This window comes from Rhea americana, unplaced genomic scaffold (genome assembly GCF_003343005.1).
Source record: "Rhea americana isolate MKP2758 unplaced genomic scaffold, rheAme1 scaffold_370, whole genome shotgun sequence".
NCBI lineage: Eukaryota > Metazoa > Chordata > Aves > Rheiformes > Rheidae > Rhea > Rhea americana.
In genome coordinates, this window is record NW_028186502.1 from 512238 (window position 1) to 567076 (window position 54839).

The 54839-nt window shown below is 37.3% G+C and overlaps 1 protein-coding gene across 7 annotated transcripts; it reads left to right on the forward strand.

The window, feature by feature from the left end:
* Positions 1-1888: 1888 nt before the first annotated feature.
* On the forward strand, positions 1889-52693 carry TNRC6A (trinucleotide repeat containing adaptor 6A). Of its 7 annotated transcripts, none has more exons than XM_085312937.1 (24): positions 1889-1955; positions 11191-11281; positions 15322-15343; positions 23717-24052; positions 28945-28992; positions 33904-36492; positions 37102-37266; positions 37648-37823; positions 38120-38200; positions 38644-38695; positions 39568-39710; positions 40396-40533; positions 40780-40908; positions 41023-41100; positions 41373-41583; positions 42179-42211; positions 44407-44538; positions 46889-47047; positions 47406-47546; positions 48066-48173; positions 48388-48609; positions 49333-49403; positions 49555-49694; positions 49891-52693. In XM_085312937.1, exons 2-24 carry the CDS (start codon positions 11222-11224, stop codon positions 50264-50266), a joined length of 5610 nt encoding a protein of 1869 aa, XP_085169063.1. In that variant the 5' UTR covers positions 1889-1955; positions 11191-11221; the 3' UTR covers positions 50267-52693. The 7 variants fall into 7 exon arrangements, with proteins under 7 accessions (XP_085169063.1, XP_085169064.1, XP_085169065.1 ...); XM_085312938.1 differs by having other exon boundaries at positions 48391-48609; XM_085312939.1 differs by lacking the exon at positions 42179-42211.
* The last annotated feature ends 2146 nt before the right edge of the window (positions 52694-54839 follow it).

The following is a 54839-nucleotide window of genomic DNA, read 5'->3' on the forward strand; positions in this document are numbered from 1 at the left end:
AAAATATTGTTGGGATGTTTGGGTTTTGGTGAGAAATTGGCTTTGAACCAAATATAAAATAAGTATTACTACATAATGATTAGTTTCTTGCCTCCCTTCTGTGAAAAAGTTTGCAGCTTCTATTCTACAGAGTTCACAAATGAAAGATTCAGTTTTAAATACTTAGAACTCTTTACCTGCAYAGAATTCTTAATTCAACAGTTGAATAATAAAGAGTTAATCTACATCACTTCTGTATTTAAGAGGTTTTCTTTTGCACTGTTTGTTTTTCAGTACAGTGGCGTTCTTGCAAATACTTAACTATCTCAGTTGTTCATGTTCTATGTTTCCTATCTTTGTCTTACTTTTTTTGGTGTTCTTTTTCATTTAGACCTAAATAGGGCTTCCACCAGGGGATGCTGGCTATTTGACACACATTTAGACCCTGAATCTAGCTGCTAGAATGTTATTTYTTGTACTTTGCTTTTTTATTATTGATTTACTGTGCCTGATCAGTCTCCAGGTTTCAGATTGATTTACAGTTACACTGTGAAAACTGACTGGCTTTCCCCTGCTATCAGTATGTGTCTTTTTTTTTTCCTGATCATATATTTAAGAGTGAATAATTTTTCTTTTTTTATTGTGGGATTCTATACAATTTATTTAGAATCTTTTAAGATACACTTAGCATGTCATTTTAAATACAATGACAAGGCTGTTGTTAAATGGAGTTTACTTGAAGAGAGCAATGTCAAATTGCAACTCCTTTAAGTAATGTCTCTGCAAAAGGTATCAAAACACAATATAAAAAAAATCTAAAACATTAGTGTTTTATGGAAAGCCTTAATACAYATTTGATGACAGAAGGGATTTTGGAATCATATCATTTAGATGGACTGAGCATTARGTTTAAAAAAAGATATTCTGATGCAAGTTTTACAGTCATAAAAATGTGAGGTCTGCTAGCTTACCAGGAAATCTCTTTGCAGTGTAGAAATTGAAAAGAGATGACAGTGAATTTATAGAACTACTTAAATTAAGTAATTTGTGGGGGTTGAGAACAGAACAAGGTTCACTGAGTAAATTCTGATACATAATGAATCTCTGCCATACTGTACTTTCTGATGCAGAGGTATATATTTCATTCACTTAAGAGTCTAAATTTTGTTGCTGTTGTTAATATTAATACAGCACTTGTGTTTTTTCAGAAAATCCCTATTTTAACTAGTTTGTGTTTAGTGTGGGAGTTTTAGCCTGTGAGCATATGGTCTGATAAAATTGTAGCATACTKACTCTGGGTAAGCATTATTATTGTTTTAGTATATTCTGTAGAACTAAACAGATAACTCTCATTCTTTCTCTAATATCACTATTTACAACCATTTTTGCAATTTTGCATTTGTATGTAAATACATTTGTAGTGGCTTAGGCAAAKCTGCCTAAAAGAGCAAATATATTCCTGGGAAAGATTAATACACTAATGCTACAGTTTTTCTCTAAAATGTTTACGTAGCTTATATATCGACTGCAAACTCCATGGACATTGGCATTGCTTTACAAATGGTGTGAGATGACTTTTGGAGTTTATGCTTTTGAAAAAACAGGTAGCAAATGTTCTCTTTTTTGTTGTTTTTCTTATTAGTGATATAGACATATATTACCAATTTCAAAAATAAGATATTGCATGATTTGCAGCAGTAATTGAAAGAAATGYGTTACACATTTTACTGTTGCTTAATGTTACAAACTAAATATCACCTTTTCAGTCTGCATTGCTGAACAAGTCGCCCACAACAAAATGTGCAATTGCATTATTAGCTGGAGGAATGTAAAAGAAAGTTGAACTTTTTAATATATCGAAAACAGTAAAAAAAAAAAAAAAAAAAAAAAACTTCTGATTTCATTTAAGAAATAACATTTTAATTCTGTTTGGTAAACAGGGCTTTCCTGCCTCATTTATGTGGAACTGAGAGAAGGTAAATATCTGAAATATGTTTACAAACTCTCTCCCTCTCCCTCCCCCCCCCACACTAAGAGTTTGACTTACTACTTCACAGGCATGTAAATTACAGAGGAAACTGTCAAAGCAGCTTTCATTCATCTGTGTTTCTGCTGCAGAGAGTCCATCTGCGTTGGTTGCAGGCTCTTATGTTTTGGGAGAGCAGACTTTATCTGAAATCATGTATTTCTCTAGATTTCATCAAAGTATTCTAAGTTACTGCTGTGAGATTTTATTTACTCTTYTATGTTAGTGTAACCAATCATATTTCCGTGAGGCTTTCCCTATTTGCTTTAGAAAAAAAATGAGGTAGCTCAGTGAAAGAGGCATAGGAGAAACAGGATGAAAAATATAGCAATTTCTGCTGAAATTTGATCACTAGAGATTTTGGGGGGCAGGGGGAGCAGTAAACTTCTTATGACTTATGCTGTCAAATGGGAAGTGTATACTGTAGGGAGGGAGCTTTCTGTTTACCCATTTCAAGATCTTTAGAGACTCATAGACAAAATGATATATGTCTTTCTCCTTTACCTAATAACTGACATACTTTTTCAGATCATGAGTAATTGTCTGGTTGTCCCTAGAAGGTAACTTGCATTTACCTTTCCTTTTTCTAGTCTTATAACAAACCCATCGTGGTATACTACTTGACTCTGCATTAATAAAATTGCAGCACTCTGGGAGATGAGTGGCCTTACAGTTAAGGTGCTGAACTTAGACTGGCAATATTCAAGTTTGTGCATCTGTTACAGCTATCCTCCATGATCAGTTTGATTGTGGAGAAGTAGTTTAATCTATTTTTTTCAGTTTCTGATTTTTTTTTTTAATGGAGATAAGGATTGTTTATTGCTGCTACTAAAGCCTTGTGTATTTAGATGATAAACTTGGGAAAGAGATTTGTCTTCTGTATCTTTGTGTAGCAGTGAGCATGGACTGTAATCCTGGTTGAAAACTCAGAGGGAAACTGTAACACAAATGTTGTTCCAAAACTATGGCATACTTATACTGCTTGTAGCTTGCAGCGTAGTTCTGTCGAGCCAGGAGGAAAAAAATGTTAAAGATGATTGCATTCCAAATAATTGGTGATGGTAGGGGTGATGGTTAAACTTTTATCTTTCTAAGCTGATAATTTAAAGACTAGAGTATTAAAAAGCAAAAAAAAAAGTTGCTGGCATTTTTTTGGTAATTAATTATGCATTTAAGTATGGCTTCAGTTTTCAGCTTGGCAGCACCTCTTCTGTACACTAATAGCTGAAAAGAATTAAAACGTATACAACATCTGTAAATAAGTGTTTCCATTTTCTTATCAGGGCCTGAGGCTTTCTTTGCTCCTGTATAATGTGCTGAGTGGTTTTAGTTTTCAGAGAATGTTTCCATTAAAGGCACTGCTGTTTTTTGTTTGGTTAGTTGTTTTTTCTTTTTTTTTTTTAACTTTTAAAGTAGTGGTTTCTATTCCATAAGCTTGAAGAATATTCTTTTTGTAGTAGTGGACTTTTTGTGGGAAGCGTTGAATGGAAGGATCTATTTTTAATTGAAACAAGTGGTTTATAGTAGGTTTGTTAATAATGGTGGTCTAATAGAAAAGCTTACAACTACTTTTCAGAAATTGAGAATTTTTATTGGCAGTTTTTTTGAAATTATGTTATTCCGAATCTTAAGATTGGGAATCTTGTAGGTCACAACACAGAAAAATTATCAAAAATGAAAGTCTCAGCAATCTATTTGCAAGGCTATAAATCATATCAGACATAGGTTAGATATGGCATGTGTACATGTACATATGTTTACGGTCTTTGCAGAATTCTAAAAGTTCTTTCAATTCAAGATGCTTAAATGTACTTATCTAACAGTGTTCAGTCTGTAGCAGTACAAGTTAATTTATAACCAGAAGAAAAGCAGCTCAGTGGAATTGATTCCCCTCTAACCTCTGAAGTTTGTTTTGTTTGTATGTCACTGGATTTTCTGAAGCCGTTGTGTTAAATCACTTAAGTTCCTACTTTTATATTTGCTCCGTGTAGAACATCGGTAGAAAGTAACACTGGGAGAAAGGGGTAACACAAAAGTTGATGTTCAGGGATCAGTGGCAGGCATGCTGTTGGTGTCTTCAGTTCCTGTGATCAATGAATGGGTAGAGCGCTGAATGTCCTTTCAGGAAATGAACTGGTAAATATCTTTTTACCTTCAGYTATTAACACAAAGTTACTAAGAGATTGACTAGTTATCTGATTTCCTTTACCCACCAGAAAAGTGCTCCCTACCTCCCTCATTTCTGTTAGCTAGGACTACTGCAGTAGTTCATCATTTAATGCTTTTAGTGTGGAAGGCCATGTAATGACAACAAAATCCCAAATACAATCTCTGCAGTGTTTGAAGTGCTTCAAAGTAAGCCTAATGCAATACTTYTGGGAGAATCCCTTCACAACCTCAAGGCTTCTAAAAGTATTTATTCCTGATGTTAGCAGTGTCTTTAAAAATGTACTAGCACCATCTTGTGGGGCAGTGTGACTTAAATTTGGTTTGGGACGTGTTTTCTGAAGATGCCTGCTTGGCAAGTAAACTCCATGCCTGAGCATTTGTAATAATGCTAAAATTTTTAGTGTTATTTGTAGAGATATATCTTAACTGTTAGTATTAGCTTGAAGAATCTTGAAACAAAATTAATACATTTTTGTCTTTATTACATAGGTAATTTGGCTTAGATGAAAGCTAGATAATTGACATTAATGGTAAAATGGTGACTCGTTTTCTTTCAGTGCTTGTTATGCGAAATATTGCATGCTTTTCACTAAAGTAAATGTTATGTTCAAATCATAATACAGTGTTATGTCTAGGATCATGATTTGTGTCAAAATTTTTCTTTTAACAATAATTTCCTCAGTGGGATGACTAGAATTGTAATTCTGCAGTGGCATAACATTTCTCTTTTGCGTATTGTAACAGCAAAAATAGCATGCTTTACAAATGCCAGTTATTGGATCCTTGATATATCTCCCAAGAAAAATACAGATATAGTTGAATCTTCTTTTCTATAACATGAGAATAGATGATAAAAATGGCTAATTATTTTTCTATGTTTTCCATGTTTAAAAAGCTCCAGGTTACCTTTGTAAAGATCTCACGTTAATCAAAATTTTTTCATGAATTAAAGTAACAATTACAATGTGGTTTGATGTAAATATTACCTGAAATATTTATATTCTGAACTTACAGCCTTTTTTTCCAGTCTGCAAGCAAAATCTTGTCTAAACAAAAATAAAATTAGAGTTGTCGAAACTTAACACAAAGAAAGAGTAGTGAATGCTGACTGTAGACGTAAATGTGACTGCTTTCTATTTAATGGCATGTAATTGTGACGGTTTGAAGTGAAAGACTTATTCTCAAAAATAACCTAAAGTCCCAAGGCGCTTTCTCTTTTGCGAAAGTGATATCCCTCTTAAATTAAAAAGTACATTTTTTTTGGCAATGGCTTAACTAAGTGAAGCGTTTTGGTTTATCTTCTGTCTTGCACAAACAAGAGTTGTGTTGCAAGAAGTGTTGTCAGAAGACCACCAAGAAAGGTTTTAAAAAAAATTATATGTAAATGATGGAAAATATTTATCTGACGCTCCTTGTATTCAGTATTGTACAGATAATAGCAGCTTCTACTTTTATGTCCTCAGACTCGTCAAATATATAGTCTCTSCTGAGATCAAGATCCATTTTCATTTGATCTCATTTGAAAATAGAGTTTYTTTCTAGTTAAACTGAAGGCCTTTGTTCCAGTCTCAAATGTGAATTTGGTATGGCATGGATACTTTATTTTCAGTTGATCTAAATTGAAAAATAAGGTTTGCATTTCTTCTAAGGCCATTTAACCACGAACAAGCTAATCTAACTRTTTAGTAGGAAAAGGAAATTCCCTGTGCGTGTGTTTTAGTGAAAGTTGGATAGATGATAGGGGAAATAATAGAAGTCTGCTTGTGTGTTCGTATATGAATCAGAATTTTGAGTCGCTGCTTCTTCTGTGAGTAGCTGGTGGACCAAGCATGCCGCTACGAACACTCCTGCCATATTAAGCCAGTGGGATAAATGGTTACCCAGATATAGGGAAGAACCCAGCAGAAGAAACCTGTTTATTTTCTAGCATTATCTTGTTACTGTTAGACTTGATTCCTATGGTATTTTTTGTTATGTGCTGTAAAGTAACATGAAACTGCTGATAGTTTGTGCACAAAGAATAAAATAAAATGGTGAATACTTAACAGGAATAGGGAAATATTAAAGCCTAAGATGATACATGGGAAATACTTAGTAATTCTCTTGTTTCTCAAGGAGTAGCATTAAAGATATACCTTATTTGTTACCTCTTCTGATAGAATTTGGTATTTGATATATAAATATCATCATTTTCTGTCTGTTGATAGGGCCACATATTGGTATGTTAGAATAAAAGAAACTTGCTTTTTCAGCTATCAGAGATTAAAAGTTAGCAGTTCAACTTTAGGATATGATGATTTAATGAGGTAGATTACTATTTTAGGTTTACATTTGTAAGAGGGATAGTGACAGTAGGACTATCTTCGTTAAGTCAGATTTTTAATGAAGAAAATGGGCAGCAAGGGCATTGTTGTTAAGTGCACCATGAGTTATTTTTGCTTTTCAGTCAGTGCGGTTAGAGATTGTAAAAGTAATCCAATACTGCTGTCAAAATGTTGTGAACTATAGGTGGGTAGTTTTCTTCAGGGGTTGCCTAGGGTCCTGATATTAATCACAGTTTTCTGTGTATGTCCTGAGCTGACTTTGTCATCCAGAATCTGTTGTTCTTAAGTATATGAAGATAAATGATTACAGTGTGATAATTGAAGAATTCTGTTCTTGTGTGGAAACTGAAAAATGATCTTGTTGTAGAACATTTCAAAGATACCGGTGTATTAGTTGGTAGCATTTTCACTCAGCATCTGTATTGTAAAAATTACATTTTATTTTGTTGATTTAGTTGTACCTGTGTTGATATGTTTTTTTGTGTGTATGTGAAAATACTATTTTACATTCTGAATGATTTTTCAGTTAATATGGTTTTCTTTGTGCCTGACACACACACATTCATTCTAGAAAACAATGAATTGACTACTTCCTTAACTTTTTGAATTCAGCTTGGTACAGGATCACAGAACTGTTATAGTTGGATAGAACTTTAGAGATCATCTAGCCCAACCTCCCTGTTCAAGCAGAGTCACCTAGAACAGGCTACCCGGGATGCTGTCCAGACAGCTTTTCGATAGCTCTGATGATGCAGACTCCACAACCTCTCTGGGCAACCTGTTCTGTTGCTTAGCCAGCCTAACAGTAAAAAAGTTTTTCCTTAGATTCAGGTAGAACTTCCTGTATTCTAGTTTGTGCCCGTTGTCTCTCATCCTGTCACTGGGCATCACTGAATATATTCTCTCCTCATCCCTTTACATGCTTCCTTCAAATAGTTATATGCATTGATAACATCATCCCTCAGGCCTCTCATCTCCAGGCTAAGCAGAGGGATCAAACACAGTCAGGATATTAGTCCTGTAAATCTACTTTTCTTCCAGTAGACAATTCTGTGCAATGTACCATCCTACAACAGTGATATGCCTACYGCATCAGAAGCGTTTAACCTGTGCCCGTAGAGTTCATTCAGCTTTCTAGAACAATTAATTCAGGTGACAGCTGAGAAAGTTGTGCTAATTCCCTAGTGCTCTGCAGCCTGTTAAGATCAGGTTTCAGACTAGTCAAATGCTTCTGCCGGCAGTAGCCTGTGTCCAGATGTTACCTCTTGCTAGGTCTTGCRCCTAGACATGCATGCCCAATGCTTGACAGACCTGGGGATGCCAGCCCCAGAAAGAACAGTGACCAGGTTGTTGCTCCAGAACAATTAGTCTGGCTCAACAGCCAGCTCCATCTCCAGATTGAAGTAACCTTGAGGAAAGAGAATGACATGGAACAGCTACAGGAATTCTAATTATGCAGCCTGCTTGTGATGGTAGCTTTCTCCTGGGGTGATCTTGGGCCAAGGTAGGCAGAAAACTGCTCAGAAAAAACGTCTGCTGAATTAATGCTTCTGGAAAGTGTCAAGCCTCCTGCATATGTGCAAAGTAAGTACACATTATATGTGCTGTGGTTGTAATGGGAGAGGGTCTATGGACATGACTTTCCCTTGCCACTGGAGGAAGATGTGGTGCTTGGCATTTCCAGCTTGTTTATGTGACTCAGTCTCAAGGGATGCGTTTAGAAATAGTGTGTTTCTGAATAGAGAATCAGTGACTCAGTCTTCTTCATACGCAAATCAACTGTAAATAAATTTTTTTACTCTGTCAGAAATAACCTACGTGACATATGGAAGCTGTTTTTCCTAGATTGATTTAGGACTTCTGTGCTTCTTGTATTGTTTATCAATTCAAATTATCTGTTACAAATCGGACCTTTCCAAATGAGCTCAAACTGGGAGTCAGCGTTACAGTCKTCAGCCTCGTTAGAAATGTTCAGCATGCAAGACTACAATTGACAAAACTGGCTTATGTATCGCCTTCATAGTACACAGGTGTCAGTGCAGATTGTCACCTTCAATTTGCAAAGTATCCGTGGGATTGCTTTAAACTAAACTGCCCAACTGTAACTGTTTTCTATAGCTGCATATCTTACCCTGTTGCCTATGAAAAAATTTTTGATASTTAATTGAAAATGCAAGATTGCTTTCTGCAGCAGGGCAATCCTCAATGAATCTAGCAGCCAAATGATAAGAGTACAGTAAAATGCAGAATAGCCAGATTGCACYTGATGGTTTGTGATTTGTCTTACAGTACAACTGAAATCGGAGAGATATCAGAAATAAAATATCTTTAGATTTTTGCATATCATTAATCAGAAATTATTTTTAAAAAGTAAAGAACACTGTGCTTGGTCATTAGGTAACAGATGGAATTAAAAGACAGAATTTGACTGGTCTATAGAAACATTTTAGAGCAGTGGTCTATCCATAATGCATTACTGTGTTGTAAGTGGGGTGAGAAAAATACTGGCGAGAAAAAGTACTGGTCAGACAGCTTTTATTAACACATGTGACAAACTGATACTTGTAACAGTCATCCTAAAGGTGTTAGAGGAGAAAGAGAATCCTTGAYATACGTTAAATCAGTCTTATTCCAACAGAAGGAAGCACTGGGAAAAGAATCAAGTAGAGGATGAAATCAGATTTGCAGCAAGAGTGAAGATCTCAGCAAACAGGGATGCAAACTGATTTCTGCTTGTATTAGTTACTGCACGGAAACACGTAGTCATGCTCCAAAGAATCTCTGTTTACAGAGAGAGAGAAATAATGGGGGAGGAGAGAAAAGGTATTTATAATTAAATGAAGAAATACTCATTAATTTTGTGAATATAAATTTTTCCCCTCTAGCMAAATAGATTTTTACCATCTAGATAAGATATAGCTGTTGTTTGACTGAAAGTATTAGTAGAAACAAATTTTGTTTGGGGTGATGTTAACATTCTCAGAAGTTTATGTCCTGTTTTAATTATTAAAGCTTTGTAGTGAGATTCTCCAGCAAGACATTGAAAACTGGAACACAGTTGGGCAGCARTAATGTGGTACGGACCGCTTCCAACAGAATGGGAATATTAGGCAGAATGCTAACTGTAATAACTTTCTGGCTATCGTAAAGACCTGATGAGCTGCTGTTTACTATTACTTCTTYTGGCACACCACCTGAAATAAGAGACAGCTATTGTAAGAGTGCTGCTTGTCTAATTAAAAAGTGAGGCAGTTATGTGAATTTGTCAGAGTGGAACTGAGATGGAGTCAAGCATGGATCTCTCTCTCAAAAAAAAAAAAAAAGGAAAAGGGAAAAAAAAAAGAAACACACATGCCAAACAACTGCACCCATTTTGAAATGGGGTTGGGGCTTGAACTATGTTAAAGTTGCATGTAGAATCAGCTGGTTATTTATATGGAAGAATAAGTAATGAAAATTTTGGTACTCATTAGGCATCCAGTGTTTTGCTTCTGTAGTCCAGATCTGCATATGCTACATGTATTTGATTGATTTCACCTCTGTTTTAGATATAAAAAAGCTATCCTCTGTGAAACTGCAGTTTTGTACTCGTAGATAATTTGAGGCTAAAAAAGGGAACTCAGATGTTACAGGCAGAAGTCAACCACATACTTGATTACTTGTTATTGACACTGTTAGTTCTTTTCTTCCCAAAGTTTTGTGTAAGTGAGCTTGTCGTTCACTTAATGTGAGTGTATGCAGTCATGTGTCATCCATCAAATGAGGATAACTTTTCTAAAGTAGAATTAATTCCAGAGTAAGCATGTGCTAAGATCTGTTCTCCGGTCCGAGGGTGAATGGTATGGCTAAGACAAAAACAGTGCTTCCTCTGCCAACAAATCTTTTCTTAAAAGAAGGAGAGCGTAGCGTGGTCTGGAAAATTGTGTTGCTGCTATACTATCTATGCATTTAAATAATTTTAACTAGTTTTGTTTTCATGTTTGACAGTTACAGTTTTGTTCACTGACTTACAAAGCTCTAAAATTGCTTTGCTGTTGAAAGCTCTGGTGTGACAATGTTGCTSAGTTTATGTTCCTGCTTGTTCATGCATCCTTTACATCAGCAGTAGCATCCATACAGATATGCAATAAGTTGAATTAGCTGCTTTGGCAAGGAAGTGTGTGTATTTTTGTAGCTTTTTGGCAGAGGTAGTGTTTATGATCAGTGCACTGATGCAAATGCTTGCATGGCTGTTCCAGCACTGGTGGTGAYACAGAAGTCTGCATGGGAGGGGAGGAACCCATGGTTTGTGTGGCTTATGCTAAGGGTAGTAAAACTCCGTAGGTGAGCACACGTGAAAGTGGATAAGTATGATATGTGAGAGCTCAGATTCATACTAATTCAAAACAGCAGGTAGAGATTCAATAATGCCTGAATTTGCACTGGTTTTTGAGTTGATTAGTGTATAAACTTTCATTATTTATTTTTGGAAGAAAGAAAATCCTGTATTGTAGCTTGGCTCTGCATGTGTTTTTAAGTTTTGTCACTTGTGATTTGCAGTGAAAGTACATACTCGCTTTAGAAATTTTATCCAATTATAAGTAAAATTCCCCAGTTTCTTTCAAATCCCTGTGAAATAATTGTCTTAAGTGTGAATCTTAAGTGTGTACAGATTGTATTTTGGGAGAGTTAATTACAAACTTTGTGGTTCAGGGATTTAGTGCAAGAAGAGGAAGAACAGTTGATGGAAGAAAGGAAAAAGAGAAAAGAAGACAAGAAGAAGAAGGAAGCTGCTCAGAAAAAGGTATGTTGAGCATTACAGTATAAAAACCTGCACTCATAGATTACTTTTCAATTACATATTCCTTGTTTTAGCTGTTGTTATTCAAGTGTTCTTTCTTAATTTTGTTTTCCTTATGCTGTTTATATGCTGATAAATGCTTAATGGTAACTAACACATAATTTCTTCAGAAATGTATATTCTTCTGAGATATCAGTATTTTTTTTCTGATTGCCAGTTCAGTCAGTTTCAATCTTAGAAGCTTCCTCAATATTATTGCACTTGTAAGATTTGCAGAATACATTTTTTAAAGGTAGTGGTTTCCAGGTGTAGCCTTATTTTAATGTATCTTCTTATCTTTTTGTATGGAAACAGTCTTGTCATAGCAYGCTTTGCATTGAGGAAGGTGGATTAAAATGAAAATACTGGCAGTGAAGGTGTTAGATGTAAGCATCAGGGAAATACTTTGAATGCTTCAGAATTCCTGTTTCACATCAAAATATTCATTGTAGCCATTGATTCTAAATATTGATCCTAAGCTTGAGAGGAGCTTGTGAATCTGTTTTGAAAAACATGTCCATTTCACGCTTATATTTGATAATCAATGGTAGCAGAGTGAATTTGCTTCTCAGGGTTTTTTCCTTTGATTCCATTGAGTAATGTTAGGTATTTATTATATAGCTGGAAAATTGGTAGTCAGTTCTCTCCCTTTATGTAAATAAAGGCATTTATTGTGCGCATATACAAAATTAGGTATATCTAATCTTAMAACAAATCTAAAGGAAATAGTGTATAAGGAATACTCCTGCAAAAGATGGTGTATTTGTTTGTATTTCAGAATGAGAAGTTCCATAATATTGTCAGTAGCTGACAACAGAACTGCATAATAATTTTTTTGGACCTCAAGTATAACTTTATGCTGTATTTTCCTCTCAGAATTTTGCTTTAATAAAAGTATTAACATGAAAGGAGCTGGTTTACTTGTGAAATCAAATTTCATCTTTTAGATAAGTGATTCTTCATAGCTTTCACTGCTACAAGACTTATCAATACAGGATGCTAGAGATCGCTTGCTCACAAAACTTAGTATTTCATGAATTGAAAGGCATTTTTGACTGAAATTGCTAGATGAAATAGAAGCATAAATATTTTCTGCAAGTAAAGAGGCCAAAGGTTTGCCTGAAATTGAAAGTTTTGCTTACTCTCTCCCCTGGTATGGAGTACTTATTAGACTGTTCTTAAGAAGCCTTATACCCACATTGACATAGTGTATTCTCAGAGCAACAAAATGTTAAGTGCTTGGACTCAATTTATGGGACCTTTAAGCAGCTTCTATGGAAAGAGTAGTAGGATGCCATTAGGGTGCTCATGTGCCTTCCTGGAGAGGCTTAAATTTGGTCTAGATTAAAGAGGACTCATCTCTGGAAAGATATAGTAACAAACAACTACCAGTTAATTTAGCTATTAAGAAAAAAATTCCTAGTGTGACTTTTTTTTAAACYGATCATTAATATTTATATATGGAATCATATGGACCAAAATTGTTCTTTTTGTTAGCTTTTTCTGTGTGATCTCTTAAGAACATACTGTTTGGTGCTGTCAACCTTAGGCTCACTAGCAAAAAAATGAAAAGCATTTAACAGTTCATCAAGCACTGATCCATTTTAGAAGTCTATAGCTGAAATAGAGTGTGTGGGGAGTATAGTGCATTTTGTTTTGTTTTAAACTGAATAACCTCGGAATTTAAACTGAGTAAGTATTAAATCATTCAGTAGCCTTATCCGATGCCCCTTTTCTTTGCTGATCTCTTTGGATGCTGTGGGCAGTGAGATCAAGCAAATAATCTGCAAAATTCTAAGTTGTCTCATTTTSCTGTTTGTGAATTAGTATCAGATTAATCATTTTTGATTTTATATTGAAGCTGATTTGTCTGAAGCTATGAGAGTAATAAAGTCATCTTCTGGCTTGTCTCTGCTGCAACCCATGGATCAGGCACTGGAAACCATATTTCTGTAGAAGAGTATTGTCTTTCTACACTTTTTCCCAAATTAATCTGTTTTGCCTAATTGTAAACTCATTTCAGGATAAAGACCTTCTATCTTTGAGAGAGATTTTGGAAAAAATCTCATGGCATTTGGGTGGCAATAGGCTAAAGTCAGAAAGCCTTAATACTGTGTAATGCCAAACTTACTTATATTTTTGATAGACTTTTTTGTTAGGAGCTTTGACAATGGAATACTGAATGTTCTCAAATCATTTAGCAAAGAAAGTTGATAAATGAGTAATTCRTAGGTGAATCGGGGAAGAGTCTGGTGTTTTCATACTCTTTATGTCTATGGTTTGTGATAATTCCATTCTTATTTGGATTTAAAATGTTTAAAATATATAAAATCCCTGAAAAGCCCCAGTAGAGAAGGAACTCTGCACCCCTCTGCAATGAGTGCACAAATTAAGGAAAAAGGTTGCAAGCCTCCGCARTAAGTCCTAAACACATGTACCAGGCAGGCCAAGAACGGAAGAGACATCATGTAAACATACTGTGGCAGGGAAAGCATTTTTTTATATATGCTGTAGCCTTTTAATAATTAGAGTTAAAAGACAAGAATAGTAGGAAAAAAGCAGCTACAGCAAAGGTATGACACCAGCTTAATAAGAGAAGATACATTCCTTTGCATGGTGTTTGCATCCTGCTGCTGAGCACCTTCTGTGGGATATCTAGAATTGTATTTCTTTTATATTTTATAACCACACTTTTGCATTTGCATTTTATAACGTTATAAAAATGTATCATGAGTTCTTGGTTCAAAACCAGTTCTTGTACATGGAGCATCTTGGCATGCAGAGCACATACCAAACTTCCCAAGCCTTCAAAATAAACTTTTTAGTCTTTTTTTAGACAAAGCTTAAATCAGAAATTGTCACATTGAGCGGTGGTACCAAGTACAGCAACTACATTTTGCAAAATGAGGAGCAATAGTATTGGAAGAATCAGGGCAATAAGGATAAGAAAAAGTGGAGGGGAAGGGAAAAAAAAACATTGAGAGCAAGAGGCTGCATTTTGACTTCATCTACATACTGGATAGTAACTTTTTTTTTAATGTATCCTTTTGTCAGCTTAGGGAGTCAAAAATTAGGGTTTTGTCAAGATATTCTTGATTTCTTTAACACAAGTGAGGATATGACATTAAATATTTATTAATAACATTTCAATAGTCAACCCTAACAGTACTAACATCTTCTCTCTCTTCCCCSTACCCCTTTTCAAGGTTTTAATTATAGACAATAGTTACTTTAAGTATTATCTCAAATTACTTTATTGCATGATGTGGAATATGTGCAGTATCATAATTAAAAAGAGCTGTATACTGCTACCAAAGTGATCCTATCAAATTAAATCTCATTTTGCTTTGAAAATAGTGCCTTCTAAAAGTGATAATTAAGAGCACTCTAGCTTTAGATAGGAAGAACTAGGACTTGTGCTTTTGAGATGACCTTTACGAAGTCACTTTCACTATCTTCTGTAACTAAAACTGCACAGTTAAGGTGTGCTTTCATATGACAATAAATGCTTTTCTCCCCATTTTTATCTTATGGTACATTTTTTTTCAGATAGGTCTCTTATATTGGCCATATCACAGGAATAATCGATTGAATCTTGAAAAGTAAAAACTTAAAGCTTTTGCATTTACTTCTGTACTGCCTTTAGATTTCTAGGTCCCTCCCTTTCTTTCCCAGCCATATTCTGCAGTAATGTAGTGGAGATTCCTTGCTTCCGGGCACAGTGTTTAATTTGCTTCAAACGTTAATTTGCAAGTTTAATTTTGTCTGTTTTGTATAGTTATCTCAAATTAATTTCGTCTTCTGTAATATTTAAATGGCTTTCTAGGCATAAGGAAAAGTTGKCAAGTGTTGGTTAGAGACATGCTTCTGATGTAGATAATTAATTAACTTGAAAACAGTTTAGAAGAGGAAAGTCAAAAGCTAATGTTGCTTTATAAAAAGTGGCATGCACATGTGATTTTCGTTGTCTCCACAAATCATTGACACTTTCTTTCTTTTTCTAGGCCATTGAACAAAAAATCAAAGGTAAGTTACTTTAAAGTTATATCTATTCTCTGTATTATTTCTGTGTCTTAAAATATGTTGAGTCAAATGGGTCAGTTGAAAGTTTCCCTTCAAACTGAAAAACAGGAACTGTGAAAAGTCMATTGAACTGTTTCAAATAGTTACCACAAAAAGCTAGAAAAGGAATGGGCTAATGGTTTACTCCAGGGATTTGCTTGTTTCTGTTCTTCCTATTTTTCATTCTTAGTTACTTACATATCACTAGGCATATATGTATAATCATGAGTTCTTTTCCTTATATGCTTTGCTGTTCCTCTTTTTGCTTTGTTTGAAAAGTGCATAAACATTCTAACACTACTTCTAATATGACCTTTTATAGATCCACATAACAGATCTGTTTGAAACTCAGGTTCTAAATATTCTAACTGCAAGTGGGTTGGGAAGGCTTGAGAGACCAGTGATTGATCCAGTTTTAACTAACTGCTGTGTTTAGAGGGCTCATCTTGACAAAAATTGTCAAGATGACAGTGTCTAAAAGCTGTAATTTAGACTTTCGGTAGCAAGCTTGGAACACTGCAGTTACTATGAATTTTTGTGGGCTTTATAAAAGTCTCCTTTCCAACCTGTTTCTTGTAAGGGGGGGAAAGAAAAGATTCTTTTCACTTCCTTTTTAATTTTAGCTCCTAACATATTGAGGAATCGATAATGATCACATAATTGATCCTGTTGAGTGCCTGCTGAATCTGTATTTTTTAGGAACATTGGGTTTAATTAAATACTTACCTTGAGCAGTGGTAGAAATAAGAGCTTAGAAGCCCTGCTTAGCAGAAATATAATTACTTTTGGAAACATCAAAAATACGTTCTGGCATGAAGATAGGAAAAATGGTATAGGAATACAGTGCTTGAGATGAGGCAAAAGAACGAATTCACATTTCCATTACTGTTGGTAAGTATGCTAATTAGCACATGGTTGAAGTGAAGGAGGCAGGAGAATCAGTATTTTTATGCAGAGAATCTGATTAAGTCTATAGCCGTGACTACCAGGTATCGAGAGGCATTTACGTCTAGTTTATTCAAGTGTAACGTATAAATGTTTAATGTGTGTTTAAAATAAATACTTTTTTTAGAAACAATAGATTCTCAGTGTGTGAAGATGCTGTGTGGACAGAATGTGAGCTGTCTGTGTTCTGCATTATAGTGAGTTTTTTATGTGCAACTTTGAGAAAGTTAATATTTCAGTTTATGGAATATTAACTACTTGAGTCAGAGGAAGTTGCCAGATTATGGTGGTTACATGAATGCCAGTGCACTGTTCTTGTAGTAGGTGACATTAATGGAAACTTAAGTTCTATATCTGCAACTATCTGTACATTTCATTGGGCTGACTTAAAACCTGACTCCCTTGGTACTGAAATCAGTGAGAATTTTGTATTTGGCTTTAGGAACAGGTCTGAGTACTTAAAAGGGGTGGAAGAAGCCGCAGGMGTATTATAATTAATAACTATATTTCACTCAATTTTTTTTAAAAAAAGCATCTCTTTCAAAACAATTCATGGAATTGTGTTTGAAGTACAGGCTAAATAYTTACTTTCTTCTGCATACTCCTGCAGTAAAACTTCTAAGATGGTAAACCAGATTTAAGTAATTGTGAAAGTATCTTTTTATTCCGCATTAATTAACTATATCTGAAAAGATAGTGAAGAAGAAAAATGGTAAAATACTTTGCTTTAAATATTGTCCATTTTGAATGAACGTTTGACCTATGTACTTATGCTGTACTGGCATCCGTGCGTGGCATTAGGGACGAGGCTGCAAAAGCAGACAGCTAAAAATAGCATGAAGGAGGGAGGGCAGTAATTCTGCTCGGTAGGCTACCTGATGCTTATCTTTGAACTGGGGAGGGGAACATTTTGTTTTGAAGGACAAAGTAAACCTTACTTTTTCATTTTATCTTTAGAGACTTAATGTTGTTCATTAATGTTACGTTATTATTAAGAGTCTTTCAGAAAGCATAGCTGGAATTAAGGACTGTCAGCATGCGTTTCTCTGCCAGAGTTCTAAGTACAGACATCATGGGATTCAGTGATGCAAGTTTTAATAGGACTAAAATTTGTTGCTTGTTGCACATACCTCTTTCTTTGTTTCAATAGTTTTGTCTACTTGTATTCAGGATGCAAATTAATGTTTCATTAGTTTCCAAGTTTCCATCATGTTTATGTCATAAATAATTTATTTTGTGTGTGAGCTGAAGATAGAATACAAGAGTATAGGATCACTGAATAATTCAGAGTAGTGTTCCTTGTCTCAGAACAGTAGCTGGTTGCTTAGGGAATGGGGAATAGTTGGCTGAGGAGATTATTTCTTGGTTTTAAGTGTATTTTGGATGACTCCAACGTGTGTTTTTAGCTAAGGTAGTAATCATTGTTGTACGAGCTGAAGTAGCTGTCATTGTGCGTGTAAAATACAAGGTTACCTGCCAAGGTATTTAACAGTGCTGATTCTTCTTCCTGTTCAGAATTGACAATTAAAGTAATGAAGATGCTAATGAAAATATTTCTGTTTCTACTACAAATACCTTTTTAATACTGTAGTGTTGTTAATTGCTGTGGATTTCAAATATTTTAACCTGTCTAGTTTTGTATATCTGGTTTTATTAAAAGAGGGAAGAGGGAGTTCATAGTAGTTACCGATTAATGTATTGGTTGCTAAGTGGAAGCTTTCTCCATTTGTGCAGCACCTAACACAATGAATTCCTGCATTGATGTATGCCTTCCAAGTGCTCTTGCACCAYATATTTTTAGAAATAATGTCACTTGAAAGTTCTCATTGGTTGAGAATACTGTAGAGTTGTCAGTTGTTGTAATATTCCTTTTTAGGTTGGCAAAATGTGTATTTTTGCTGTATTTAATGTTAGTAGTGTTCAAGACAGATCAATCCATTCCACCTGAATATCTCTAGAAATCGCAACCACCACTGTGGCCATGAATTCCTAATAATAAACCAAGCTCTAAATTGAATGTTATTCAAGAGGAATGTTTGAGTTTTGTTGTATAGTGCTCACATTAATAATCATGATGTATTTCTGCAGAATGAAATTTCATTATGAGATGAAATACCTTTTTGCACACATTTATATATGTGTGTATACACACACACACACACACACACACACACACACACTACCATAGTAAAATAATTTTTAAAAGACTAAACAGTAATGCTGATGTTGGTATTGTGGTTAGTAGCTCTGAATGCTTTTGTGCTTTGCAAAGCAATACAAGGTAGAACTGAAAACTTCTAACAGTTGTTGAGTTCTGAAATTCCCTGTTTTGTAGAAGGCAAAGACATAAAGTACTACATTTGTTACAGAACAGAATAAACTTTGAATCAACCACTGAAACAGAAAGTGCTTTTAAAAATAGCTGGGTGTGGAATTGAAATCTTTGACTCATATTTCCCACCTTGGAAACTTCTTATTCATTTTTTTCTCTGTCGAGTAAAATCATCCAAACATGCTAAGTCTTCTGCTTTTTTTTCTTACATAACTGCTTTACTCTATTGAAAAAAATGTTTTGTTAGCTTTAAAGCTTGAAAGTAAATAGCAAGAATGACCAGAATAATAAATGCTTGCTGTTAAAATTATCCATATAAATGCCATATAACTTACCTTTGTGCGGATCTTCAGGGGTTAATGAATTGGCAAACAGTTAGATATTTTCCAGATCAGCTAGCTGAGCTTACAGCTGCGGCCATTTTTCCACAACGAAAATTCTAGCCCTACATCTTACGTGTGTCAGCTTGAAAGCCAGACTTCCTCTGTTTGCCCTTCAGCATTCCAGCACTGACAACTCTTTGGGGCATGGCATGCAAGGAGAGTGTATTACAATACATTTTTAAGAGGTCAGCTTAAGCAGCATAAGAAGCAGCATTTAAATGACGGCTTGATGCTGTTCTTTGTGTGGTTTTGTAAATGATTTGATCTTTGTAAGCTGATTTTGTGCGAGTGAAACTGTTTTCCATCTGCATTACAGTTATTCAAACAGCTGCCATTTTTTTTTATTGGAGGGGGAGTTTAAGTCACTGGGCCCCTACTCCAGGAGGAGTTGGCAGGCAGCACTCCTGTAGCAGTAAAATGACACCATGCTTCTCCTCCATTTTCTAATGAAATCTGCAGAGTGGGAAAGCAACACAAGTTGGAAGCGTCTTTCTTTGGAATCTCTCTGTAAACTGTAACTTCACCATCCCCTGCTTTRTGGGTTTTCAGCAGGTTTGTTCTTTATCAACATTTGTCATTATTAATATTAATTTTTGTAAGTTTGCTACTACTAGTCAAGTAAATTAACTGTGATAGACTGCTAACGTAATCATCTTTCTACTTTAGCATAATTAAAAACAAAATACTGATGTGCAAAACAGTACTTTATTCAAACTTTTATTAAACAAGTTGCTTGTTTAATAACAAATTAAAAATACTACGATAAGGATTAAGATATGTTAGAATATATAATAGCCACAATGGAATATTAACATATTTAAAGAAAGACAGTTAACTGAGCTGGCTTAATTTTTGGAGAAGTTGTAGCCCAGAAAATATGTTCGACAGAATAAATTGGGTAGCTTAAAAGGCATTCTGGTACTTGGGGAGGTGAAGGGAGAATTCTGCTACACCTAAAAGTACTTCTGCTAAGTCTCAATTTGAAATTAACACACAAATGTAAACTGTACATATATTTGTTAGCAGAAAATCTGACCAGATAAAGTGGCTTTATTTAATTTGCTGGTCGTAGTAGGAAGAATACTATATTTGCTACAGAAATGTATATACATAACATGAGAAGTAGTTTTTGTAAACTATTTGTGAAGTCTTGTTTGTACTATAGCTAAGGGACTTGGCTTGGCAGATAYGAGCTTGTTTATTACTTGCACTATTTTATAATTGAAAATGATTTGGTTATCAGCAAGTCCACTAAATTTTGTTGTAATATACACTTTGTCCTAAAGCAGATGCAGTTAGGAAAGTGAAGTATTAAAATTGCTGCGTTGCRGTACTACCCTAAAGGCACTACTTTCAGCTCTGTTTGGAGAAGTCTCACAGAATGTCATATGTAAATGATTTTACTTTATCTGAGAGCAGCAATTGTACGTGAATKGAGTTAGTGGTAGGAAAACAATCTCTTTAACTGACCACATTATGGAATAGTGTATGTTGTATTAAGTCTTTTTAAGGAGTGCACTCTCTGCTTAAGCTGATGATTTAATAAAAAAAAAAAAAGAAAAAAGAAAGAAAGAAAGAAAAAAAAAACTTAAGTACAACATGCAAAAGGCTAAAGGATATGTTTGTCCCTGAGTGGTGCCATTATTATACAGCTGCTCTGTTGGATTGAGAATGATCTACTGGCTGTAAAAAGTGGTTGTTTTCTACGTGTTGTTGTCGTCAGCACACATCATATAGGCTGAACTATAAGCTGTGACATGTAATTAGTATGAATCAGTTTTGGTAGAAGGCATGTTGATAAAACAGATTAAAAGATTTGGGGAGCAGTTACACAGATTATAATATATTGGGAAGAAAAATGTTTGTTCTTATTTCAAGGCTTCTTATGGTACCTAGACAACAAAAATGTGATAATTGGTTATATCTTAAACTATTCACATTTTATTAGATATTTCGTGCTACCTTAGAAATATCTAATAAAGATTGCAGTTATTTTCAGCTATCCTCATTATTTTTTTAACCTGGAGATGCTAAAAGGAATAAATGGAAATACATTTGTATATAAAGACTGTTTTTTATACCTTTATAAATATTTATAAATACAAATACAAAGACTTTTATATTCCTGAAATTCAGTTTTGATCATAATTTGCTGATACAGTAGATGCATATGAAACATTGCCCAAAGAACCTGAATTATTTACTTATATTAATATAAGTAACAAGTTATATCAGTGGAATGTGGTATGATGCTAGTCATTTTATCATTACAAAGATATCTAATAGCTTTTGAATACCTTCTTTTCCCTGTGCTGTGGGCATTAGATTGACTTATGTCTTGGCCATTTCTCTACTTAATTCTGTCCTTCTCCAGTCAGCTGTGAAATAGAGTAGAAGTGGGTCACTGCTATGTCAGAGTAGTGGCAGCCAGCGGTACTATGGAGTGTGCGTGTTTGTAATCAGCTGAAATTGGGTGCTCCTCRCTGCCCTTGAAATTTCTATTGAAGGCCTTTCACAGGCCACCTGTGAAACAGCAACATGGCATGTGTTTAATTTTTTTCTACTTCTATCAAGTAATTTAAGCTTAACATTTCATTAAAATACAACTTAACTGCTGATTCTTAGGTGATGTTTTATTCTAAAGGCCTTTTATATTGAAATCATGTAGCTGCATTTTAATAGAAGTGGTGCCTATGACTGTAAAAAGAAAATGCGACTGTACTCAATTTGCTGCTTTAAACAAAAAAAGAGTTTGTTTTCATTCATGTTGTAATCCTGTGTGTGTTTCTGAAAATGAATGATAATATGGCCCTTTTCTCCTTCCCTTGTCTGCCTCGTCCTCCCTTCCCTCCCCCCCCCCAAAAAAAAAAAAAAAAAAAAAAGCCCCAGAAAACTACATTTTCCTTCACATAGTAAGTATTCCTTCTTCTGACATTCTGGAACATTATTAAATAGGGCTCAGGAAGAAAATGGTTTAAGGATGCTGCTCTTAAGTCACAAGCCTCATGTATGTTTAGATACTATCAATGTGCAAAATTATTCTTAAAAATAAATACAGCCCTTTAACTGAGGTGATTTGCACTCAGGCCACTAGTCCTATAACAGTGCAGAGTATGAACCCTTTTAGTCTCTAACAGTAGTGGCAGCTGAGTTTCCCACTTTCTCCTGGCATTTACTTTGTTACCTTCTACAGCCTGTTGCCACCTTAGTTAACAGCATTGCAGCAGTTTGCTGGAGCTGGTTCCTAAGCTTTTCAGTCCCGGGATCTCAGTGGGGGGACGGGGAACTTGAGATGACTTCTTACCCTAGATTATTTTTCTTCTCTGTTGGCTGCACAAGCCCCGAAGGTTGTATTGCTACTTTGTTTATGACAGCAGGGGAGGAAGACAAGAATGAGTGACCAGTAGTGAGCTGGGAACCTTTTTAGATATTTGTCACTAGAGAAATTTTATCATAAAACTGTGCCCTTACTCTTAGCAGCAGGTATGTCATGAATTGAATTACTTACTCCTTCAGTAACTTCTAAAACAACTAGYTTTGTTTTGGAATGTTGTCAACAGTGACTGTGGCTTGATCGCATATGTAGTGTGTCAAGGAAAGATATGACTGAGTCTTGAGGTATCTCTGAAAAGCTCAACCTAAATGTACGTATGGATACTTTAGCTAAGAAATTTGAAAAGACTGTTACTGTAGAAGTAATGTAAGGTGGGATTATAAGCATAGTTTGCCTATTACAGAGGCTGTGATGAATGATTTTACATTCTTTATTATGGCAGTGACGCTGGGAAACACACATCAAGTAGCTCATGTTATTCCTTGCTTTGCATGAAGCCTGGTTTACTAATAAGTTACCTAAATCTGAACACTTCTATACTTACTATCTTTATCTTTACACTGCTCAGGGGATGTTTACTAGATGTTGTATTTCTTCCTTAATTGAGCATTTTGTGTATGGTGTGTTTATCGTATACGGCTTCTCCTGCACGTTGTTTGGCCTTAACCTTACCTTGAAGTTACCAAGCTGTCAAGAGCATGAAAGATAATTTGGTCTTCAAGTTGAGCATTCAGCATTTTATCAGTGCAGGCAAACAGTCATGTCATATATGGTGGCTGCCTGTCCCACTAGCTCTTTCTGCTGCCTCAGGTTGGCTTGAGAGTATTGAATACATTTCCGTTTGGATGTTAGGCCTGATAAAACAGACCATTCTTAGCAGAGAGTTCTGCCTGTCCATGTTTATCTTGTGTGTTTTTTAGTGCTGAAACCATCAGATATTTTTGTATACCTAACACTTAAATTTCCCATTAAAGTAAGGTTTTTTTCATRCTTAGTGTTTCTTTATATAAGGTTTAAATGCTAGTACAAACTGATAGCTTTTAATGACAAATTGACACTCTATATAGAATGTTCRTTAGTGGCAGTATACTCTAATTGCAAACTTTGTTAGCAATGGGTAGCCAGACATGTTTTTACCTCTGGGACTGGGCTATTAAAGCTGTATGATTACAGAGTAACAGAGTTTTTAATAGGGAGCAAGTTACAAATTTACTTGGAAAAAGTGCTGCCGTTACATAATACATAAACACGTCTAAGCAACTATTATTAGTTTTCATTTTTTTCTAATTATTGTTCTTATGAATAACTTTGTTCAACTTTCTTTTTTGGGGGGGTGGGGATAGTGCCAGAACAAACAAAGACAAGTGTAAGCCAGCCTCAGCCTGTCACCTCTAACGGCACTTCCGCAGTAACCAGCACTAATAATAATGCCAAGCGGGCCACAGCCAACAATCAGCAGCAGCAGACCTTGCCTCGATACCCTCCTCGTGAAGTACCACCGCGATTTCGACACCAGGAACAGAAACAGCTTCTGAAACGAGGTCAGCAGTTACCAGTTATAGCTGCAAACCTGGGATCTACTCCTAAAGTATTAAACGGCCAATCGGGAGGCAGTACTGTCACAAATAAGCAGCCCGTGACCAACGGAGAAGTGCCGAACAGCAGCAAAAAACAGCCAGGTAAGGGGGAGGTAACTGATTTTCATTTAATTAAATTTGAATGTTTCAAACTCTGTTATTAATGAAATACTTAATCACAATATTAATTTTTTAATGTAAGCTATAGCATGATGAGATATTCTCCAGTGTTGTAGCTTAATGTTAAACACTGCAGAATACTTTCAGCCATCTTTGTGCTAGCTTCAGTCTGAAACTTAGTGCAGCTTAGTTGCTCATTCTTGCCAGTGGTGTACAATGGATGTATATCTGTTTTTGAACAGATCTTGAAGAAAGGGTGACTGCTATTACACATTCTGAATTTTCATTTTCATCGTAAGAATTGATCCAAGTATGGTTATAGTGCAAAGTATATCTTTATGTCTATTTGTAATACACAGGTCTTAGAAGTCTTTCAGTCAGTCTTCAGAGTGTTCTTAACAGCATCTCAAAACATTTTTTCCCCCCATCTAGAGATAAAAGTAGGACACAACTTGTTTAGAATACCAAAAAATGCTTTTCATTGTTAAGTCAGTTTTTTTTCATATTTGTGAAGCTTGACTGTCTTACAAAATTGATTAGGCTTTACCTTTATGATTATTGTTATTCAAGTACTGGTATCCTTTGCATCTTGGCTTGGTATGCCTTCTCGTCAAATACCTTTTAAAGAGTAATAAAACTTATCTTTTAGATGTGCATAATTTGCACTTCAGTGAATGCACTAGCATGTGTAGCTTACTGAAATTTGGGGAACAATAAAGACAGTCTACTTTTGGCTGAGAAAAAGAAGCTTTGCTTCTACGGATTTTTTTTGCAAAGGAATTTGGTATTAATGTATACAAATRTAATATGGACAAATATTTACTTATTTTGATACTTGTAATTGAATTTAGGTTTAGGCATTTACGTAGCAATGATGTTGCAAACCTTGTTCTACCACATGCAGCTTCTCCAGAAATTTTACTCAATTCTTAACATTTCTCAAAATTAGTATTTTGTCCTCTGCTAAGGATATGATTTCTAGGCCACTTCGGTTTAAAAAAAGGTAGGTTTTTTTTTTTTTTAGATTTCTGAAAAATAGGCTTGATACATCAAGCTCTGATTACATTTTGAGCTGTTCTGATTACTTACATTTTGAGTACTAGTTCTTTAATATTCTGTAAGCAGTCAAAGGGTTTGAGAGCAGCTTATCCACATGCTATTGGAGGAATGTTTTCAATATTATTTTCCAGTATTGTATTTGTCATGCACTGATAAAACTTTTTTTCTGCTCCAATAAGTAATTTTTGTGAAGTAGTTACTTTTTTGCTTCGCTTTTGTAATTGTTACTGGCTTCAGTGATGTCCTGAAATAATCTTTCATATACTTACATTTTTTTAAGATGAAATATTTTTTTCCAAAAATGCATCCTTTACTGATCAAATAAAAATTCACTCATAAATTAATGTCACCCTTTAAACAACCTTTTAAACTTCTTTGTTATTGATGAGTAAGTTGAACAAGACTGGACCCAATACTGACTGCTGGGGGACACGGCTAGCTACAGGCTTCCAACTAGACTCTGCTGTTGACAACTGTCTGAACTCTGCCTTTCAGCCAGTTCTCAATCCACCTCACCACACTCACCTAACACACACTTCCTGAGCTTACCTGTGAAGATGCTGTGGGAGACAGTGTCAAAAGCCTTGGTGAAGTCAAGGTAGACGACATCCACTGCTCTCCTCTCATCTACGCAGCCAGTCATTCCATCATAGAAGGCTATCAGATTGGTTAAGTAYGATTTCCYGTTGGTGACTCCATGCCGACTCTTCCTGATCACCTTTTCCTCCATATGCTTGGAGAATGACATCCAGGATGAGCTGTTCTGTCACCTTTCCAGGGATGGAGGTGAGACTGACTGGCCTGTAGTTTCCTGGGTTGTCGTCCTGTGGTCCCTTTTTTTTTTATGGGTGTTTCCTGGGTTTCCTAGTTTCATGGATTCCCTTTTTGAAGACTGGAGTGACATTAGCTTTCTCCCAATCCTCTGACACCTCTCCTGCTCTCCATGACCTTTCAAAGATGATGGAGAGTGGTATAGCAATAACATCCACCAGCTCCCTCAGTACTTGTGGTTACATCCCATCAGGGCCCATGGATCTGCGGGTGTCAAGTTTGCCTGAATGATCTCTAACTCAGTCCTCCTCGATCAAGGGAAAGTCTTCTGTTTTCCAGACTTCCTCTCTTTCTCCAGGCTCTGGGATTCCTGAGGGCCAGCCTTAGCAGTAAAAAAGTAGTTTGGCTCTTTGAATAATATGTTAACTGTTTGAATTTCATCAGTAGCATGTCTGCTTGTCCAGCTGGTAATTAAAAGTTTCTGAGAATCAGGAGAGAGAAAGATTGGCCAAACTGCTGTTGTCTAGAAATGTTTGCATTATCTATAATGTCCTGCCAGTCAGTGTACTGTCAGATCTCCTCTTAATTTTATGTGCTGAACTCAAGGTGCTCCCATAGTATGCAAGGTCAAAATTGATGAGTAGGGTTGGGGGGGTCACAGATGGGTTTCTTTGTGCCATGTACCTGTATGATTTAAACATAGTTTTCCTCTAGTATAATCAGGAATAGTGTCTGGTTTAGATATCTCGAGAGTTAATATTTGTAATATTCTCTGAGATATGTAGGTAAGGTGATAATGCAAATGAAAATACTTTTTCAGTACTGGATTTTTGTAGTAGTTTCAACAATCTTGTCTAATGAATTGCTTATAAACTAGTGTGGAGATGACCATAGTACAGCAGCTTGCAAGAGTAACTTGATGTCTGTTGCTAACCCTTAAATATGAAAGTAAATCTCCATAGTTCCTGTTTTAGCCACTAAAGGCAACTTTGGGGTACTATTGTTATCTCAAACTAAAGATGTCATGAAGTCTGACATAATCTGTAGGTCCATTAATTTTGAAAGGCTAACCATGTGCAGGCCTATTGGGTTAACACATTTTATGCTTTAACAGGGTATCTTTCAAGATCCTGAAGTTCTTGACTCTATTTCTAAGTATTTTTAATGGACTTTGGAATTAATATATCAAAATCTGAATTTTGGTTTTGAGTAGTTGTCAAATTTTCAGAGTCTATGAACTTAAACATAATTTTGGCAATACAATGAAAGTGAATGACTGAAGAAGTGAGAGCTGTCTACGTGCCCCTCTGTCCGTGTGGGTTACCCTGAGGTAGGCATTGTTCATCTGCTTATGCATCATTAGGGTTTTTCAGCACAATGTTTTAGGGCTAAAACAACTACTGTAGCTTGAAACATTTGACTGAAAATTGCTGAAATCAGTAATGACTCCAGTTGTTTTATCTGTTAGCGTAACTCTTGACAGATCCCTAAGTAGGATCTATCTGTGAGTTGTTCCTTACTTGTAACTTTTTGATAGGTGTTCTGCAAAAAATAAGGAAATATGAATATTGCTGTATTTACAGGCTTCGTTTAATTCCCCTGGCCATGGCAAGCTTTTATATCTTCAGTATTAGGAATTTTTTTTATATTAATTGACAACAGAAACCTTTTTGCTTTTATCTCTCATGGGCGGTCATCCTCTGTTTTGAGAATTACTGTTTTGTTTAGGAGTAAAGCTTAAAAAGGGTAGTTCTGTGTTTTGGGGTTTTTTTTAGCACATTTGGCATATCTTTTCAGTAAAGACTTATGAGTGAAGCTCATGCCATACAGTGCTTAGGAAATAGACACTGTTTCATTGTACCAGGAGGGTTATTTTAAGAAATCTGTACTTAAGTAGCTTTTTATCGGGACATTTTTCTACTAAATTCAGTTGTTTGCTTTTCTGAAATTTTCCCCTTTGTGTGAACTTTATATGGAAAGAAAGTCTTGAATGTTACTTTGTTTGTTTACCTTTATTCTTTGTAACACATCAGAATAGTTAGCTGGTTATTCTACCATAAAATGGTTCATATAGTGAACTAGAATATTTACCAGCAGTAATTGTGACTGTGGGACGGAACAAAACACAGGAGAGCCACCAGACTCTTGAGTTACTTGGTTTCCTCCTTTGACTTGGGTGGGTCTCACTTTCTTTTTGCTCCTTGTAGTGGAGCTGCAAAATGATGTTAAAATAGGAGGTTTTAGAAGTGAAAGATTCTTCTTGTTTTTTTTTTTTTTTTTTTTTTTTTTTTTTNGAGGGGGGGATATTTTAGGGGGAAAGAAGGAGGAAGTGAACAATTATCCAACTCTAAAATTTGAGTATTTGAAACTTCTACAACATCTGATCCCATATCCTGCCTGTGGGAAACTTAGGCAGAAGAAGCTATGAAAGAGTGATGCATGGATGTTCAGTATGAACACACTTAGGTTAAAGTTGGATGGTATTCAGTTATTTCTGTTTGCTATATCAAGTAGCAAAATAATGACTTCCAGGTAGAGGAAGTGTAGCAAGTTCATGACACTGAACAGTAAAGTTGCAGGGCTGATGTCTGAAATTCTATGGTTACAACAATCAAAAATTAGTTAATTTTGGCTTTAATGACTGCAACTCCTTCCTCTCTTTTCTATAAATCAAGTTTTTAAAATTAAGGACATCTTAAATTGGTTAATTAAAATGTCAAATGTATAAAAACTAGTAGTGGAAGCATTTAGTAAAAGCAGCAAAATTGTTGTTTATTAATTTTCTACATGCAGTGCTTTAAGTTTGATATCAGCGTRTCTTCCCTTCTGACATTTTTCAGAGCTGTGAGTAAAAATTGCTTGTCACCAACATGATTAGTAAGACTGAGAGATGGCTCTCTAAGAGAAATCTTTCATAAAAAAGAAATGATGACAAATGGTTTAAAAGCAGTGAGTGGTTTGGGGACTGTTCTCAAAGACCTAGTTTACTTAAGTAACAATTCCGTAATTTTCTTTTTTTTYYTTTTTTTTCTTTTTTTTTGTAGGCATGCCTCCCATTCGGGACTTGGTGAGCCACTCCCCTAACCAGTCAGGTGATGCATAGCTATTTAAATCTCACGTTTGTCTCGCACTGCATTTGTGTTCTTAGTAGTAGTTTCACACAATTCTCTCTTTTTCTTTTTTTTTTTTTTTTTTGGCTTTGGCGTATCTGTTTTTCAATAGCATATTTTCTCTGTGCCTTTACATAATGCATTTTGTTAAAGGTTTTTAATTTTCTAAAATATATTGGAATTCATACAGAAAAAACAGCTATTTGAAGCCTTAAGTATGGCACCTTAATTTTAAAATACTGTGAGTAGATATTTTTTCTCTCTTTATGCTTATATGATAAATAGCCTCTTGTTGGTCTTAAATTGAACAATCTATGCAAACTTGTCTTTAATATTAGAGACACTTCACAGCAGCATGGAAGAAACTAAGTCACTGCAGTTCTAGTCTGTGGGCCTTCCTGCTGTGAATGCCAAGCTTATGCTGGGGTGCATGTACTTGAGGACCTAAAGCTGTGCATGCTGTTTACTAGATAACTAATTGTAAGGAACACTTGCTCTTTATTTTTAACCAAAGTTGGCATGACTGCTCTGTGAGGCTTGGGAATGTGCCACGCAAAATACTCTGGAGTAGCACAGTGGTTTGAACTGTCTCTGTTTCTGGCAGCACCTTATACTCAATAGACTGATGTGAATAGAACGCTTAGGAGAATATTTCATATTGGGTCTCTTCTGTTGAAGTGTGTGCTCAAAAGGGATAGTGTTAATCCTCCTATCCTGCACTCTCCTGCCATCTCCTCCCTTGTGTTGGATTTAGCCACACAGTGAGTTGGTTCAACTGCTTCACGTGATGGAAAATTAATGGAAGTGAGATTGTTGGGTTTTCCATAGCATCAGTGAGTTGTCCTGACTCACCACACTGCTACATGAGCACTAGATCCAGAACAAGGAAGGGACTAAAACCATACTGGGATAAGAAAGGAGAGAGTGCAGGACTGTGCCTTTTAGAGAGCTGCCAGTTGGGCAAGTTAAGTATAAAGGGACGCTATATTCTTATACTAACGACTTTCCTGTCCTGCACTAACAAGCAGGGAAACTATTTCAGAGGCAAACAGCTACATGTACTAGTTCTTGGATTGGAGTACTTAAGACAACAAAAACGGACTTCAGGACCTTCAGACCTGCTCTACCACAGAGGAGTAGATACCTGATGTTAACAAATAAAGTTTTTAATTTTTTGCTTTTGGCATTTCATAACAAATGTGCTCTTTAGCTTGTTCACTAAAGTGAATTTTTTCATAAGGATCAAAGGTACTACACCTGGGAAGGTATAGTATTGGCATTCTGTGTGCACCAATATACACTGTAACTACAAAAGGAGACAGAGGGAGCAAAATTAAAGTATTTCTTAATTTGTGTTTCCCAGTCCTACTGTTCAGTTTAAACAACATGATGGTACTTCAAAACAAAAAAAAGTTCTCCTTAGACAATATATACTGCAAACCTGTAGGGGTTAATTCATAACTACAGTGTGTTAAGTTATTTAATGACAAATTACTGAAAAAAAGTTTTAGCAGATTAGTGAAGTTCAGGAAACTCAGGTTTGTGTAAATCTTTTGCCCAGTATTTAAATGGTAAAAGTTCAGTTGCAGTTTCCAAGTAGTTTGGGGGAGAAAACTGTAGTAGTAGAACTACAGACTGTTATTGGCCAGTTTTGCTGTGCACCAGATGTAGTATATCTGTAAATTTTTGTGATAGCTGTCAGATATGAAAAATCAGAGATAATAGCTTGCTTATTCATTATTTTTATATTTAATTTTAGGAGTTCCTGGGTTTCAGGGATTTAAATAGGAATGCTTCAGAATACTTTCTAATGCAAGAAGTCACCAGCACATGTGTAGAAAGATTATTAGTCAAGGTAGTTTTACATGTGATAGGATAAGGTTCTGCATGACTAAAATTTAATCATTGTACTGTGTTGATATACTGTGCTTGTTACAAACTGTATTGCATCTAAGTTATCATAATAGAATTTCAGCCAACTACAAGCTTGCATTTTATGTATTCTGTTACTGTGCAAACTAGGGTTTACAGTTTCACTCTGGCCTGTAGTCATAACCTGTCTCTTCCCTCACCTTGAATTCAGGTAGTCTAGTTGCCCACATGTATTCTCTTGCTGTTTTTAAAATTGATTGTGTTACTGACAATGGTTATGTAATGAAGACTTTGTTACAACAGCTTGATGCTGTTGACTTACTGTTTTGTTGGAGGGTGCAAACAACTCTTAAGCTGATTGTTCTTTAATATAGGTTGAATGTTATATCTGAGGGCTTGTAGGATTGTTGCTGAGATATTATAGATTTTTTTTTTTTTTCAGTGGCAAATTAGTAGGTTGGTTCTGGGTTATGTTCACCTGAATGACTGTTTTCACAAGGATGCCATGTGATTCTGTTTTGTTCTTCCAGACTGTGGAGCTGCCAAGTGCTTCTAATCACTGCAGCCCTATTTCTACCTACTACAGGTCTTTACTGCTACAGTTTGTTCTTCCAGAGTCCTGTGCCAGCATCCTTCTTTCTCATGTTTTTACCTGTCATCTGAAACTTAACTGATTGTTTTGACTCTTAACCTTCCTTCATCCTGGATGGGATGTTAGGGTTGGGTAGTTCTTGTTCTCTGTTACTTCAGGCTTTTTATTTATTTATATTTACTTTTTTAAACTTTAGAGCAGATAATGTTGATATTAAAAATACACTAGAACTTGTTGTGTATCAGTGTGATATTCACTAAGCTTAAGTTTAATGGTAAAGTTTAAGCTTTCCTGATCTGTTTCTTCCTGTTTTTTGTGGATTGTCAAGATCACAAATTCAAGTACTGTGGTATTTGAATTTCTCATGTTCTAATTAAAAGCGTTTTCTTGGGCTTTCTGCTTCTCATGGTGTTGTGAAACCCCTTTTGAAAGACCAAAGCACTAAAGCAAGGTCCTTTTTTTTTTTTAAAAAAAAAAAAAAAAAAAAAAAGAATCTACGCCAGCTGTACTTCCCTTCAGATTGGTCCGTCAGTCATGCTTACACAAAATACCGTATCAGCTATTTTTTAGTTGATGCAGAGCACTACCAAATTATCTCTAGGTGTCCCTAGATACTTATTTGTTTCTGAATTGGGCTATTGCCAAAAGTCTTATGCTGTGTACAGTTTAACTTCTGCTAAGCTACGTGGCAATTTGAATAACATTTTTAATAGAACAGTTGCAATTTGTTTACCTGTTACTGAACAGCACCTAAGGAATTGGTGGGGATAGGGGCTTGGGACTTCACTTCACGTACAGAATTGGCTTGTAGAAGCTTCTGCCTTGTAGAAGGGAGAAACTGGCAAGGGCAACAGCTTCCGTTCAAGCTTTACCATTAAAACATGTTTCTTGGAAACATGAGAATCTTGTAAATTAGTGTGATATTTTAAAAGTAGCCAACCCCTAAATGTCTTTAAAAAAAAAAAAAAAAAAAAAAAAGCTTTTGAGACAAGTAAAGGATTGGTAGTTCTACCTTGCATTACTATTGACACTGTTTGCTAATATGAAGAGGTAAAATTTCATAAAGGTATTTGGTCAAAATGACCATCTTTGTCTAACCAGATGTAAGGCAAGATTTCATATGCTGTAAAAATCCATTAACAATGAGTAGGAACTGGAGAAGCTTTTTTTTCCTTTTATCTTCAGGTACATGCGTTTTGAATATTCAAAGTAAAGGCCAAACAGTATTTGTTACAGAAAAAGAGTATTTTAATGAATGAAGAAGCATGGCTTGCTAAGTACACAACAACTAAGTATGTACTATACAGTTATTCTTTCAGTTCAGGCAAATAGTAAGTAAAAAAAAAAACAAAAAAWAAAACTCCACTGAAAGACTTTGTTCTTGTATTCTGTTATTCTRTTAGAAGTGAGTAGTTGCCAACTTTATTACTGTTTGTCACATGCTTCACGCTTTTATAGATTTGTCTTCCAGTGCACCTATCTGACTATGCTTGATTTTTAAATCTGATGGGGATGGAAATTTGAGGCCTCTACAGTAAGGCTTAAAGAGCACAAGATAACATAATATGGTAAAAATTGGGTATTTTAAAGTGCTATACCAACACAAATAATACAGATTTGAATCACAGAACTCTTGCATTTCAAAGAACAAATGAAAATTGGCAGCATTTATTTTGTAGCATATACTTCATAGTGCATATACTTAACTGTGAAAAATTTATAAGTGAATTGCAATGCATTTCTTCTGGAGTTCTGCACATGATCAGCTTTTCTATTGAAAAAGAAATGGTAGTTCTTGTATAAATGAAAATAAGAATTGCCAGTTCAACCACAGCCTGTAATCTGTACTGCTGAAACAGAGGTTTGTTAAGATTGGCCTTGTAATTTTGTGTGTGTGAAGGTTGTGTAAAAGAAAGTGTCTTAAATAATCTTGCACTTAAAAAAAAATCCACACTTAACATAATGTCTTTGAATGATGTTTCTTTGTTTCTCTGGCTATTGTCACATAGCAATTGCTACTCCTGGGTCAGTTTAATATCCTATTTAGATTTCTAGCTTTCAGGATCTCTTTGGTTTTTGTATACTGTTGTAGTTTTTAATGTGTAAGTTGTTTTTTTTCATAAAATATTTTGCATATGGTGATATAGAGGGGTTCTTTTTAGATGCCATTTCTCTGGTAAGAAACCTTTTAGATGTGTTGCTTCATGCAAAAGTGCAGCTTCGCATGCTAGTGAGAAGTGTTCTAGGTAATGCATAAGGAATTGTTTTGAACAGCTATACTGTAAAACTTTTTTCATAATCTTCTGACTGTAGTGTTAAAATATGCAAAACAATTATTAGTGTTTTTATACTTTTTTGTCTCTTCTGTTTAATGAAGTAATAATACTGAATTTATAATAATGCTCTTGGACTTTTCTTCCTCTCTTTAGATCTGAACCACAGTGGTCTAGGATCCCATTATGAAAATTCTCACTGGGGACCAGTCTCTTCAAATAGTGACTCCAGCACAAACTGGGATAAAGTTATTGTAGACGGCTCTGACAAAGAAGCATGGCCATCAATCACTGGCAGTGACCCAGAGTTGACATCAGAATGTATGGACACTGACTCTGCCTCTAGCTCTGGGTCAGAGAGAAATCTCGTTATAATGGCTTCAGGGAGCACAGGTGGTGAAAATGATGGCATTCGAAATGGCATTGGACATGGTTCTCAAAATAAGTTTGTGGTTGGTAGCAACAGCAATAATGTGGGCAATGGAAGTATTAATGGGCCATGGGGTTTGTCCCATGGAACCCTAATAAGCACATGTCAAGTTTCTGTGGATGCTCCTGACAGCAAATCTGAAAGTAGCAACAATAGAATGAATGCTTGGGGCACCATAAACTCTTCATCAAATGGAGGGTTAAATCCAAGCACTTTGAATTCAAATGGCAACCATGGTGCCTGGCCTGTATTGGAGAACAATGGACATGCCCTGAAAGGGTCTGTAGGGAGTGGTAATTCTGGCACAAATATTCAGTGCAGTACCATAGGTCAGATATCTAATAATCAGAGTATTAACTCTAAAGTGGGTGGTTCAGCCCATGGTTCCTGGGGAAGCCTTCAGGAAAATTGTGATTCTGAAGTAAATGGTACAAGGAAGGTTTCATTCAGTGGGCAACCTCAAAACCTTAACACTGAAATGAATGGACCAAATAACACTACTAACTTTATGACCTCTAGTTTACCAAACTCTGCTGGTTCAGTGCAGATTAACGAACTGCCTAATAATACAGGGCATGGGGCCTGGCGTGTGAGCACAATGAATCATTCTCAGATTCAGGCCTCTCCAGTTACAAATGGCACTTCCATTTCTCATCTTAGCAATGGTGAGGCAAAAAGTGGTGGATCTTACGGTACTACATGGGGTGCCTATGGTTCTAATTACTCTGGAGACAAATGTTCAGGCCCAAACAGCCAAGCTAATGGTGACACTGTGAATGCAACTCTAATGCAGCCAGGCATTAGTGGGCCTGGCAGCACTAACTTTCAAATCAATGGGAATAAAGGAGGAGGGGTATGGGAGGCAGGGACAGTCAACTCCCAGAATATGCCATGGGGAAGTGGAAATGGTGCAAGTGCTGGCGGAAGTAGAAGAGGATGGGGCAACCCTGCACAAAACACTGGCACTAACATTTCAAATGGGGAATGGAGTAAACTGTCTAGTAATCAGCATTCCAATGAAAGTTTAAATGGAAATAGTAGGAAGTTTACAAATGGATGGAAATCTACTGAAGAGGATGACCTTAACAGCCAGAGTTCTGCTGCATCTCAGATAACTGAGCAGAACAGCGCATGGGCCAAAACAGGTACGGGGGATAGCGAAGGTAGTACGGAGAGCACTGGATGCCATGAAGATAGAGCAACTACAGAAGGACAGTCTCGAGAGAGAAGAAAAGTTGACCAGCATGCATTACTCCAAAGTATAGTGAACAGAACTGACTTAGATCCACGTGTCCTTTCCAACTCTGGTTGGGGACAGACTCCAATCAAACAGAACACTGCCTGGGATACCGAAACATCACCAAGAGGTGAAAGAAAAACTGACAATGGGACAGAGGCCTGGGGAGGCTCTGTGACACAGACTTCCAGCTCAGGGGGATGTGTGGATAGACCTAGCCCTAATAATAATGATACCTCATCTGTATCAGGGTGGGGAGATCCAAAGTCTGCTTCAAGGTGGGGAGACTCCAAAGGGTCGAACAGCCAAGGGGGGTGGGAAGAGGACTCTGCTGCTACAGTAATGGTCAAGAGCAATCAATCATGGGGAAGTGGCAAAGAGGAAAAGTCATCTTGGAATGATGCACAGAAAATCAAACAGGGATGGGTAGATGGACAAAAGGCCAGCCAGGGTTGGACAGTTTCTACCAGTGAGAGCTGGGGAGAAAATTCAAGAAATAACCATTGGGGTGAGGCCAAAAAATCGAGTTCAGGAGGTAGCGACAGTGACAGATCAGTATCTGGTTGGAATGAGCCAGGTAAATCAAATTCTGTTACTTGGGGAAGCAGTAATACAAACCCAAATAATACATCAGGATGGGATGAGCCTGCAAAGTCCAATCAGAACCAGGGCTGGGGAGACCCTCCTAAATCCAATCAGCCTCARGGTTGGGGGGATTCATCAAAGCCAATCAACTCTCCAGAATGGAGCAAACAAGATGTTGGATCTTGGGGAACGCCACCTGCCACCAGTAAACCACCAGGATCAGGCTGGTTGGGAGGACCAATGCCAACACCAGCAAAGGAGGAAGAACCCACGGGCTGGGAGGAGCCATCCCCTGAATCAATACGCCGTAAAATGGAAATTGATGATGGAACTTCTGCTTGGGGTGATCCAAGCAAATACAACTACAAAAATGTGAATATGTGGAATAAAAATGTCCCAAACAGTAGCAGCAGTTCAGACCAGCAAGCACAGGTACATCAGCAGCTACTGTCTTCAAGTGCCATGTCTAGCAAAGAGAGCAGTTCTGGTTCTGGTAAGACTTGATTTTACACAAATTTGTGCTTTTGATTAATTGTAAAACAGTTTTTCTGTTTTTACATCACATAACAGTATTTTAGTTTAAAAGTAGAAAGCATAAGGTAGCAATGACTTTATTTATTCCTTAAAAAAATCTTTTCCTTCAGAAAGTAAGTATCATTGTCGGCACAAATAAAGTGCTAATATAGCTTTACACTCAAGATCAGGCTTTCCAATCTTGTAGATCTGGGGACAGTGATTAATGATAATTGTTGATGAGTGTGTGTGTGTTATGTGGAGTATTTTATGCTCTGCCTCTTTTTCATCTGTGAAAAGTAATAACTTAAGAGTAGTTCCTGGAACCTAAGATCTTAAAAATCTATGTAATCAAAATGTAATTCTTTACATTCGGAACTTAGGTGTTTTTATTGTTTTTTGGGGGTATTTTTAGGAATAGCTTGTAGTTGCAATATTTACCTTGATAAAAAATATATATATATAAATTGCATAACAGGCATTTTATTCTATGTTAGGGATTTAGAAAAAGTAAATTACTTGATTCTTTTAAATATCTTTCTAAATCTTGTTCAAAAAACACGTCAATAATTCATACCCTTTTAAAAAGGTTGGGGAGAGCCTTCTACTCCAGCCACTACAGTAGATAATGGAACTTCAGCGTGGGGTAAACCCATGGATACTGGTACTAGCTGGGGAGAACCCATCAGTGATGCAGCAGGCACCTCTGGTTGGGGAAATGCTTCTCTTGGTCAACAGGCTTCAAATAAASCTGGTGAGTGTTTTTTCATCGTCTTTGAGTAAAGATACATGTGGAAGGTGCAGTACTAATCCGGAAGCTTTATATGTGGATTTTTTGAAGGCTTGTATCTTGACATTAACATAAAGCTAAGTTGTCTGTCTGACTTAAGGGCAATCAGTTGACACTGATGCTAATACCATTTTTATTTCCTTTTCTAACARAGTAGCTGCAGATGACTGTTTCTTCTCTTCCCTTCACCAACAAAACTGTTAATAATTTAAAGCGTGYCACGGTTAAATAATACTGTTCTGCTTTGGTTTGCTGTAGCATATTTAGGTCATAACAGCTGGCTTGCTTTGAGATTATTGTTTGAAATGTTAGTGTGGTCGGTTTTTATTTGTTTTTTGCAACCAGGGCCTAAATCTATGCAAGATAACTGGTGTGGAGATGATATGCCATTGACAGGCAGTCGTCAGACCAGTTGGGAGGAAGAAGAGGATGTAGAGATTGGAATGTGGAATAGCAGTTCATCACAAGAAGCTAACCCGTCTTTAAATTGGCCACCATATATGAAAAAAATGCCTACAAAGGTAATTCTGACTTTTTAGATGTCATGCCCAAATGTAAGAATGCAAGTAGGCCATGGAAAAGAGGAGAGGCTTAAAAAGGTTCCTGAGAACTATTTCCTTGTTCTGTAAACTAATTCGCATTGAAGGCTGAGCCAAGGCTTTTGCACTGTTGTTTTTGCACCAAGTCAGAATTGAGACCTGCACTGAGTAGAATAATATTGGGCTTTAATCTTTGCTCACAATATTTTATGATGTAATTTAAGTAGTAAGTAGTAGAAATCTTCCAGGTATCATAGGAATCCCTTTTTATTTTTAAGGGAATAATGAAAGGTGGAAATAAGCAAGATGAGACATGGATCAATCCATTCATTAAGCAATTCACAAATCTCAGTTTTTCAGTAAGTATTACACCTTTGCCTAGCTTAACTATCTTCTTAGTATAAGTTATAGTGCACAAAGCTGAAAATGCTTAATTGTCTAGTGTTTATTTTTGTCATGTTTTTCTTTTGCTTCYGTTGTTCTCCCCACTGTCCCCTATGCCTTTTCTTCTTTACTTCCTCAATACAAAAGACTATTTACTCATTAAAAAAAAAAAAAATTTCTTAAATGGTACCCAGGTATTCATCCAGTAGTCTGTTGTACTTTGTTACATAGGTATTTTGATGAAGACACCTGTTTTCAATTGAGTAGCAAGTACTGGGAGGAAATATTTCAAAATTGCACCTGCTTTGTTTTGATACTTCTTTTTTCCTGCAGGTTTTGAGTTGAAATAGTGTATTTGAATCTTTTATTTTGTAAAAAGATTATTATTAAATAATCATGATTCATTTTATTACTTCAGAGAGAATCACCAGAGGAAACCATACAGAGCAATAAGATGGACATGTCTGGAGGTGAGCATAGGAAAAACCTAGATGGATTTTAAAGCTTTTGCATTTCTTTTCAAGTTTTTTTTGTTTGTTTGTTAAGCAATTAACAGAAAGATGTATACTAAAAAAACTCATTCCCTTAAAGAAAAAAAAAAGTGCTTATGGTAACATTGCATACCTGAATCATCTGGTTGCTGCAGAAACTTTATCCATAAATCAAGCTAACCTTATACATACAGAATTGGCATGAAAGAACATTTTTTTAAATATAAGTATGTTGTTATCTTGTTAACATTATTAAATATAAACGAGATGTTCATAATGGCACTCTTGTGGTTCATTCTCAGAAACACATTTTCAGTTCCCAWGTATGTTAATTCTAAATTATTTGGGAAGTATGTAACTTGAGGGTAAAATCATATGTGAATAGTTATTTTTATTTGAAACTGTTTACTGTTATGAATGATTCTTCTAGCAAATAAAAAACAATATAATTATATTAATTGAAATATACATTTTATAACAGTAGAATTTTTAATAAAGAATGAATTGTAGCATCTAATTTTATAGTTACACTTTTAAAATACATTTTTAAGATAGGTATTTTCACTTATGCTCTACTTTGTGTAATTAAATTGTTCTTTGCACTTCAGATTTAAATATTAATGTTATTCAAAAACTTCATATTTAAACTATTTTAAATCGGAATTTAAAACATCCKCTTGGAAAGTAATTCTGCCACTACATTAAGTAAAGTATTAAACAGAGTCCTTTAGTACCATGCATATTTAATTATTCTGGGCCATCTAGAAGATCAAATGATGAAAGATAAATTTTAAAAATTGCTTAATAAAGTGTGGGGATTTTGTTTTTGGTTTGTTTTTTTTTTTCTTCAGGGATTTTGCAAGATAAACGAATGGAGATAGATAAACATGGCCTGAATGTTGGAGATTACAATCGTGTGGTTGGAAAAGGCCCTGGTTCTCGTCCTCAGATTTCCAAAGAGTCTTCCATGGATCGCGGTCCTTATTTTGATAAGGTTAGTAGCTACCTAGCTGATGAATACTTCCAAAAATCTCTGACTCAGACAGCATTCTCAGTTTTACATTCTAAGTAAATATCTATGATCTCCTTAGCTTTCTGCATTTAGTAGAGAGAGAAGTTGGGGCTTTCTTGATAATTAGTAAAACATATTTTGTTCTTTTTAACTTACTGATAAATAATACTAAGCACTTTCTATAGCGCATTTGCAGTGCAAGTAACACTAACCTGATCTCTTTTGTTTTCTGCCTATTTCCTGCTGATGCTGGACTGTCATGTGACTCTTCCCTTCTGTTCCTGGCAATGGTTTCTCCTTTCTGCTTGCTTGCTGGCTGGTTRTTGCGCATCGGTTTGTCTGTCCAATCAGGATGGCATTGTAGCAGACGAGTCCCAAAACATGCAGTTTCTGTCCAATCAAAACATGAAGCTTCCCCCTTCAAATAGTGCACTACCTAACCAAGCCCTTGGCTCCCTAGCAGGGCTAGGTATGCAAAACTTGAATTCTGTTAGACAGGTAAGGCTGTATGCATATCTGTGGCATGTTACTTGACAGCATTTAATACCTTTTGATACAATATCTGAGCTACTGTTTTGATATGTGTTTAACATCTAATAGAAATGTATAGGGGTGGGAGAAGTAGCAGAAGAGGGGTATTGTCACTAACTTCCCTTTCCTTCCCCAGAATGGCAATCCCAGTATGTTTGGTGTTGGTAATATAGCAGCACAGCCCAGGAGCATGCAGCAGCCTCCAGCACAACCTCTTAATTCATCTCAGCCTAATCCACGTGCTCAAGTGCCTCCTCCATTACTGTCCCCTCAGGTAATTGAGTTATATTGCACATTCTGTGGAGAAACTAACCAAAATGCTCTTTAGTAAATTGTTTTTCATTTATTGGTATTGATGAGATTTATTCTGTAAATACTTGAAAACTTACTTGGCAGCTGTTAACCACAGGATACGATATTCTTGACATTCTATCCCTAGTATAATTAACTGCTCATGTTATTGTCAGTATTCTTCTATGAAAGTTTACATAATCACTCTTCATACTGGTCCATTTTGCAGGTTCCAGTATCATTACTGAAGTATGCACCAAACAACGGTGGCCTGAGCCCACTTTTTGGCCCACAACAGGTAGCCATGTTGAATCAACTGTCCCAGTTAAACCAGCTTTCTCAGATCTCCCAGTTACAGGTAAGCTAACAAAGCTAGTTGCTCTGTGTTCTGTTTGAACTCTTAAGTAGAACATTACCTCAATTATAAACTGTTCTTTTAAAAAAAAAAAAACAAAACCCCACTGTCTCGTAGCGGTTGTTGGCTCAGCAGCAAAAAGCGCAGAATCAAAGAAGCATGCCTTCTGGTGGTCGTCAACAGCAGGAGCAGCAGGTAAATAAATACCTTTAAGATAGTTTGAAAAGTTAATAATAAACTGTTGTTCATCCTGAACAGGATTTCTTGTTTAAAAACTGTATAAATGTGTATAAGATAAAAAGTATTTTGACAAGCTTTGAACTATAGGAGTGCACTTGGCTTAATAATGGGTTTTGCTGTGCTAAAAAGCACAAAACACAATGATGTATTTCACTGTCTTTCTCTAAATGTGGAATAACTTTTGCCTATTCTGTAACTGCTGTTTTTTTTTTTTTTTTTCCCTGAAGGGTCGATCTCTTAGTATGCAGCAACAGATGATGCAACAGTCCCGTCAGCTTGATCCAAACCTGTTAATGAAGCAGCAAACTCCACCCTCTCAACAGCAGTCACTCCATCAACCTACCATGAAATCTTTCCTTGAGAATGTCATACCCCATGCTACTCCTGAGCTACAAAAAGGGCCATCACCAATAAACGCGTTCAGCAGCTTCCCTATAGGTGCGTTTCTCCATGTTAATTTAATACAGTCAATGGACACTTAAATTGAATAGGACACACAGCCTTCTTAACTTTGCCTGGATTTTTCCTCCTCTGAAAACAGTGATAGTAATCCTGCTAGCTTTTACAATTGTAAGGGCAGTAGTAATTCTTTTTGGTACTCATCCAGTTATCTTTGTTCACTAGAGAGTGTTAAACACTCGTTTCCAGAGGTGGGTAGTTGTATTTAAGTACAAATTGTTTTAAGTTCTTGTAGAATTTCTGTTAGCTTGAATTTCTTATCCTGTGGGTCCAAAGCTGCTGACTTGAAGTTGTTTTGCAGTCGTGGCTCCTGGGGCTTAAGGAATTTTAGAAGCAGAATCCATATGAAGAATCTATTGAAATGGTCTTACTTCTTTGGATTTCAAAAATGTTTTCACTGAATCTAGAATTGCATAGGGAGAACAAAAAGTTAATTTCCCTTCTAATGGTTAAGTCTATAAAAGACAGTTCTTAGCTTTTTAATTTTAAAGTATGATTGTCTCATTTCAGGCAAAACATTGGAATATTTATAAATACAAACATGTCCTCTTTTTTTTTCTCCCTACATTTCCAGGCTTCTGTCCAATTTCTACTTCAGAAATTCCAGGCTTGTATATTTTCTCCTTACTTTAGGTCCCTTTTTAATGCTATCTTACACCTACTACAACTGTATCCCATTTATCCCTCCTTTTTATCCCTGTTTTTTTTCCTCCTCTCCAGTTTGCTCTTCTTACATGTTGTTCTAATCCTGCCACTTCTGTTGGGCTGATTTTTTTTGCGTTCTCATTACCCTTTTTGGAAAAAATTGTTCGTTTAAAGACTGCTGCTGAAATCCTTGTGCTTATAGATGGAGTGTTATGGAATCAGTGGGTTGGTGCAGGCCATACTGTTACGCTGCATGTGGCACACTGGAATTTTGCTTGTGGCAAGTCTCAAGTCCAGGCTGCTGCTTAATAGTTGCTGATGATGATTGGCATCAAGATCTAACTACTGCTTTCATTCAAAGAGCCAGGGATTTTTTTAAAAAAAWGAAGCTTAGATAGTTAATAGAGGCAGAGTGCTAGTTCGATAAAAGAAGTATTCAACTTTCTTACCAAGCTTCATACTGAGTAATTGCATCCTGCTAATGTTAGATTCACTTTTTCTACTAGAGATAAGTTCTCTCTCCTTGCTTTGAATTGTTGGGTAATATTGTTAAGCCTGCTACTTTCTCACTTTTATCATTCCCACCTTTCAAGATTGCTTTGGGATCCCTTTGGAGTAGCACTGTGTAACTTATATAAGAAAGTATAACAGTGCTTAGTTTACAAAGGAAAGGCTTAGGAGAAGGAATAGTAGGTTGCTGGAATTTCTTCACACTCAGTGAAGAATTGGGTCAAGAGAAGTGTTGGCAGGATTCTCCAGGTGCACAAAGCATAATAGCATAGTCATGTGAKGTAGAGCTGAACTTGGAAGTTGGCTTCTGGAAAATCTTGAGGGTATGTAATTTTCTCTGTGTCCTGATACTAGCATTAGAAGACTTAGCACTGAAAGCAGGAAAGCCCTGTTTACATTCTTATTAGCTGAATTTGTTTGCCAAAATTGATTAGACTTGCTGGTGAAAAGCAGAAGTTTTGGGGAAGAGGGAGGAGGTTTCCTCTCTTTAGCTGATTGGTGCTGCAGTTGTATCTTGACCCTTCTATGGAATTAAGTATCTCCAGTRTTAAAAATACATTTTTCTGCCAAATACTCTAATTATGCCTCTTCAAAAAAATAACTTTATGGCAGTAAATGTTGACTTAGGAGCAAAATTAATGATCAGTTTCCAGTACTGGAGAGAGTTGTTTATAGTTAAAATTTTTTWAAAAAATTTAAATTGAGAAATTTGCCTACAGTTTCTTACACTAAATCAAAAGTTGGTAGTGATTTATTTTCAGAGATTAAGTAAATACTTTGGAAGGGTTGAGAATTAACCAAGTATGGTTGTGAATTGAGAATTCTTACAGACCTAGAATGAGTGCAGACATGCCAAAGTCAGAAATACGGGCACATTGTTTGAGCCCAAGATAGTAGGTTCTCAAAGGGATATTTGGACTGATTGGGATTGGTGTTATATTGATTCTCTGGCAGATTAACCTTTAGAAATGCAGACTGCAACTTAGAACAGATAAAGACAGGTTTTGTTTGTTTGCTAAATATTAAAATCCAATTCAGTGTGAACAGGACAAATACAGGTGGGGGCAGGACTAGTATTACCTGTGTAGGCCCATGAGGGATGCTTACATATCTACACTGAGCATGGTTCAGAATCTGGCAAGGTGTCCTGTTGAGTAGTTCAAGAAAGAACGAAAATGAGGTTCTAACTGCAGATGTCAGTATATAGTCTTTGCTGAATAGGCATGTACACAGGCACACCCTTCTGTGAGAAGTGTCCTTTATAACTGAACATAGCTCGTCAAGGTACAATACTCCTGTGTCATACAGATGAGATCGATTATTGTACTAATGCTAGACTGACATTAGAAATGACACTCTTTTTTTTGGTGATATCTTAGTTTTTCCGATTTCCTCAATGGCGGCTTCTGCTGGAATATTTTTGCATGAAGATATCAGCTGAGAAGTTCGGAGTGCTTTGCATTGCTTAGCTTAGCTTCTGTTTGTAGCAATTTTACTGTATTCGGTGCTACAATGTTTCTTCAAAAACAGCCTTAGAAGCATGAAATAACCATAGTAATGTGCTCTTGAAAGTTGATTAGGACAGTGGTGGTAGTTAGCAGAAGAAAAGCATTTAGTTGGTCTTTCATAAACTATATATGTTTTTAGGAATGAACTCAAACTTGAATGTAAACATGGATATGAACAGTATTAAAGAGCCACAATCTCGACTGAGGAAATGGACTACAGTAGACAGCATTTCTGTGAACACGTCGTTAGATCAAAACTCCAGCAAACATGGTATGTTAAGTGTCAGTGGATAATATGTGACATATGTCAGATTTTCAAATCCTCTGTGCGTATAAAATGCCTGTTTGCTATATTTAGTCCTATAGTTGTCACGTTTTTGAGTGTTGCTTGTAGCTGTCAGAATTCTTACTGCATTGCCTCTGCCARACGTTCTTACTAGTCTTCCGCAGCAGCCCATGGTTTTCTTGAATGTCTTTACTTAAACTGAAGTGGGTTTTTTTGACAGAATTTAATAGAAATTCTATTGAAAATTTATTTTTTAGAACAGACTTTCTTTTGTAAGTGTCAACATCACTTAATCGAGATTAGAATGCTTCATATCTTAAAACAGAAGCTTGAGCTTTTCTAGGCTTTGTCCCCACCCCCATATCTCTTTTGCGCGCGCATGCGTGCACACACACACACACACACGCCCGAGTTGGCCTTAGTTGTGTTCTATGAGGATTTAACTCTGTTCACACATCCTCTTCATATCTGACATCATTTAGTTAGAGGTCTTGGTTATGAAGCAGTATGATTGCATTCTAAAAATGTGGAGAGTTTATAAGGGATAGAATACTGCCACTGCTGTACTCTGACTAGGTAGATTTTTGATCCATTTTTCATTCTGATAATCAGGTTTCTTAAGACATTTCAACTCTTTCAGTTGCTTGAAATCTCATCTAGTTAAAATTTGAATCTATTGCGCAAAGATTCTGTGTCTAAAGATAGTTATAAAACATCTCCAGTTTCCTATTACCCTTCAGTCTTCAGATTGTTTGGATATTTTTAGACTTGACAGCTGTTTTGATACTATGAAATGGCTTAGTGTCTGAAACATCTAGTGGGGATATCCTGATACTACACTTGCTTAACCTAAATTTCATCTGAAATTTATTCTAAATTTCAGCTGTTAGATGTGTTGTTGTTGCTTTAACTATGGATAATGTTTCCTGAATAGTGTTAGGAGTGTGATTATTTGAACTCTGGATTTAGTGAGTCTCTAGTTAGTCTTCTGTTCCTTCAGAACTGTAGATTCTTGTTTCTGCCATTTGTTAACTTTAAAACCTCTCCTTGCAGGTTTGCACAGAATCAAATAGGTTGTGTACAGTGCTCTTATCCCTTGCTCCAGTGGTGATGTGTTGTGTTTTGGTTTGGTTTTGGTTTGTTTTATTTTTTTTATTGGGGGGAGGGGTAGGAGTATGAATCGAATTGACAGAGCTTTACTGTGGCAAAAGGCCTATCAGATTTGTAGTTGCCTCCTCCAAGACTACTCCCATTTTTGAGAGCTATCTTGGAATGTATTTACCACCCATTATTCAGCTGGGTGTCTCAGAATGCTCTTAACCTTTTGAATTACTTTTTCAGTTAAATTTAATAAATACACTTTTTAATAAGATTTCATGTAAGATTATTGTGATTTTCTCTTGAGTTACTTGAGGATCTTTCATTTTAGATTATATACTCCTGTATGACTTCTTACAGATCTTGATGTCATAAGATGACAGTATATTGCTATGCATTTGACAAATGCTTTACGTGGACTGTCTTTAGTTTTACTTATGAAGTTTGTACAAGTACTAAGACCACTAAGAGATTATTTTTTTTCTCCTTTGTAAATTATTAGAGCATAGTTTGATATCAAGTGGGACATAATAAAGAAGTTGTGATGCACAGATTTGATGTAGCAACTTGCTGTCAGTTGAAACATTCAAAGGTTTCTTCTTATGATGACATACATTGCTTTCTGATTACTCGAGTATGAAGAGGAACAATAATTCCTTCATGCTTTTTTTTTAATGGTGGGCAATTTTTTTCATTATGGGTTGAATGGAAGATAGCCGTGTTTGATGTTTCTCTAATCTCTAGTTCTAGGTCTCTAGAACACTGTTCACTCTGAACCTCTCAAGTTTTACCAAGACCAGACAACACGCACTGACTCTTAATGGTGGTGCATGCAATTCTGCAGATAGCTGGATAAGTTGTTGTATGCTTCCTATGTTCTCTGTTCCTAAATATTTTCATTGTTTACTGTCAAAGATGAGATGTTGAATTAGACATCCCTTTGATGGTTCCCAGTACAGTTGTTCTTATATATTCTTACCATGATTTGGAGATTATCTGATTCATATAGTCAAACCTAGAAAGTGGTGTAAAATTGCTCTTTAATAAGAGGCATTTTTATAGATGTTTTGTGTAGGTTTTCTGTGTCATTTGGTCTTGCCGTAACTGCACTCAGGATCTAAATCCTTACCTGGTATATATCTTTGTTGATTATATCTGCACAATAGAGATCATAATTCTAAGACTGGTTAAGAAAACTGTGAATTTCTTTTTTTTATTATTATTATTTTTTTATTAGGTGCTATTTCAAGTGGTTTTAGGCTGGAAGAGTCTCCATTTGTTCCATATGACTTTATGAACAGCAGTAATTCACCAGCCAGTCCCCCTGGATCTATAGGGGATGGCTGGCCCCGTGCCAAATCGCCTAACGGCTCTAGCAGTGTTAACTGGCCACCAGGTACTAAACACCAATGCTTACTCTTTGCATGTTTCTTACTATTCAGCAGTTTTTCTTCTGGGTTCCTTGGCCATTACAGGTTGGAGGAAAGAGAAAGGAACCTGTAGAAGACCATTAAGGATGTACTTTTAACTAACCAAAATTGAAATTATGAGCTTTATTTTACATAGAGAAGTATATCTCTGTCTTGAAATTTTACCTTGGCAAGGAATTAATAAGGTGAAGAGAAGACTAGATTTAGTAAATGAAATGCGTAAGAGGTTTTGGGTTGTAGGTCATTATTAAAAGCTGTATTGTTTAGACAGCTGTTCCCTGTAAAAGATCAAAACAAGCTGCTTTTCTGAATCTCTATTCCTAGAGTTTCGTCCTGGTGAGCCATGGAAAGGTTATCCAAACATCGACCCTGAAACTGACCCTTACGTCACTCCTGGCAGTGTCATAAACAATCTTTCAATTAATACTGTGCGGGAAGTTGACCACCTCAGGGACAGGAACAGTGGTATGTTAAGATGCTACTTTATTAATAATTGTATACAAATTTCTGTTCAGTCACAGAGAAAGTAGGTATATGTGGAAATGTTTGCTGTTTTTCAGTATTCCTAATTAGCTTTTATATTGTGGGTTTTCTGGCCAAAAATCTCATCTTTGGATAAAGCACCACGATTTGATACAATGCAACAGATATTCAAAGAATGCTATTACAGCATTGAGTGAACACTGCTACTACGCCTTCTGATGTAATTCTTCTGTGCCCTGAAGCACTGTGTTTGGAAATAGTAAGAAAAACTTAGTCATCTCCCTATTGCAGTAATGTAACAAGCTTTGATTACAGTAGATGCAGGATGCTGAATGCTCCTTTGTGTTGAGCGTGCTTGCTACTATGTGCCTTTGGATTAAGGGTGAAGACTGAAAATAGTGGAGAAGGTCCCTAGTCTGACTGTGCAGTCTAGACTGCAAGTTTTATTGCATTTCTGATGGACTGTGCTGCAACTGACGTTGTTGTTGTTTGTTGTTTTAGGGTCATCCTCATCTTTGAACACCACGCTGCCTTCAACTAGTGCCTGGTCATCCATTCGTGCCTCCAACTACAATGTTTCCCTCAGCAGTACAGCACAAAGCACTTCAGGTGATGTCTGCTTATATTACTGGTATTTCTTGTCCTTCATGTGCTTCATGGAGATAGTAAATGTTAATAAAAAAGTAGTCCTGAGGTTTCATCTGACTGGTAACTTTACTAATTTTCACAGTAGCTATTTTAATTTTTACTTTAATTTAGCAACGTTATCTGTAGCAAGGTGACATCACCGTGGTCACTATGGTTGTCTTTATATTTCTTCTAGTAGCCAGAAACAGTGATTCCAAATCAACATGGTCTCCTGGATCAGTCACTAACACCTCTCTGGCTCATGAGCTGTGGAAGGTCCCTTTGCCACCTAAAAGCATCACTGCTCCGTCCCGCCCACCTCCAGGGCTAACAGGCCAGAAACCACCTTTATCCACTTGGGATAACTCCCTTCGTTTGGGTGGAGGATGGGGAAATTCTGATGCCAGATATACCCCTGGTAAGGATGTTTGTGTTGAGGTTTTTGTTTTGTTTTTAAGCTAAGGAGCTTTTAAGCTAATAAATTTATCGCTGTTGGCTCACATCTGTACAACTTGTCTTGCCAAAAGCAAAAGCTAATTTATATATCCTAAACTGATTACTGAAGATTTTTTTCACTAGAAAAATTTGGTTTTAGGAGGGGGGGGGGGGAATGGGAAGGTGCAGGGAGGTTGGTATTGTATGTAGCAGTATCATGGATGATACTAATGTTCATTCTGTTCTTAGTATGAGCCCTCTCTCTGGCTTATTCCTTTTGCATTTGTGCAGCTAAATGTAGTCACTTACTAGGCATCCCTCAGTGGTTCGTACAGTAATGAATTGGATCGTGGCAATGTAGTAAGTCTTCAGCCAGATTCCACACCTCTTCTGAAACTGCAGCAAGAGTCAAAACAGAAATATCTTTGATTTTGTTTCGGTTATTATTATCTGACAGTAGTGTAACTACTTAGCACTATTTACATCATCAAAGCCCTTCAGGAAACATAAAATGAGCAGATAATGACACTGAATCTTACACCATCCCAGTGTAGCCTTATGATAGCTTTAAGCATGAGAAAGATTGGTACTACGTAAGTTTTTTTTCTGTTCGTGAATATTCTTATGCCATGCAGCTTCTTAGGTTTCTCCTAATACACTAGTATTCGGTGTGGTGAGGCTGACTACTTTATTTTTCCTTGTTTAGGTTCAAGCTGGGGTGAGAGCAGCTCAGGGAGAATAACAAATTGGCTTGTTCTAAAAAACCTTACACCTCAGGTAAGGCTGGGGCATGTGCATGGAGTGTGGAACATGGCTAGCAGCCCAGGGGCAGTAGATAGCCCTGTAACCTGAGCAGCCTCCCCTACTAGGTTGGAGCTTTACACAAGTTCTTCTCACACCTTGTGCTTTTCTTTTTTTTCATGCTTAGATCGATGGCTCAACCCTGCGTACTCTGTGCATGCAGCACGGTCCACTAATAACATTCCACCTTAACCTCCCACATGGTAATGCTTTGGTCCGTTACAGTTCAAAAGAAGAGGTAGTGAAGGCACAAAAATCTCTGCACATGTAAGTGCTTTTTCTGTCTAAATTTTAAACTGTAAATCTTTTGTAGGATGTGAAATGCTTTTGTAAGGAGAGGTACAGTGATTCTTAATGTCACCTTAGCATCTAAAGGGTTTATGCCAAAGTGTTAGTGCAGAGATGAAAGTAAAACAATCTCTCTGTCTTTCTCTTAAAATATGCCCTTCTCATTCTTCCACAGGTGTGTATTAGGGAACACTACTATTCTTGCTGAGTTTGCCAGTGAAGAGGAGATTAGTCGCTTCTTTGCACAAGGCCAGTCTCTGACTCCGTCTCCTGGCTGGCAGTCTCTTGGATCCAGCCAGAACCGACTTGGATCCATTGACGGTTCCCATTCGTTCTCAAACCGTAATGATCTAAATCACTGGAATGGTGCTGGGCTGTCGGGAACTAGCAGTGGAGACCTTCATGGCACTTCACTTTGGGGGAGCCCCAACTATTCCACGAGCCTGTGGGGCACCCCGAGCAGCAATGACACCAGGGGAATTAGCAGCCCATCCCCCATCAACGCTTTCCTTTCTGTTGACCACCTAGGTGGAGGTGGAGAGTCCATGTAACCTTTTACTTTTTTCAACTAATAAACTGTGACCTCAAGATGTAACAAAGCAGCACTAATTTGGACTTTTCACCTACAACAAGGGGGTCACCTGTGGAAACAGTTACTTTCTGCACATTTTCCACTTTGTTTTAGCCCAAAACATATCAGTTTGAATACTTGAATCATGCAGGCCAATATTATAATGTGAAAAAGTATATATTTACACTTCCAGATAGTGCTATCCATATAAAACTGCTTGGAATGAGCTCATTTGTGTATATTCATCATGTTTATTCTTTGAATTCCATTTTTTCTTTTTTTTTTCTTTTTTTGCATTTTGCTGATAATGTTGGAGTATGAGCTTTTTAACTTTGCACTGAATGATGTTCTCTCTGTCTAATCGGCAATATCGGGGAGGCAGCAGTTCACGTGTAAATGTTTACTCAAGGATGTTCTTAACAAACAGTGTGCGCTCTCTACTATGCCTTGATGTATGCCTACCTTATTGTGGTATTGTGGCGTTTAAAGATCAAGTTATGATACTGACTTAGGATTATGAATGAAAGTATTGCACCAGTTTTTTCATGTATAAAACTAAAGAATTTAGCTCTACAGTTTGAAAAACTGTGGCCACAGCTGTGACTTGCAACCCAGCCTGCAAGCCAGGGGGGTCCTGCACTTTCAATAGGCTTTCAATTTTGTTTTGGGGGTGCCCATGTTGGGACCTTCTTGTTTACAGAATATTTTTTTTGTTTTTTGAGAAAAATGTTTACTCTTCCATCATTTTAAAAATTTTTAAAAAGACAAAAAAAATTGAGAATGAAAAAGATGCTTTCTATCTCTGGGAATAATGAACAGTGTTTGGCCATGTCCTTTTGTTTTCTATTCCTGTATCCTAAATCAAAGAGCATGGCTCTCAGGAAAACCAGTTCCCCAGTAAAAACTCCTTGTAGTTTCTTATAGGAAAAAAACTCAACTTTTAGCACTGATAATACTTACTGCTCTGTAAAACTTTTCTCTGCAAAAAAAAAAAAAAAAAAAAAAAAAAACACGCTTCAAGCTGGAGTTTGACATACTGCTTTCTGACGCTGTCTTTTTATTAGTGAGTGGTGGTGGTTTGCTAATAATCTGTAGTTATACAATTTTTTTGTAATCCCATCGAGTGGCTCTGTTTCTGCTCTTGTGACTGTGTTAACGTTTAACTGTCGTACCTTAAAGCCGAACTGAGTAACTATGCATACTGTAACCAAGTTATTGGGCTTACAGAATTGTTTGTTGTATAAAAGTTTTAAATGTTTAAAAAGTTCTCGCAAATACTTTCTCGCAAAAGTAACGAGTTACATCTTTTTGCCACAAAAGGTATTATATAATGCTTGTTTAGTCAATGAATGAAAGACTAGGCAAGGGTAAAAATTTTAACAGTGCAGAAATCGCCATCATTTCATTGCCTTGATTCTAACTGTTTGTGTCTGAAGATGCAAAAGAAGTCAGTGGCTTTTAACTGTTTACAAATAGAATGTGATTGTAAAATGTACAGTTTGGTTGTGTTTGAATTATGAAGTTTCTCCAGATATTAATAAATCATGATGTTTTTGGCTGCTCAGCATATAACTGTCTATTTTTTGTGACTTTATTTGTAGGCTGTTTTCTATACAATGAAAATATCAAATATGATAGCTCTGTGTTCCCATAGTTTGGTTTTCTTTTTAGCAAAATGTTTTCTTTTTTTAATGAACAAATCTGCATTTTATTCTAGCAAAAATCTCCCTCAATGTGCCCACTCTGAGATGAGACTATAAGTGTAGAAAACTGCAGCTTGCTTTTCCTTTTCTATTCGAGCACCTTTTGGGATCCTGTTGCCCTCATGTCCTCGGTATACTTCAAATGCCCCGTTTTTCAAATGACCCCACCATTTGTGCCCAGCTAGATGCTCAAGAGGACATTTGCAAATAAGGAGAGCATTTTGGAAAATAAACTTTAATGCTTAAAATGTACTGGTGTTTAAATTTATACCTCATTTACATTAATCATGATGAACAATGCAGCAGTGCTTAATTTGTATTTCACTTTTCACAGTGGCTTAGCTTGTTCTGAAATGGCTATAGGGCAGACCATATATGTACATAGTATGATGTGACTTCAAAAACTGTTAGACTTTATTTTCAAATTGCCGGATGTAAGTCATTAACTCTGTTGGATGCCAGCATTGTGTGTTACTCGACACTTATCTGTAGTTACTTACTATGAAATACACTGTCCCAAGCCAAAGCTGGCTTCTAAAGTCTGGTCTGAAACAGTGGTGAAAAAGTTGGCTGATAATCTTCAGGACTCTGCATTAAGTAGAACTGACATCATACCTGCGTTGATTGTATTGTCAAAGTGTTTGAAATTCCTTCACTGAGCTTGTTATGTGGAAATAAAATGTGGTTGGTTTTAAAAGCTGAAACTTGTTGCCTGTATTTTAGTCTGTAGTTTTCAAGCTGTCCAGCTCCTCTCGAGATGGGCCAGTTCCATCCCCTCGCAGTAAGAACGAGGCTGTCTGGCTTTGTGCTGGGGAGAGATTAATTCTTGTCTTTCACTCAGATTGATGCTGCACAGCCGCGCTCAGGGCGGAAAGCTCAGTGGGCTGCTGCTGGCCATTCCCAGCACCTCCCCTGGGGCCTCCTCCAGGTGCCAGCCTGAGCCGTGCCAGGGCGGTGTGAGGAAGGGTGCAGCTGCGTGCGTGGGAGCAGCCTGCTCGCGCCCCCCTTCCAGGGGAGGGAAGGGGCCTGGCTTGCTCAGCATGCACAAATATAAGCCAAACTGCAAAGCTAAATAATCAGCTCACCGCTCGCTGCCTGGACAGCTGGTGCAGGATGGGAAAAGGTGTCCACTGGGTGGGTGCCGTTGGCCAACTCGACACCGAAATGCCGCTGGCTTTTCCTGAGTCGACCATGGGGTCGTTCATGCTGCTAGAACTTGTGTCCCACTCATGATGGAAACTGGAAAGAAAAGTCATTGCAAACTAGGAGGGGATGGGGGTTAAAATCTAGCTAGCTGCAGCTGACAAAGCAGCCTGGGAACCTCAGCGTGGGCCCCTCRCCCTCCGGTGCTTCGTGCCAGTGTGTGATGTGCTCACTGCATGCCAGCTGACTCTGTAAACGTTCCCTGAGCTCTGGGAGTGGCACTGCTCTATCTCTGACATGGTAGCAGATAAACTAATTCCCAGGTTTTCCGGTGTGCGCTGAGCTGCAGGGAAAGCTAGGCAAGTGCCAGGGCTGGTGGCGGACACTGCTGAGCTATCAAGGGTGGGGGCATTATCTGCTGTGTTTCATGCTGCTAATGAAACTGGAAACGCCCAGGTTTTTCCTTTTTTCCATTTACATCCCTGGAAGCTTATTGCAAGCTTACGAACACCCCACTATAWAAAAAAAAAAAAGGCAGCAGGGGAAAGTTGATAAAGCTCAGTAGCTTTTCCTGTAATTAGCAGAAGCTGCAGTTCTCTGSGTGTGCTTGGCCCAGGTCGGACACGGGCGCAGCGGGGCTCCCGTTCGAGCACTGCTGCCTCCCAAAGCGGCCAGCCGGCTGGAGCAGGAGGAGCTGGGGCAGGACCGTGTGTCAGTCACTTCACTGCCCCAGTGAGGGGGGGGGGTAACCTAATTTGTTAAGGAAGCAAATAAAAGAATTTCCTGCAGCAAAATCGCAAACTGTGGATGACCATAGATAGCTGAGGTAGAKCCTCTTGCTTACAGTTAACACCTAAGGTAGGAAACTCAGAGCAGCGWAGCCATGCGCTCACTGGCCAGCCGTGGCTATGGACACACGGACACACGCGTGGACGCACACCCCCGGCTGCACGGCGCGAGCCCCCCCCGCTCACCTGGGCTGGCACGCGGTGCGCACCGGCCAGTGCTGCTTGTAGCTGGTGGCGACTGCCAAGTTTTCCCTGCAGCTGCAGCAACCGTTGTCCAGGATCTGCAACTGGAGCAGCTCTTCGGAGTTGCTGAACGCGGGATTGTCCAGAGAATTGGCCGAAGCGAGCCAGGGCTGAGACCAGTGCTGCACCGCCACGTCGTCCGGGCGGCAGAACCGCCGGTAGCTGCAGGAGCGCGGCGGGACGGCTGCGGCAGCGCCCGGTGCCACGGGGTAGGGCAGAGCCCCCTGCCCGCCTGCAGCCCAGCGGCTGCTGCAGGGTTTTCCTCGGGGATGATGCCGGGATCCGTCGGCAGCGGGCAGGGACCCCCCCAACCCCCCAAACCCGGCACGTGCTGGCGCTTCCCTCTCCCTGCCCCAGCACCGCCGGCGAGCTGCTATCGGCCTCCGCAGAGTGTTTTTCTTGGCACGGATCAGCCTGGGCCTGGCCCGGCCTCCCGGCGGAGCCGCAGCTCTCCGTGACCCCAGCTGGGCCGCAGCGCCGGAGCCGGCGGTGCCGTCGCTGCCCCTGCTCCGCAGTGCCGGGGCCTCGGCCACACGTCCCGCCGCGGCCTCGGGGCCCCCCCCGGGTGGGAGCAGCCCCGCGCGCCGCCCACCTGCTCTCGGTCCGGTCCACCGCGGCCTCCAGCAGCAGCGCCCGGACGCGGCGGACGACGAGGCCGGCGACGAGGGCGCCCAGG